The sequence below is a fragment of the Scomber japonicus genome, chromosome 1 (assembly GCF_027409825.1).
Source record: "Scomber japonicus isolate fScoJap1 chromosome 1, fScoJap1.pri, whole genome shotgun sequence".
Classification (NCBI taxonomy): domain Eukaryota; kingdom Metazoa; phylum Chordata; class Actinopteri; order Scombriformes; family Scombridae; genus Scomber; species Scomber japonicus.
The window spans coordinates 17272531-17331354 of record NC_070578.1 but is presented as its reverse complement, the minus strand read 5'-3'; the positions used below and the strand labels follow the sequence as shown (position 1 = coordinate 17331354).

Genomic DNA, 58824 nt, shown 5'->3' with positions numbered 1-58824 from the left:
GAGAGACTCAGAAGCATTTAGTGAAAAGGAGAGAGGGGGAAAGACAGATGTGGGAGGAGAGAGAGAGTTACACAGACAAAGCAGAGAGTTACTGTGCAGGTTGTTTTGCTGCAGTTTTTAATCTCATACTGACAGCTTATCACCATCCAGCACTAACTGCCCATCTTTTAGTCTTGTGACCCTTTAATATTACATGTCCTGTGTCACAGATTGTTTCATGTCTATAAATTGTGAGCACTGATTTTCTCTTTAAAACTTCTCAGATGGTTTCATTTGAATTTTTGTTAGAAATGTGTGAAAAATATCCAGCATTTTCACAATAAAAGCAAAGCTTAGAGAAAAGTTTTCCTCCTAAAAAAAAATACAAATACATGCAGTAGTAGAACTTTGTTTTCTCTTCTTTCATGTCCCATTAATCATGTCGTGACCCATCTGATTATTCTTGTGAGTCCTTGAAGAGGTTTGGGGACCACTGTAAACACAAGGCCTCTTACAAGATGTCTGATATGGATGGACACATTTCTTCTGCTACACATGAGGATTTAAAATGTCCTTTATACAGAACATGCAAGTCACATGTCTTTCACAGATTACAATTATTTTATCTTACTGGTTAAGATACTGGTTAAGATCTCAAATATGTATTATTTGATGCATGCTAGATGGGAATGGTGATGTTGTTTCACTTTGCTTCCCAGTGCAAAACAACATAAACTGTAAATGGTCCACAGCTGATGTGTTTATCCTGTAGCAGGGACCTGTGCAGAGTAGAGTTGAAATGTTCTCTAAATGTTTAACCAATATAGATACAGTGTGAACAGGCAGAAGGGTTATTGTCACACTCATTCCCTGCAATCAAACACATCTCATTTGCTGAAGGTTATTGACTTATATTGCCATGGTCACTATTTCAATCCAGACTTTCTATTCAAGGTGTTTTTTCTGGACAGATCAGAGGAGAAGAGAGGAGAAGAATAACTTGTGGAACTTGTGGAAGGATGTTTGGGTGTACAAAAGAAGCAGCCAGTTTTGTGATCAGTTGACCAACAGTCAATATAGAGCATTCAGTTCAGACATGAATTAGTCTCACACACAAGTACAAACAAGCAGCTGTAATCTTAGAAGACAGAGCGGGTCGTCCACTAATCACTAAAACATAGTACATGGTTAAGTGTTTAGTAGAGTGAGTAAATGTTTGTATATATGTTGTATAAACATCCCTTTCCGCCTCTTTACATAAGATTGTACTTGAGTACAAATATATTTTCAAATATTTGTTTGTAAAGGGTTTTCTTGAATTGTATGTTTAATAATTAATTTAGCTGCTGTTGGGAGTTAGCTTCCCAATTTCTATATTTAATGAAAAAAAAGTATTGTATTATTTGACAATCAATAATGAACATGATCTGCTATCATCCATCTCTCATGCTCCAGTGGTCTTGCTCTCTTTCTCTCCCACCATTTGTCTGAGTCTCAGACCCCTGATGAGAAATTAATAGCGGTTTAAATATTCATGTTTTCACTTCATGACTTCAACATTTAAACATTAATTACACGCCTATTTATACAGCTAATCATAGATCACTGTTTGTGGTGGTGGGGTTGCTGAGGGGTATTTATGCACGTGTGTGCATGCGTTTGTGTGTGTGTGTGTGTGTGTGTGTGTGTGTGTGTGTGTGTGTGTGTGTGTGTGTGTGTCTGTGTGTGTCTGTGTGTGTCTGTGTGTGTGTGTGTGTGTTTGTGTGAGCATAATCAGAGTCACAGTCTCACCTCACCTGCCTAAATATGTTCATACACCTGCTGCTTAGTGTGGGCAGACATACAGACAGACCAAACAACTAAATTCATTTTGTTCCGGTATTCTGAAGTACGTCTTGATCAATGTGTTTGTCCACACAGAATAATCTTTATACACTGTATTATGTAAAATCTATGAGTATCAATAATCTACTACAGTATTCTTCTTTATCAAATAATCAAATATTGTGAGTTCTTAAATTTCCTATCAGCTGATCAGTAGACTGTCTCCAGTGAGGCAACTAACTCCTTTGGACCAATGCTGTTAAAGTCCAACTGAAATCACATTTAATCATCCCTCTGATGTCAAATTGTTTTAATTGTATTGTTTTGTATTATTAGAAAGAAGAAAAAAGGTCTGGAAAAAATATGAAGAAATGCTCTTTTTTTGTCCTGGTTGGAGGGTTGTTTGATTGATGTTAGCTGGCAGGCTACTAGTGTTACACCATACAGAACTGAGATAACTAAACAAACTGTCACTAAGGAGGATTTGAAAAGCAATGACCAAACCAGTGTCTAATTGGACTGAAGTGACATATTCAGGTATGTTGTTTAATGTGCTGAGCAGCTACAGAGCAACTAATCACCAGCGAAAAGAAACATTAGCTGTGTAAAGTTTTCCTGGTAAATGTTTATTCGGTGGCTTGTTCAACAAGCTAAGGAGCAGGACAAGACATCTGTTCATGTATGTAAGTTAGATAAGGAGACTTTAGCAGAAAACGTAGGTTGTTGTTCAGTCTGAAGCTCTTTTGCTATGTAGCAGGATGCTATCAGGCCCAGTGTGTCTGCTCTGTCTATAATAAAATACCACATTACAGCTTTAGTCAAGATATGATTTACTGAATTAAAATGAGCACTTTAGAGGATGACAGAATGTTATTTCATCTAAGGAGAACACAAGAAGTGATTTGCACAGTAGGTATGTGTGCTGTGTAGAAGACAAAGAAAGACAATTTAATAACTTTAAAATATGTTCCAAGGCATCGTGAACCTGGTGATGGGGACCTGGCCTGGGAACGCCTTGGGATCCCCCAGGAGGTGCTGGAGGGAATTGTCTGGGAGAAGGATGCCTCATTCTCCTTACTCAGCGTATTGTTACTGCAACCCAGTCATGTATAGGCGGAGGAAAATGGATGAATGGATGGAAGAGATTTTCCAGTACTCCAGTGAGGGATTCTGACACTTCAAGGAATCAGTTGATAAGTGAATAATTATGAACACTAAAGGGACAAAACTTACCCAAAATGCATTTCCCCTGCACAATGCATCATGGTAGGACCCTGTAACCATTTCTAACCACAAAACTGTATAACTGTGTGCCAGGGGGACAAGACGGAGACATATCAAACAGATAATGAAATGTACTACTAGCCTTTTTGGACCTCTTCTTCGCTTCCCACATCTCAGTTTTCTTTTCAGCCATTTGATGAGGTCTAATATTGTGAATAATGAAGTCAAACAAGATGAATATGAAGTCTGCTTATCGGGCTAAAGCACTTTACATGCCATGTCACACCTCAGCTGTGTTTGCCTGCTGTTGTTGAAGCCCTCCTTGCTGGCCTGATCCTTTTGTTTTCAAACTACCACCATCTATTGATTTCCTGTCTTGTTACCTCAGTCCTTTACTTGTTCTTTCTGCCCTGTAAGTCAGTTTGTCATTTGTACAGGTAAGTCCGTCTCTTTCATGTGGTGTGGTGTCACTTATCTGTGTCCAGTGCAAACTAACAACATTATGTAACACTATGTAAACATGCTGTCTGAATTAGCACATTATCTCATACTTTTTGCTTTCAAGTTGTTTAGTTGAAAATGGTTGAGCACTTTTTTTAACCAAACTGACATGAATCTAAAAATATTTCATCTTCATCATCTTCTATTCTTCAATTAATTCCTCAATCTACTCCACACAGTATGATCCTCTGAAAGAAAGAAAAATACAGATATTTTCTAATAATAGAATTATTATTTCAGTTGTGGTTTTCGTGCCTGTGCATCTGTCTCTATGTGTCCCGTGCAGCAGCAGCAGCTAATTTGGAAATTGATTGCTTAATGATCGTCAGTCTAGTGTATAATAATCATTGATACTTAGTCACAGTCAATTTGCACATAGCGGTAACCAAATATAGAACTCTCATCCAGTTTATTTTCCCTTCATTTGTTATCAGTGTTATGTAGTCTCTCTGACAGGTCAAAAAATACAAATATTTCATTGCTATGCGACATTGTTTCACTAAAACTCATCTAATACTTTGTGCTGTGCAGATCTGACATGACGGCATTGAAACTGTATGTTTTTAGTAAATTATGTTACATGTCTTGTTAATTATCAAATTAACAAAGAAAACAACAGCTGACTTACAGCTTTAGGCAGTAATGGTGATTTTAATTGTGTGCAGCTGTATTTATACTCATTTATCAACCATTAAAAATATTCTACCATTGTTTGATACAGAAATGTGGTATCTATCTTTAGCCTGTCTAAAATAAAACACTTTAAAAAGATGACTTCCAGTTGTTAAATGCATTTGAGTGTGCCTCATGTCTGTGCTCATAACATTTCTAGTTTTTTTGTATTTATTATAAGTTAGTTTAGCTTACCCCCAAAAACAGGAGGGAAGAGAGGGACTGGAAAGGTGGACGAGAGTAAAAAAAAAAAAAAAAAGGAAGATCAGATTGTGTACAAGGCCTGAAATAAGAGGAATGCCTTAACTTCACTCTTATGTGAAAAACAAACATGATCCCACCTTTTCTGTCATTACTATGACAACCTAATTATCTTAGTTACAACAGCAGCAATAATAATAATAATAATAATAAATGATGATTATTATTATTATGTTTATTTATAGAGCACTTTTCTTCACAAAGTTACAAAATGCTTAACAGAAAAGTAGAAAGAATTAATAAGCATCAATTAAAAACAAAAACATCATAAAACATGGGAATAAAATGAAGCTATACAAAAATATAAACTGTAAAGAGTAGGATAATAAAACATATCAAACATTAACAAAAATGTTTTGAGAAGAGATATAAAAGACAGCAAAATGGAGTGATTGATAGTTTTTCGAAGGCAGTGCTCAAATCTGAACTGACTGTGCAGTCAACTGTTTGGCTTTTAATGAGATCCAAGGAAAATGACTGTATCACAATGGTTTTTGCCTCCTTGCACTGGCTCCCAGTATATTTTTGAATTGATTTTAAGATCTTGTTGTTGTCTTTTAAGCGTCTGCATGGCCTCTCTCCATTAAATATATCTGACATTCTCCCCTGCATACAAGTCAGTATGTAGCCTGAGATCCTTGAACCGAGGTCTTTTCCCGACATGTGGCTGAAAACTAGAGGTGACATTCCCCGTCAGAGCCTTGAAGCTATGGCATGAGCTGCCTGAGGAAACCAAGTTAGCACAATTAGTGACCTCTTTTAAATCTCTTCTTAAAACATACTTCTATCAGAAGATTTTACTTACGACACTGTAATTTCGTTTAGAGATGTGCCCTATAAACAAAACCTGAAGTCATTTTCAGGTTCAAGATCTGTACTGGAGCAATAGCTTCTGTAGATTTTTCCACCATTACTAAAAACCCTAATATGTGACTGCATCTGTACGCATCTGTGTGTTTTTATGTGTGGTGATTACATTTATGTGTGCCTGTGATAGACTGTGCAAGCACTATACAGTCATTGTGTATGTATATGTAGTGTATATACTGCATTATGTAGGTGTATTTATATAAGCTGCAGAGTTGGTCTCACAGGTGATTGCTCCTGACAGTGTATGGTGCCCCCTCAGCTGCCTGTGGAGAAATGACCCTAGGTCATTATGTCCCGGCTGGACACAAACCTGCAATTGGACCCCCATGAAGAGGAACTGCCCTCTGTGTGTGTAAGATTGAGTGTGTGTGTGTGCACAAGTACAGTATGTGTTTCCACTTGCAAGAGAAACATCCTCTTTGTGTGAGTTTGTATGAGTCTCACTCCGGTTAAAACTGCAACTGCAACAGTGACTGTGACAGTGACAGTAAGTAATTGTGTGTGGATGTGTGTGTTTGTGTGTGTGTGTGTGTGTGTGTGTGTGTGTGTGTGTGTGTGTGTGTGTGTGTGTGTGTGTGTGTGTGTGTCAAGCCACTGTAAGAGAATTAGTGCTTCCTGGTTCTACAGTTGTACTGACCCAAAAGGAGTTAGTTTGTGGAATGTGACAGTGAATATTTCAAACAAACTCGTAGTATAGAACTGCTGTGTTTGTGTGTGTGTGTGTGTGTGTGTGTGTGTGTGTGTACTTTTTTCTGTTATTTATATACTGCTAAGATGATGGATATTTATGCTTAACATGGTTGAAGTTCCAAAACTTGAGCTCAATGAATGTAGAAATGCTCACTGCAAGTCAAAAGAGCTGCAACCTGCTCTCAAACCTCGTTTGCAACCGTTTTTTCTCCCTTATCAACGTCATGTCGCACATGCCCATAAATGGCCCACAGGCTTGGTTGCTTTGTTGTTGCTAAAGTTTTTCCACATATCCTCTTTGTCATGTACAGATGAAATCCTACTATTTCAGTTTGTTACATGGTTTGTTGAAGTAGGCTCCAGAGCCAGCACAAGTCTCAAGAGGGGCAACTTCTGGGAGCTGACGAATTGGGGTGCCTTGAACAACCAGGAGCTAAAATGGACTGTTTGAGATAGAGGTTGAACTGAGGGGCTGTGTAAAAGGTCAGTACGAGTTAAAAACTTTTTTTTTTAATAGTGTAAATCATACAAAGATATTCCAGTAGAGCACCATAATAAAACATATAGACCTAGAAATCTGCATTGGATTTCCCCTTTAATGTGTTTGATGTTCTAAAATATTTTCCCCTTCCTGAGCTAAAGTTAGAGCTGTCAGTGGAAAAAAACACACTGTCATGGAACAGATAGTACCCTCAAGTGAAGCCATGTTTATTGTGTCCATGTGCAGTCAATTGAAACTAATGACATTTGACTTCATAGGGAATTTTCTGATCGCTTTGAGAAGAGAACAAAACAACATCCATTTTTGTTATGAGTTACATAGCAACAGTTTAATGCAAAGCATAATGCATATTCAACTTCTAATGTTAAATATACGACCTCACAGGTTCAAGTACTCCCCAACACTTCCCGATGTTCAATAGGCTAATTAATATAGATTGATTCAACTACCAAGACATAAAAACACTCTCACTAACAAACTTAAAATTGTTTCTGATCTCCATATACAACACATAGTTCAGTAACAAAGCCTTGTATAGCAGCCTCAGATGATTCAATAAGGTGACAATGGCTGCCGAAGTTGTTATGTGAGGCCTCTGCAGTGAATATCAATGTTTGGAGTACATATCCACATGAGCAGTGATGACCGTTAATGTAGCCATTATTACGGTAAGCGTCTGTTGATATTCTATTGGGGTCCGGCGTTAAAAATAGCACACATAGTTTTGACTGTCGGGGCCACATAATAGTGGAACTTAATCCATGTTACATAACTGAATGGAGCAAAGGCTTCTCGATGGGCCCTGTGGTTGGTTGTGTGTGTGTCTGCCAGCGCCAGTGTACTTGTTCGTGTGAGTGTGCATGTGAATGCACTTGGGCTATGCTAAAAACAAACAGAGCCATGCAGTTGCGTGACATGGTGCTTCGAGGTGGAAAAGCGGTTGGAAAATAGCATGTGTAGCAAATAGTGGTTAATTGTGTAATTATAAAAAGGATAATAATATATATATATATTACAAATTACGGGTGTGATATCCTGTAACGGACTGAACATTAAAGTGATCACTACTCTGGAGCGCACCCAACAAAAATGTTTCTTCTTCTTTTGCAATGTTGTTGCCTATTCTGTGTACGGTAAGTGGGCGAATGGAAAGTCTGTAACAATATGTCCAAATAAAATACCTCTCCTCCATGCCAGAGAATGTGTGTGTGGGAGCTGGACGTCAGTGGTGAGTTTTCAACCTATCTGTTGGTCAAATGGACAACATGTGAGGCACTTCCAGTGTGACTGAGAAAATAAGCAATGATGGGGCATCTTCACAGTAACTACTCTGGTCACATACTGGTCAGATTATTGAAGTGCTGAAATTGTATCATTAGTTGGCCATAAATGCCCATTCGCTGACACGACTTTGGTAAAACTTGGAGGGATGTTGCATGTACTGTAAGAGAGCTGCTTTGAGTTTCGAAACACACAGACTGTCTGAAGTACCACTTGGTCAATTCTGTCAAAGGTTGGAAGGATGATATTGATTGACCTGATGGGAGGATTGTACAGGAATAAATGTCAAAATGTTTAACTTTAGAAAATGCAAATTAAATTTATTTCTCAACTGCATTTGAAATGACATACTGGAAATCATTCGGCTAAAACTTTAATTTGACTTGATTGAAAACTTTATTGCTTTGGGACAGTTCCTCTGACACTATATTTATTTGACAATACACTTCTTCCTTCACCACTCCTTCTATGTTTTTTTTTCTTTTTTACCTCAGACATGGGTCACAACACTCCCTTCTGTCTTTTTCTGATTCCCTTCAGTAACTTTCTTTATTCCCTCTCTATACATTATTTGCTTTGTTCCATAATTTAAAATTTGTAATGGTTTTATAGTTTTTTAACCAAAAAAACATGCTCTGCTGAGAAAAATCATTGTCTTAATTCAAATTCAACTCAGAATGAAGTTTGAGTGAGGAAGATGGGTAAAGTTAAGCACAACGAAATGTGAGGAGAGGGAAAAAGGGTCCATTGTGAACAGGGAGGAGAGGAGAGTGAAGGGATGTGAGGACATGAGAGAAGAGAAAGAAGGCTTTAAAATGTTGTATTTAAATGTAGCCACCATCTGCACTGACAATTATCAAAGTAGATCCCACCATAGAAAAAAAGGGGTTAATAGAGCAGCATGGTTAAAAGTGCACTGTGTAGGAACTGGCCACCTGATCCAAACAAATAGGTGGTAGCATATCACGGAGGGGGAACTGAGATTTACTAAAAGCTAAATTGTGTAGGTCTATTCTTTTACTGGATGTGGACATTTTAATAATGCTTATTTTTCAAAACACACCTTAGTTTTGATGGTATAAAGTATACCTTGAATTACATCCCTGTAGCAGGTTAATTTGCTCAGTCACATTACCCGCTCTAAACTATAAAATATATCTGTAGTCATGTGTTCCATAAAATATTTTGTTACACATGTGGCTTAGTTTGTGTCAGCAGCACGGACGCTACTGAATTATCATAAAATTATTATAGGAATATTATAGGAAACATACACACTGTCTGAGGGCACCACTGTCTGAGCAGTGTGTCTCTATGATCCTCTTACTCTTCCATGACTACATATTGTTACTTGTCATTATGATCATAAAATGACACACCTCTATAGGCTACAAAGTCAAGAATCAAGTTTAGTTTAGAGAATATTATAGATCCAAGATGAAACTCGGCAGGACTTAGAGAAAAAGGCCCAATTATAAACCTGTCTCTACTTCAGCACCACAGACAGCACCATGCATTCATCAATACGCAGCACAGTTAGGTTACTGATATTTCAGAGCCATGGTCAGGGCCCTAGATTCTAGCTTACACAAACCTCAATCAGATAAAGAATCAATGACTCAGGCAGCCTTGACTAACATATTCAATTAAACAACCCCTCTGCCCCTTCACTCTCTCTGCTCCTGGGGGATAGAGAGTGGATTTGGCAGGTTAACAAGGGGGATGCATTTGAGTCATTTTGCAATCAAGGGGGTGGCATCCACCATTATGCCCCCTCAAACTGCTGACTGGTTAGGGCTGAAAAGACCACACATTCTCATTCCCAGGTCTTAAAATACTGATGCAGGCTATTTACATAACCCTGGAAAATAATAACAATAATAAATGTAATATTGATATTGTAATAAAATGTTAAATCCAGTTTGATGAAATATATGAAAGCGGTCAGTTTGATTACCCTGTCAATATGGCAATGTTTATATGGGTATGGTACAAGACTTGATACACACACACACACACACACACACACACACACACACACACACACACTGAACACAAAAAGCAAGAGCCAATAAAAGTCAGAAGTATGCACTCTTTGTATTTGACCACAAGATGTCCCAGTAACTCTTTATTCCTTTTAAAATATATAGTAGTTTATCATACTCACATCTGTAGAACATTATGATTAAGAAGACTAATTACATTGTAAATGCATTAATGTCATCAAAAATTGTACGTGCAGAACTTTAATCTCAGTTGAGAGATTCTTTGTAGCAAGAGAGGAAGACTGATGATTTCATATTAAATATTATCATATTTGTCACTTATTCTTGGATATATATAATTAAATAAGCAACGTTTTACAATAACAGTCTATAAAATGGCTTTTCTTAACATAGAAGTGTTTGGATTGGGGTTGTGGCTGACTGGCAGCAGTTTAAAACAGACAAGAGAAAGGTCTATCTGCATGACTATACCCACTTTACTACATGACCTGCCGACTTCACTACACACTTGTTGGAAAATTTTAAGCTATAATTGAAAGAAAGCCTTAACACTGTGACAGTAAGGAAAATACTTCCAGTCAGCCAGTCACAAAGCTTAAAATTCTGTACTTCAAATTCAATTAATCCCTGAGGTGCTTTGAAATCTTTTTTTTTTTAAATTAAAAGAACATCATTAAGCAAGACATAACATCTTAGATAACTACATAATGCAAAGATTCAAATATGTAAGCTACACACTTTCAGCGATAACAGCATAGCAACCACCGTAGCAATGATAGAAAGACCTGAAAGAACACCTGACAAACTAAACATCATAAAGATTCACTGAATGAAGTTCATGAAAATTGAATGGATATTTTGGGATAGAAATGTTATCAAAATGTATTTTAATGCCAAAACTACCATAAAATATTGATATTCACTGAGAATAAAAGCAATGTCAGCCTTTTCACAGGCTTACTGAAATAAATGGGTGATGACAGCCTCCTGAACCTTCTAGTAGCTTTAGTGAGCCATTCCCTGCCCATAAATTTGGGACAGATGTGTGATGATAATGCCTATTCAGTAGTCAAATTGTGTGTACCTACTGAATGCCTCATGGTCAGTTAAAAGTACAGAGATCTCTGTCCTGAACAGTGAACCAGAATTTTTGCCTTGAAGCCACATCATCCCACAGCCTGGTCAGCCTAATAATAGTAGCTAGTTACTCTGGTGTTTCTGTTCAACCAAAGAACACACAGTCAGGGCAGCAGGAAACTCGTGTTAACAACAACAGTACATTCTGTGTGGTGTGATCTGTAATAACAACATCGCTGCCTGATGGTCCAATTTTCTGCTTCATGTCTCAGTCTCTCTATCAGTTTGCCTGCTGTGCGTGAGAATGAAAAGTGTTTTCTAAATTAAATGCATTACTGATACACACGCACTTACACACACAGATACAGATACTAGGCAGCAACTCATGTTAACAATTACAGGGTAATCTCCATTCCCGTGAGTGTCAGCAAGATGTTTGTGTGCCAACCAGCTGTGAAATAGTAAGCCACCACAGTGCAAAACTACTCAGCCAGTCACGCACCGAGATATTTGAGTGTATTTGTGTGCTTGTATGACTAGGCTAGTTTGTGTCTGGTAATAAAGGTGTGTCTGGTCTTTCCCACTCACTGATCTGAGCCTCAGAGTATCAAATGGAAGGTCACATACTTCAATCTTTGACCTTTGTGTTTGACCTTTCTACTACATAAGAAATGTTCATGGCATTTGAAATTAGTAACTATAATACTGTGATGATGAAACTGGGAGTCCAACTTTGAAAACACACACGGGTAAATTATGTGGTGAAAACTAAGAGCTGCATTGCATTGGTAAACATTGTTACCTGTCTGTACCGCCCTCATATATTCTGTTTGGGAGGAGTGGTTATTGTGATAAATAAAAAAAACAAATAAACAAATAAATAAAATAACATAAACTAACTGACTATCATGCTGGAGACTGGGGTTTGTTTCTCACTTGGGCCGAAAAGATTCACGTGACACTGGGTGCCATAGACCTGGACGAGTGTGGGGAAAATTTTGGGGGGTGAATGAAATTGATGCAGTTGTAAAATATAACCCTAACCCTGTGGGAACATAAGGCCAAAATTTGAAAAAAAAGTTAGAAATGTGGGAACAAAGGGCTGTGGGAACATAGAGCTGACCCCGTCACAAACTGTAATCTAACTTCCAAACTGTAACTGTAGCGTCACAAACTGTAACTTAACTTCCAAAAAACAGTTTTAAGGGTCTTACAATAAAATAGACTTAACTGCTAATCCTTTGAGAATTACTTTGTTTAATCTGCATATCTGGAGATAGTTTTAGAGTTAGTTTTGCCTGGCAAATTATACTAACGTTATTGGCATAAAGGTTTGTAATTTGAGGCTTTTTATTTTTTTCAGGTCAAATATATCGACCACATTCCCCATTATACTACTTTCACTCTTCAGTCTGAATGGTTCAGATTAGCAAGATAAAGTTAATATTGATGATTAATTCAGTGAGCTAAGGCAGTCAGCTAGTGTAAATATTTGGTAAAATCTAATCTTTACATAGGAACTAGTTTAAGTGGTGTGACTGTTTTTTATATTAAATGTAGTGATATGTAAATCTTCACTAAGTAAACACTTATTATAAGGAGACTATGTTTGAAACAGCCTTGGAATTTAGAAACAGCTGGTGCAGTAAGCTTCTGTGCACTTTTGACCTATGTGAAAAATGGCAAATGATAATCAGACTGAATTGCAATTTGGTTTTCCCTTCATTATTTCATTTGAATAATGTGTGGGTAATAGAGAAGTCTGGAAACAAGCTAAATGGAAATGACAATACTACTACAACCCAAAATTAAAACACAGGCCACTAAACTGTCTGAATGTTTGAATGTGAGTTCAAATGTGAAGGAAGGTGGTTTGGTTATTAGAGATACTGTCCTTCAACTGCACAGCCCAAGCCTCCTAAAGATGGATCTCTCCTTTGGGATCAATAAATATCCCACAATAATGAGATTAAGCAATATTCAGTGATGCTGGTACAGTATGCTGTTTGAACCAACCTGCAGTTACTCCCAAATCATATAGATTGGAAAGTGGAGATTAGGGTTCATCCAATCATACAGTTGAGTAAAACTATAACATATATGAAAACACACAGATGCACACATGTTGAATTGTGTTGTGAACAAATTAGTTGTTTCTTCAAACTATTTCCTCCCCTGTTCTCACTCACCATATGTCACATTTGTATCCCTCTCTGTGCATCCACCTTGCTTCAAGCTCCCTCAAACTTATCTTTTTGCTTTTTACCACCTGCTGGTCTACTATCGAACAATTTTTACCCACACAATCCAATCATGAAGACCTGTAGTGAGGCTGTGAACTTGTGCCAGGCTTTGTCAGGGCAGGATAGTGCATGTACAGTGTGTGTGAGTTTACCGTGCTGCTGTGTTGGCATGTAAACACAGTGTTTCTATTTTTAGAAATTTTAGTGATCAACGTAATTACTTAACAGCGTTAGAGAGACAGAGACATATAAGGGAGGAAGACAGATGGAAACAGGTCAAACAAAAAACTGAGGAGACTGAGGTCATGAAGGGAAGTGGTTCTGTAGCAGTGGTTCATTCTTATAAAGGCCTGAGCCTCTGAACAGTGCCTCCTAATTCACAACAACACGTTAATACATGAATTGCATTTGCAAAAATAAGTCTGTAGGTCACAGTGATATACAACACATAAATGTTGCCTCTATTTCCTTTTTATACTTTATGCCATTGATTAAATAGATTTAATTGATTACAAATCTTTTCTTTCTAGGTTTTTTTTTATTTGGACATGCAATCATTCTCTATCGCAGTAATTTTTTTTTTTTTAAATGAATGAAGTCCAGAGTTTGAAGGGTTTTATGTGAAGAAACTGTCTTGAGGGGTGGTCTATCCATCCAACCAACCATTAACATAATCATTTTACAGGGAAATTGAGAGGGGACAAATGAATGCAGCATAGTGCAGTTTTGAATAGTCTTTCATCCTATATCTTAACTGTAAACATTTTAAAATGCAAAGAATATCATGGATTTAATAAGTAACTCCTGTATTTACTCAGATCAAATCAACTTTATTTATATAGCACTTTACACAGTTGATCCATTGTGCGTCACAGCACACAGAGGAAGACAAAAACAACTTACTGGTGGACTGTCTCTATGCCTTCTAGTGGCTGTTTGGGGTCATGGCAACGTCTATGAATAACACACTGTACCAGAATCATCCAGTTGATTTGAAACTGTGTGGGGTTACAGGGTTTAACTACTTACAAATCATCTAAATAAAGATTAGGCAAACCCATCAGCCAGATTTGAAAAAAAAACATCCCCTGTGATCTTTTAAAAGAGTTTAAGTTGCCAGCTGGTTCAGTGTTTGGAGACAGCATTACAGGTGTGCCCAAGACAAGCTTCCCCTTTGGGACACATTAAAATAATGTAATGTTTCCGGTCAAATGAACATCCATCAGCAGTCTGTGATTTACAGAAAACAAATCACACACTCCTGAGAGCCAGTCTACATGATTATTACTCACTGCACTGCTGCAACATAAAACTGGGCAACTTACCTTGACCTATTAATTGTGTGTGTGTGTGTGTGTGTGTGTGTGTGTGTGTGTACATTAATGGCATCAGTCATTTGGGATTCATACATCATAAAGTGATGTATGAATCCCAAATTACTGAAGCCAATCTGCTGTCAATAAATAAATAATGAAATAAATACTGAAGCAATAAGAACTTCACAGACTACATTAATTGTAAATATGTCCATGAACATATGTTAATAAGGGGCAATGTATCTTGGTGGAGAGATACAACTCATAAAATCCAAAATATACAAAATATACTTTTAAAATTACTTGTGGAAATGTATGTGTACACTTAGGGGCAAATGAGATAACTAGTAACATCAAAGTAAATAAAAATGAATGATTAACATCTTATTTTTCACTCCTGCCTGTTTAAGGATTAATATAGAGCTTTTAATAGTCTCTCAGCTCAGATTTGAGTCCTGCACATGACATTTTTGATAACATTAAATGCAATTATAATGTAATTAAAAAAATGATTAATAATGTTCTACAGATGGGAGCACGATAACCTACTATAGATTTTAAGAGGAAACTCAAATAAAGAGTTACTGGAACACCTTGTGGTCAAATACCAGGAGTGCATGCTTGCTTTTATTCTCTCTTCCGTTGTGTGTGTGTGTGTGTGTGTGTGTGTGTGTGTGTGTGTGTGTGTGTGTGTGTGTGTGTGTGTGTGTGTGTTTATGTAATTGTATTAAACACAACAGTATATCTTTCCTCAAACATACAGCCTGTCATGTTCACATGCATGGATAAACATAAATGTACTGTAGATATACATATGTATATGGATACACACACACACACACACACACACACACACACACACACACACACACACACACACACACACACACACATGCAGTATGTACATAGACCCACACTCACAACCAACTTACTACTTTACCACTTTACTGTTGAAAACTTTGTCTTCTGCTTAAATCACTTTAATTGCACAATATAAGACATTTAGGCAAACTTGCTGTTTTCCTGGTTTCAAATTCAAATGTATTTATTATTCCCACTGCCACTATGAGAAAAAAAAGTTTACAGTATATGTTGTCAAATTAGTCTACGTTAAGTAAATTTAATCCACTTAGGTAGTACTGTAATTCTGCTGGCCAAAATATCACTTAAAAAATAAATAATATCAATATCTGAAGTATGGTTTGTCCCTTAACTATAGTATATGAATAGGACCATGTTACTTTAGTGCACTCTCAGTCCTACCAATATACATTAAAGAAGAGATATGCTGGACTAAAAGTATTATTTTTGCTTAAATATTCAAAATGAGTAACCTATATTTTAAAGTGTTACGACCCCAATAAGGCCTAGGTGAGGGGGAAGTAACAAGCAAAACAGCTAAACAAAAGGCATAACAATAAAGCCGGGTGCCAGTTTACCAGGGGTTATTAAACACCCAGCCCTGATGTGCCACAGCTGCGTTAATCAGCGGAGGGAGGAGGAGAGCAGTACCTGGCAAAAAGAAAAACAAAGAAACAGCACCAAACACAACACGGCATGTAACAGATAGATTCACAATTTTCTAATTTGTCAGATGTTCATAACATAGAAAGATGTTTTCCTCGCAATAATCATTCGTCCTGTTCATACTGGCTGTTACATCCCATTTAAATGTGATTCAATGTAAGTGACAGGGGCCACATCCATAATGTCCACACAGTCTTTTTGTGCAAAAATGCATTTAAAAGTTGATATGAAGCTAGTACGAGGCTTCAGCAGTCTGAGTTAGTCATATCAAGTGGATATAGACACATTTACATTCTTTTTAGCATCGAATTCCCTCATTATGTTTGCTTGTTGAGCTGCAAGGGATAGGTACAAAAAGAAGCACTAAAAAGACTTCTACATGATTTGACTAATTTGGAGCTTCATATTAGCTTAAGATAAACTTTTAAATAAATGTTTACACAGGAGGAGAACTGTGGATTTGGGTGGGGCCCCATCACTTATGTAAGTGCATTAAGAAGGGATCTTCTATTAGGACGAATGATAACGACAAGAAACATATATTTCAATGTTCATTTGAATTGACAACTTGTTTTAAGACAGACTTGAAAGATTGTGAACCTGCCCTTTAAATTTGAAAAACCAAAATCATTGTCAGTATTGAAATATTCAAACCAACAATAGGCTACTTGTTTCATATAGCCGACTAAATATTAAAAGCTGAAAGACAATAATCTAATGTGTATATTACAGATACTGATCAGAAACACCTTTTAAATACTGACAATAAATACATATGTCTTCTACCCTTTAAAACACCATGCGCCGATGTGAAACTGTGTTGTGGTGTAAGCCTTGAAGCAGATGTGTTGCCACCCTCCCCGGTCTCCCGTACTGCCGGAACCTGATTGTAGATGAAGACGTGGCGTGGAAGAAAACCCGGAGAGAGGAGCACAAAGAGACTGCCTGCGCACACTCACTGACACGACAGCGGCTGTTCTCTTCCACGTGGACCCTGTCATTGACCAAAACACTCCGGTCTCCGTGGCAGCCGGAAGGAGGAGGGAGAGGAGGAGGAAGAGCGGTGCTTCTGTCGCCGCCGTTGCGCAGTGCAGACCCGGAGGCACGAGTAGGGCGGTGCGGGGCAGAGGTGTTCTCCAGATGTGAATCTATAAACGCAAACCTGCCGGAACTGAATCCCTTTACTGTCCACACAACAACTATGCAGACAGGTAGGCTCGTTTGATTTAGAGCAGCACAGTCTGTGTCTACCAGCTGCAGCTGTTTGTGAGCTCACTGAGGGCTGTGTGCATGTGTCTTCTGCTCATATTAATATTTCATCTACACATTAGTACAGGCGGAAATGGCAAATTAGGCAACCATTTCATCATACAACTACTAATCCTCTGTTAATTTGTTTTCAGTTTCAATACAAGCCTGTAAAGACAACATGTGTTTATAATGCATGTGTGTGTCTACTAGTAATCATGCTGCTGCAGTGAGTTGTTAGTATGTGTGAGCCTCTGTGTTTCAGCATTACTTCAGTAATGTGGCTATTTTATTTAATTCATACATCTTACATCAGCTTGTCGAATGGATTCATGGACATTCACTGACCATGACTATGTGGATGTGCTGTGCTTGAGTTATAAATAGATGCAGAGGTCTTAATTGTTTTTAAGCATAATGAGCCATATGGTCCACCATTTGTGTACCTGGAGTGCTGTACTCCTTAAGTACATTTATACAGTCAATGGTTTGTGTTTTTACATTGTAGATGGTTTGTTTTGACTGATTATTTGACACAGATAATATTAATTTGATAGATTCTTTGAAGTAGGAGTAAGAGTGAAAATTACACTTAATAAGTCATCATGCAACCACCGCCTCTGAACAACTGATTTTTCTCTAACAGGAAATATTATATTTCATGATTTCCTGTTATTCTTTGATGCAAAAGGCCTGTTAGCATGCAATTTCATAGTAAACCCATTGACCTGTACAGATGTGATGTGAAGTCATAACATGACTGTGTGCTTATAGGTGTGTTCATGGAGTCTTACCTGAGCAGGCTGGTCCCAGGGGCCCTGTCCCTGTTCCTGCTCATACATGTGTCCCTGGCTGCACCAGGTCAACCTGGGACACAAAGGTAACCCCACCTCTCCTCCCTGGTTCTCTCTGTTTCTGTTTCTCATTTCATTATCAAACATACCAAGGCATAAACATTTTCTGTCTTTTGAGTAAATATGCTGCAAAATGTTTTGTTTTTGTTGTTGTCTTAAGTAATTCATTTCCACAATAAATACCCCAAGGCCTGCAGACCATCACAGTGATTAACAGTCATAACACTGGATGTTTGATGCAGACCTTTTCAAAACATGAAGTATGCTTCATGTAAGAAGGACAGAGCTGTTGTCAGCATTGCTAGCAAAAGAATAATACACTTTCTTTCGATTAAATAAAAGTAAATGAAAATAATGAAGGATTCTCTCATGTTGTCTTATTCTCCTGTCATGTTCTATTTTTGCATGTCTGATAGGAAATAATGGAAAATTCAAATGTTTTTTTGTTTATTTTCCACAGAGAGGAATCAGCAGATGTGCGACCCCCTTTTGTAGCATTAGCCAACCCCTTTGGCTCTGGCGAGGAAGACCGAAGGTGAGTGACTCATGGATGATGTGCAGCTGCACAGCAATACATTTGCTCTTAATTGTTTTTTTAATTGAGAGATAATGAGAATATTGTCTGAGTAGAGAGACTTACATTAGAAACACAATATACCTACCTCCCAGTTTCTTCAAGCTCTAGTCTGTTTTAGTGTAGTAAGCAGCTATTGTCTGGTTACGCTGTGGACTTTGGTCGCAGTGTTGTACTAATGATGTGGTGTGCACTGTATACTGATAAGATTACATGTGCAATGACATTGCTTTATGTTGCAATGATAAAATATTTTTCCATTAAGGTGACAGAGGAAATTATAGATAACTCTCACACATATTACACTGGTTTTACCATTGATATTATCAGCTCTGATTGGTTACTCTAGAGTAGTATACATGATGTGTCACAGGTTTGATTTATTTAGGGAACAAAATGAGGGTCATAAACAGTTTGTGGACTGAGGGGCAGTAATGTGTGTGGTTGGTGACAGTGTGACTGTGGCTTCTCTCCACTGGCAGACTGATGTGTAATATACTCTATCATGCTGTTATCTTAAGTCTACTCAGTATATTTTTGTTGGCATAAAGTATGTAATAGAGGCATGGATGCAGACTTGCAGGTGTTCGGATCACAGAAGCCAGTGTGCAGTCTGAATGGAAACAGTGGACAAATGTAACATTTGCACCTCTAAAGTTTTGAGGTGTTTTTTTTTTTTTTCTTTGGATGTAAAAACAACAAAACGATCTGAGAAAATAAGAAAAATAATGAATAACCTTCCTTTGAGCCTGATACTTTTTGATGAGGTGGCACCTCCTTCTGGTATGTGGAGTTATATGTCAGTTGAGTAAGTAGCCAGTATATCCTGCCCTCTTGTGGCTAAATGTTACACATCATCACAGCTGTACCTACAGAACAAATCACAGCATGCTCAATAAACAAGACTCAATATGCAGAAGTAGCAACGGCAGATTTAATTAATTGTCATTTCACACACATTTTCACATCCAGAACTTTAATCCTAGTTGTACACATTTGACTCCTCAGTGTTGATTATTGGTTCTTAATGTTTTACTGATGGATTGACATGGACAGTGTTGCTGTTTACACCACAGGTTACTGCGGAGCTACATTCAGTCCACTCTGAAAGATGGTGAAGGAGGACCAGAGATCAGCACTTGGGAGCAAGGTAGACATCTCCACTGACTGCTTTAATATTTCTATTAGTTCTGACACAGTGCTCACTTTGATCATCAGTACAAGTGTAGATGTTCATTATAGAAACACTTGTTAACTGGTGTACTGAACAATGCCTCATGTTATTTTCACTTATGGAATAAAAATAAAAATATCAGCTCTGAAAAGACTGCTTTTACACTGTACATCATCTGCAGTCACACTACAGCTGCATATCAACACATCATTCATCTTCTTTTTTGTCAGAGGTATTCTTCCTCTTTCGTCTTTATGACTATGATCGCAGCGGGCTTTTGGATGGTTTGGAGATGATGAAACTGCTGTCTGACTACCACTCTCATCATAACCCTGGAACGCAAGCCAATGAGTTGGTAAGGAAGAGTGGCTGTAGGTCTGTGTGTGTGTGTGTGTGTGTGTGTGTGTGTGTGTGTGTGTGTGTGTGTCTCTCTCTCTCTTCATGTTGTTTTCTCATTTCAGGTGGTGTCCATGGTGGATTTCTTACTCCAAACTCAGGATTTAAACCAGGATGGACTTTTGGCCCCATCAGAGCTGCTCTCTCCACCATTACCTCACACACAGGTACAACACACACACACACACACACACACACACACACACACACACACACACACACACACACACACACACACACCTCACACACAACAAAATACAATGAACTGTTGTATTCAAATTATAAAAAATAAATATTATGTAGTATAGTAATCAGGCAGTATCAACACTGTGATTATATGATGATGACAAATCTGTGATGGTATTAAGGTTTTTTTGCATGTGTGCGGGTGCATTATGCAAGAAGCATTACAAAAACAAAGGGCCTCATACAAGAACCACTCGTAATAACAGATTTGTTTTTAAAAGGCTCATAGTGATGCCTTTGATGCCTCACTAGTGATTTAAGGAGGTTTGTGGCATTTGCCAGTCAATGATTTTATTACTTTTTATTGGCATGTTTTTGTGCAGCAACTTCTACAGTTCAGTAGTTGCGCAGAAACTCTTCTGACAGCTGCTTCAGAGTTTCTCTGTCCTTTATCATCTTCTTGTGTTGCTGCTGACAGTGTAACATCATCTACCGTAGGTTGTAATATTCTACCATCACACACTGCTTTGCTTTATATAGATGGCAGAAACATCTTTTAGCATCTAACTTCACATCAGAACATTCCCTCTTTATACAGTACAGTGTTGCACTGATCACACGTAGTTGGCAGCTGGATTCATATTTTCTATAATTGTTTCGGGTCCCCTGCTTCTGACACTCCTAAATTTGTTACATTTTTGTCAGCTGATTTCTGAAATTTGGGAACATTTTTGTGGATGAACTTTGCCCTCAAGCACAACATAAAATGGAGCCTTATATGGACAGTTCAGTGGTGTTGATTATGCTAATCATCAAATCTCACAAACAGGACTGGCCCGTGGCATAAATAGTCTATGCAGTTGTTTAGGGCCACAACCGCTAGGGGGGCTACATGACTTTCTGTGTTGCCTGCTCCACAAACTGCAGTGTTGGACTTTTACATATAAATAAACGTCCGTAACATTTAAGCCCTTGTCAAATGAGTTCACACAAGGTTGATTAAGCCTATCACCAGCAGATAAATCTATGTGTAGTTTGCATGAGAATCTGCCGACTGTCCAGTACGTCTGTGGGTTGGGAAGCTAACTTCTGGTTAGCCGTCTGCTAACTTAAACTAGGATAAAGTAATGTAATTGTGTGGCTCTTCTAGACTGTCTAAATACCATGATATGACAGATGAATGAATCCCTTGCAGTTGTTTCACAGGGTTACATGATGCTCAAATCATTTTATCCACCGTTTTATAGCCATAACAGTTGCAACTAGAGATCTATAGAGCTCTGGATGCAGCTTGTTGCCATGGTTACGTAGATGCATTGTGTGTGAGGTATTGGTGTTCATGTTCATTTGTCATTGTCTTTACTTATAGACCTTGCTTTGTACAAGTTGCTTTCTTTCTTAGCCTCTCAAATTTGAATATTTTTGAATATTTTGCACTCTGATATTGATTGTTCCTTGCTGTTCATTTTATCAAAATAGTTTAGTCTTTACTTATAGACCTTGTGATGTGCAGGAGTGTTGCTTTTATCATGTAAATATGTTGACATTAATATCATCATCATTTTGGATACTTTTCATTTTTTTCTTAACTGCTCATATTTTAATATATTAGATGTTTTAAAATAAAGTAAGATATTTGCTATTAATTGATTTGCCTATCTCTAGTTTGTGTGTATGTATTCATCTTCATCCAGTTATGAGCAGTGTGTGTGATTTGGTGGTTGTGCTGGAAGTGTTTTGGGGCCACATATAAAATCTTGTTTAGGGCCACCAAAATCCTAGGGCCGGCCCTGCTCACAAACATGCAGCTCCAAATGAATATGTGACATTCATCAGACTGAAATGCAACAAGATTGGGCATTTAATTTAAGAGTTTTTTTAGAATTTGAAGCACTTTTACAAGTGAACCTCAGAAAATGTAATCTATGATCGTTTTTGGATAAGATTATGAAAATGTTTTTGCACAAGGCCCAATGTCCCAGATGTAAAAGTAATACAAATGTAATATAAAAATTAGAAATATATTTTTGTGGCATTAAACATATGTAAGAGTATGTGATGATCAACCAGTACCTTTCCCTATAATTTCATTGTAACAAGATATATGATATGTTTATTATTTCTAGTTAGTATTTATTTTTGGTTAACTGAGTTGTACCTAGTTTTAATCAGTCTTGTACTTTCTACAGGAGCAGGATGTGGTGTTGGAGGAGAAGCTGTCAAACCCCATTATTGACCAGGAGACAGCAGGAGAAGCAGAGCAGAAAGAGGAAATAAAGACAGAACAAGAGGAAAATGAAAAACAAGTAGACAAACAGAATGGACAAGAAGTCCCAGAAGTCCCAGAAGTCCCAGCAGCGGAACAGGAGGAGCAGCACCAGGAGGTCCCTGTTCATCACGGTCAACCTGAGATATGATCACATGCGACCTGCAGAAGACTGATGACACTGACCTGAGAGGACTTTTTAATCTACATCCTCACATGTGGTCATTTAATTTGATTGTTAAACATGCAGATGGTTGATAAATGAAAAGACGAATCTCTGACCAGTAATGATTGGTTTTAATTATTAATGCAAAGACTTCCACAATTGGAAAAGGAGAAAGTCTTGAGTATATCTTGAAATGCAATATTATTCCTTTAGTAAAACTAAAGCCATCATATTATTTTTGAGCAGTTTTTCTTCCCAAAGCAAACAATACGTCTGTCATCTGATTTAAAATCATTTGAAAGTTGTAAGATGTAATTAATTTTGACTATTTTATTTGCTTTAAATGTATTTATTTACCTTTTTCTGTCATACTTGAGAAGATGATTTTTTTGTAAAGGATTTTGTTTAGTTTTTTATGAAGAGACTTTGTTTGCACTGCCATGGGTCTGCTTCCTTTATCACTGCATCCAGGATCATTTTACTGGATTGTGCAGTGAGAATCTACCTGTGTCCTTTGTGACCACTTCCTCAACTGTCAGTAGACATGTGCACATAGATCAGCCGTGTGTCTCCAACCTTTAGTTTAGGTTTGGATCCAGGAGTTCTGCACCACTGTGTATCTGGCCCGATATATAGTTCAACTGGTGTGGAAATGAAATAAATTACAGTCTTCCTTGAGAATTTCCTCAACCTGCACAATGACTTAATTCATTTAGGTAATAATATCAGTTTATTCCGATTTTTAAAAAAAACTTTTAATATTATGCTGTAGCTATAGGCCAAGTCTCAGTTTGTTTTGATGCACATGTGTATGTCCCAATAAGCATGATATTTGAATGTGCCTGAATGGGTTCCTCCTGCTTAATGAGTTACAGCCATCTGCTGGCACCAGTCTTCATACTACAGACTTTAAAATGTTGATCTTTGCAATTAAGAACAGACAGGACATCTTGAAATATCATGACATATAAGGTAATTCTAAATTCAATCTTTAAGTGCTATTATTCATTTTTGTTTAGCTTGTTAAAAAACATTTATGCATTTATACAGCTGGAGAAAATAAAGCAAATGTACTTTTTTTCCCTTCTTCCTTTGATTCGGTCTCCTGCCTCAAAACTTGTTGCAATTTGGTTAAATTAAATTAAGTTTAAAAGACAAACAAAAGTGCACTCCAATATAGTATAGTCTTAAAACAACAGTCAGGTGCCTATATGAATACTGAAAGAGGTTTTGTTTGCTGTAATCATTCCTCCTTTTCATGACCATTATTCTGCTCTAATCCCTCCACAATGTACTTACAGTGTAAGTTATGGGGGACAAACTCTACAGTCCTCCTCCTGTGCAAAAATGTATTTTAAAGTTTAGGTCTGAAAGTAATATTAAGCTTCATTTGGAAATGTTTCAACATTGCATTGTTGATGCATTGTTTATGATGTCTTATTTATTCTTTTGTACAGCACTTTGGTCAACTTTGGTTGTTTTAAAGTGCTTAACAAATAAAGTTGGATTGGATTGGATTGGTTGGTGCTGTTTTTTGTTTTTCCACCACAGCTCAATAGGGAAACACAAACTGGGAACTGAATGTTAAAAAAAAACTCTTGTAATAGCCAGTATTAACAGTGTGATTACTACAAGGAAAACCTCTTTCGCTGTCTGGGCACCTGACAGTTGTTTTAAGACACGGTCTGTTGCTAGGCAACGCAATACAACATGGCGGACAACAAGCAAAATGCAGGTTTGTGCGTGTATAAACCATTAACTAGCTTATAAGGATACAAAGCGGATGATTTCTGTCTCAAATTTGTAACTGAAAGTTATTTAAAAGATATGACTGTTATTGATAAAGTATGTAAGATACCGCTGCTGCTGATCAGCTGTCTCTTGTGTCTGGCAGAGGTGAAGGTGTCTGAGGTCCACAAGAAGATACGAGCAGCTTTTGAAGCGTTTGACTATGAGTCTAATAACACAGTGGATGTCCGGTGAGCAACTACAGTGTACAGACTCTCCTCCTAGGCTGATAGGTGGTTTTTGAATTGGGTCAAAAACTTATATCACTTTTATTCTACTCAGTGGTTAAGGTGAAACCTATAGCTTCGCCATGTTAAGCCTATTCAAAAAATATATTTAATAGTAACCTGGGTGCATTCCTGACCAGATGCACTCAACCACATAATCTCACATCATTAAGGCCTGTCTGTGTTATAGAATAAATTAAGAGTAACAAGTTAGAGTAAATGTGCAGTTTTTGTGGAAAGCTACACAGGAGTGTGTCTATGTTCCCACAGCTCTATGTTCCCCCCAATTTTTTCCAGTTTTTTTATTGAAGAAATGTTTTCAAGCTTACCATCTTGGTCTTTTTTCCTAAGGTAGTTCTGGCATAGCTTGGACTTATGTTTTGGGTCATTATCTTGCTGTAGGATGAACCCCTGACCAACTACATGCATACCAGAGAGTACTGCATGGTGCTGCAGAATGCTGTGGTAGCCGACCCTGGATCCAGAAAAACAGCCCAAGACCATCATGCTTCCTCCTCCATATTTGACAGTTAATGTCACACACTGAGGAACCATCCTTTTGCCTACTCGACGACTTACAAAACTCCTGCGTGATGAACAGAATAGTTTAAATTTTGATTCATCAGTCCATAACACCTTCTTCCAGTCTTCAGTAGTCATTAGTGGTGTTTCATGGCCCAGGCAAGCCTCTTCTTCTTATTCTGATGTCTTAGCAATGGCTTTCTTGCTGCAATTCGACCTGTCAAACCTGCAACTCCAAGTCTTCTCTTCAAAGTTGAAACTGAGACTTGCTTACTACGACCACTATTAACCTGTGCTTGAAGCTGTTGTCCTGTGAGCCGCCTATCACGCAAGCTGTTAACTCTCAGAAACTTGTCTTCTGACTCTGTAGTGGCTTTGGGTCTGCCAGACCTCTTCCTTTCAGAGTTTCCCCCAGTTTCTGAATGCTTTTTGATGGTGAAGGAAACTGTACTCACTGATATTTCGCAATTTCTCTGTAGGAAAGACCTAAATTTTTAAGTGTTTTTATATAATTTTCAGTTTTGGGTAACCTTGGGTAACCTGATAGTGATTTTAATTATGCAGCCCATTCGTCAATGGAAAGAGTAGACAGGAGTCCAGGATGTCTTGTATTGAAAAGGTTTATTTACTTGTACAAGGAGAAGTGAATGAATGATCAATACACATTATGTTCTGATGCTTCCTTCAATTCTGAAGTTTCTCTCCTCCGGGGATAGACTTTAAACCACACAGATAATGCCCAAGATTGAGCCATGCCCATATATGGGCAGATCCAACACATCTACAATATACAGAATTTAGTCTACTGGTCTAGTGGCAGACTCACTGCTTACCACTATCTCAAGAAGAGACAGTGTCTAAACCTATCATTTGGTGAGGCCTTGCTATGACTGCAAAGCCTAGTTTGACCCAGTGCATATTAATGATGGAAAATTCCCTAACAATCCCCTCTTATTGATCATGAGATCAATACTGACTACCCATACTCTAGACATTACAGTGGCAAGACTACCCACGGAGTACCCCAGAACAGAAACAGCATTTACAGTACAAATCCACAAAAGTCACATAAGACAAAATCAAATAGTATTGAAAACATAATCTCACACAGTAACATCATTCAGTTACAATTAATGTCCCTAGGGAAAAATTAAAATGAATTGAAAAACATTTAATAAAAATCATTGAAAAACATTTCATGCAAATCATACCATTCCCCTCTTATGTACCACATATACCTCTTCTGTCACATAACACGAGTTCCGCCTTCCAACCAACAAGGGCAGTAGTGAGGCTCACCCTCAAAGGAATGAGGAACCCCTGAAACACTGAAGTATTAAAGGAGCTCAGGATTAGGTGAGATAGGTGAGATAGGTGCATGAGTCACATGCACCTATCTCACAAAAGCTACATTTCCCTAAAGATCCTGAACTACTCCTAGTTTAGCATGGTGCTTAAGGCCACGCCTCGATGGTATGGAGGAAACAAGACCTATGCGTTTACCCTATCTCATCTCAAAACTTCAACTTCAACTTCAACTTCAACTTTATTTATATAGCACTTTAAAACAACAACAGCTGAAACAAAGTGCTCTACATAAATAGATAAAAACAACACAGGAACATAAAACAATTAACAGGAACTAAAATAATTGTTTATTAGGAAACCTTACACTTTAAAAGGTGGTACATACATGTGATTACAGCAATATGGCAAAATACTCATTTCATCCCTGAAAAGGAAAAAAGTAAAATCACATTAACAATTTTAATCATTGTAACACATTTAATTTATGCACTGACAAGTCTTCAACCCATGTACTTAACGTACAGTCAAGGGTCACCACCATGGAGAGGTTACTAGCACTTTCGATGCATGGTGGCCTTGAATCCATTATCAGTTTCATCCTCGTAAATCTTCTTCATCAGTTGCAGTTTTTTTCATTGCATTCAAATACACATTTATGAAATCAAAATCACATACAACATTCTCTATAAATCATTAATGTTTCTGGTTATTCAAACTAGAGAAATGTTTTACTGCACTTCATTAAACTAAAATGATTAAAGTGATTAATAGTTATTTTTAAATTTGGAACACACAATAAAATCTGGAATCATTAAAACAATGAAACCCTGAAATGAAAATAAAACAAGGAGTACCTGAACACACAGAAACCTCTGAGTTTCATCTGCAGACAACAGGTGATACGCATTTGCCTATTAGTGAAACACCATAATTCTAAAGGTATAAGTTGAGGAACTTCGAGTGTGAATTTTACCTTCATCTTTCCTGGCTTAATTAGCTCTGTCTCCACTAACCTCTTATCATAGGTGGCCCACGTCCACTTTCTCTTCATAAAGATGTCAGGTCTTGCAACATAGCAATCATTTTCTTCACATCTGTCAGTGGGACACTCAAAAACAACAAAGTTCACAGTTCGATTTGTACGAGACAGAGCTGAAGGTGCTGGACCTCCAGTATTTTCTGGCTCCATTTTAGCAACATAATCACCTTGTTTTTTAGTTCCATGTGCATTTTTGTTTCTACTGAGCTTCAAAAAATGAATTACTCCGCCCTTGCATTCAGAGTCTATTACCTGGTTTGTTTCTCCAGGGCTGTTCCGCAGAGGGCGCCCCCTCTTTGAGGACTCTGTAACTACGACCGTATCTCAAGCAGAGAAGCCTCCCTGCTCTCCATCTCCTGAAACTTTCAGACCTGTAACTTGGCCCAGTCCACCTAGCAGGAGTGAAAATATGAGTAATCGTCTGATTACCTGCAATTGACCTGCACATCCTCTCTGGCAGCTGGGGGGGCAAGTCTGCACCTTGTGGCATGAATACATTCTGCCTTGCCTTCGACCTTTAAAGCTGTCCTGGTTGTCAGCAGCACCTGGTACGGCCCTTTCCACCTAGGAGACAAAGACACTTTTTCCAGAGATTTGATTAGTACATAGTCACCCTCCTTAAAAGGATGAATTGGTTCCTCTGATGGTTTGGGAAGCCTCTTGGATACCTGCAAATGATATTTTCTCAAAATCTCTGTTAGTTTTTTCACATAATCAGTCATGAACTCATCTATCCAGCGCAAGGTAGTGTTGTATGGAGTTAAATTGGGGCTTGTCCATGTGGACATTGGCCTCCCCATCAACACTTCATGAGGACTAAGTCCTGTGGTTGTGTTTGGTGCGCTTTGAATTGAATACAACACCAGAGGTAGGGCGTCCGGCCATTTCAGACCCGTCGCCAGTACCGTTTTAGTCAGTACCGTGACAGTCCCTGTGTGATGTGTGATACAAAAGCTGGACCTCTGTCACTATTTATTCCCTGTGGCACCCCGAATCTTGGGATTACTTCCCTTAGAACACACTTTACAACAGTTCTGGCATCTTCTTTCCTGGTTGGGAAGCATTCAACCCACTTTGAAAATCGATCAGTTATGACTAACAAATACTTGTAGCCTTGGCAACTGGGCATATGTGCAAAATCTATTTGCATATTTACAAATGGACCTGATGGGGGTTCCAAATGGTCATGTCGCACAGTGCTGTTCTGTTTTCTGGTCTGTTGGCATATCAAGCAACTTTCAACAAGAGTTTGTGAGACCTGTGTGATACCCGGTGCAAACCATTGTGAGTGAATAACATCATTGATCACCCCTCTTCCGACATGTGCTGGTCCGTGTGTAACACGTGCCAGTACATGTAGGAGGGCTCGAGGACAAACTGGTCGGCCATCAGGGTGGAGCCACAAGCTAGACTCCACATCAACATCAATGGTGTCTAGCAGGTCATTTACCAACGCATGATGTTGACACAAACCCTCTCATTTTCCATAACTGACCGAAATCATGAGCTACACCAAAAGCATATCGTGAATCAGTGTAGATGGTGGCAGTTTTACCAGAAGCGATAATACAGGCCCTAGTTAGGGCATATAGTTCTGCTGCCTGCGCTGAAGTGCCAGGCAGTAGAGCTTGTGCTTCCAAAACCTCCCAATCATTTACTACTGCATAGCCAGCTAGGTGAACGTTGTCAGATGGTCTGCTAGCTGAACCATCAGTGTAAAGAATCATTTCAGAGTTAGGTATTGGTGTCTGCAATAGGTCTGGCCTTGGTGATGTACACATATCAATAGTAGCAATGCAATCATGCTCATATTCAGTTGTGTCAATCAGTGGAAGGAGAGTGGCTGGATTTAGGGGGGGGGGGGGGGGGGTGAGCGCTTTAAAGTTATGTGTGGGCTGGAAAGGATGGTTGCCTCGTAACCTGAACGTCGAGCTGCTGTCATTTGTTGAGTAGCTGATGTGTTTAAAATGTGTAATACTGCATGCGAAACGTGCACAACACAGTCATGAGCCAGTACAATGGGAGCAGACTTATCAAGCAGAATAGCAACTGCGGCCACCGCTCTCAGGCAACCCAGCATACCAAGGACTACAGGGGTCAGTCGAGACGAGTAGTACGCCACAGGACGGTAGTGAGATCCATGTTTTTGTACTAGAATGCCTGTAGCAAAGCCTTCTCTCTCATGTACATGTAGATGGAATGGCTGATGATAGTCTGGCAATCCTAATGCTGGAGCCATGGTGAGAGCATGCTTTAAGTTCTGAAAAGCTTTTTGCATGTTATCAGTCCATTGAACCGCAGTGGAAGCTGACTCCAGTGTGGCTGCTCGCAATTCAGAGTCCATATCCGCATACTCAAAAATCCAGTGTCTGCAATAGTTCGCCATCCCTAAGAATGAAAGCATGCCCTTCTTAGTTCTGGGGGGAGGTATGTTGACCAGCAGTTTCACCCTTTCTGGTGATAGGAGGCGCTGTCCATCCTTCAGGAGGTGACCCAAATATGTAACCTCAGGTCGGCAAAATTGCAGTTTGGGCAGAGATGCTCTATGTCCACACTCAGCCAACCTCTGCAGGAGCAAGATTGAATCAGATCGACAAGCTTCCTCGGATGGAGAGGCTATCAAAAGATCATCTGCGTACTGTAGAAGTGTTGAACCCCCTGGGAGGTGGAGGTCATCCAGGTCTCTTTTTACTGCTGCTGCGTACACTGTTGGACTCTCGACATAACCCTGTGGCAAACGCCGCCATGTATACTGCTTGCCTTTGAACGTGAATGCAAACAGATACTGGCTATCTGGATGCAACGGTATTGAGAAAAAAGCTGAACATAGATCAATGACTGTGTAGTGTGTTGAATTGCATGGTAACAAGGCTAAAATCGAATTAGTGTCTGGCACAATGGGAGCTGTGGGCACAACAATATTATTAATAGCCTGCAAATCTTGCACAAATCTCCATTCATCTGGACGATTTGGTTTTGGGATGGGCAAAATGGGTGTGTTACATGGACTGGAAGTTTGCACCAGTACATTTTGATCCAATAGAGATTGAATAACTTTCAATTCCAGTAATGGCCCTGTGAGGCAAGTTGTACTGTCTGATAGCTGGCAATGTGACATTTGGTTTGAGTGTGACTTTATGAGGTGGTGCCGAATTCACAAAACCTACATGATTTTTGTTTTTTGCCCATAAAGATGAGGGAACCTCTGATAACTCTGATGGAAGCCCATATTCTGCATGTGGCTGAAACAAAACAAATGTGCTCTCTGGTAACTGAGTGTTCTCACTTAATGATAACAAATACAGTTCCTCGCCCAAGTGTATTATTGTTTGGTTTTGAGAGGCTGTTACAGCTCCTCTCAGTGCTTGGCATCGAGCCACCATTTTACCAAGATGTTTTGCCTCTTTCCCGGGCGCAACCGCTACAGTGATATGAATCTTTGACATCAAACAGTATATGTGGTGTGTCAGACAGTCGAATTGGAATAGCACACCCCTGCGGACCAACAAACAAACATTGTTTACTCTCCAACCCCTCTTGTTTGTTTATGAAATCATTAGCCAATACCTTATACTGCTCCAAAGGGTTAAATGCTGCTGTGCAATGACAAGTCAGGAGAGGCCTCATGGCAGACATCAATGATGCACATGCTGGTGAAGTTGTGGCAATTTTCTGAATGTTGGTCACTATGAACATAGAAGACATGTTAAAATTTGGCAATATCCAACAGTACAAACAATCAACAGTGGATTGCAAAAACTGAAATGCTTGGGCTGCTCTGTGATCAGGTAGGGTTAAAAACAACCCTTCAGGGGTGCAGTGAATTGTTGCATGGAGCTTACAAAGCAAATCTCGCCCCATGACGTTAATTGGGCTCTTTTCAGATATCAGAAAAGAGTGCTGTACATTTGTGCCTTCTACGCTTATCTCAGCTTGATGTGATAATGGCTCTTCATTAGGAATGCCAGAGACTCCGACTGTTGTGATAAATCTAGAGGTCGGAGTGCACACGTGCTCACATGAATTACTGTGGAGATAGTTGCTCCACTGTCCACCAAAATATCAACATTATTACCATTAACTTGAACTGACATCATTGGATCCTCAGAGGGATTTTTGGAAATTTGAATAGTTGCAGCTTGAATGTGAATTGGTTGTTCTGATCCTATCTCTCCATGGCCTCCCTATGCTTGATTGTAAAATGTCTGCGATGTGTGTGCAGCCGGCTGTGGTGTGTGTGGGTTAGGAGGAGGAGGAGGAGAGTAAGGGTTCAGCTGTTGAGAATATTGGGGCGCATGTTGGGGTTCGTATGTGAGGCGAAGCTGGTTTGGATTTGTGGGATTACTTTGACACTCTTTGGCCCAGTGTCCCTTTCTTCCACATCTGCGACAATTTAATCTCTTTTTGTTGTACTTTCTGTATGTGGGCTGTTTAGACCTAGAAGTGGATCTTTCAGTAGTGAAAATATCACTCCTGTACATATCCATCAGCTTGCCTTTTGTTGTTTTCCAATCTAGTCTTTGCCAATCTGTGGCTAACAGTTTGTATGCTGTGGAAATTTGCGGTTTCAAATTTTGAAGCAAAGTGTGAATGGCAAGGAGAGCATTCTCCTCTCGTTTCATTCCAGCATTATTATCCCACACTTGCATAAATCGCTGAATAAATTCAGGCACACTCTCATTAGGACCTTGAACACAGTCAATCACTTCTGAGAAATCACAATGCTTTTTAGCACATTTTGTTATTGCTGTTTTAGCTTCATTGTTCATCCAATCACTCATAGGTTTGACTGGCGGCCACTGGCCATCCTCCGTTGCAGCAGGGAAAACAAATTCATCCTTACACAGAGGCCAATGAGTGCCATATGTAAATTCAAGCAACATTTGGACATCAGGCATCAGACCGTTATACACCTTACATGTTAGAGACAACCACACCCAGTACTCCTCAGCCTGTGTTATCGGATTTGGAGACTTTCTGGCCAAATCCAAAATTTCAGCAGGTGTCCATGGTTTGCAACCATGGTTTGTCTGTCTAGTAACTCTGGGTGATGTATTTGTACTCCCAGGTTTTCTGTCTGTGGTACGGCAATGGGAACTTTTAGCACCTCTTGGAGCTTGTGCTCCAGCTTTCTCAATTTTCTCCTCGTCCGTGTCAAATTCTGGTTCACCTTCACAGCTCTCATCTGATGCATTTGAGTCTCCAGCCTCAGTTAAGAGAGCTATCTTTGACTTTTTAAGCCAGTCTTTTGATTTCTTTCTTTCTGATTCTGATTGTCCAAAGCTATTCTTTTCTTTCGGCCTAACAGTCTGTCCTTTGCTATCTCTCTTTTCCCTTTCTTCTGCCTCCAGCTTCTCTCTTTCCTGTCTGTACCTTTCTGCAGTTTCTGCTAGCTCTCTCTCCTGTCTAACTCTGTCTGCAGCTTCTGGTAGCTGTTTCTCCTGACTAGCTCTATCTGCAGTTTTGGCTAGCTGTCTCTCTTCTCTAACCCTATCTGCAGCTTCTGCTAGCTCTCTCTCCTGTCTATCTCTATCTGCAGCTTCGGCTAGCTCTCTCTCCTGACTAGCTCTATCTGCAGCTTCGGCTAGCTCTCTCTCCTGACTAGCTCTATCTGCAGCTTCAGGTAGCTCTCTCTCCTGACTAGCTCTATCTGCAGCTTCGGCTAGCTCTGTCTCCTGACTCGCTCTATCTGCAGCTTCTACTCTTTTTCCCTCCATCACTGCAACAGCCTGCAGGAGAAAATCTGTATCGGCTGTGGCTTGCTGTAAGCTGGCCTGTTCATCTGTGTTACTGTGTCGGGCAGGATTTGTTTTAGTGAGCTTGGGATAGTTGGAGACTGAATGTTTACTTTCCTGTAGCTCTGGTCGTAAGAATTCAACATCTTTCAAAACAGTTAGCAGTTCTTGCTGAGAGGGAACTTTAGCTTGACGCTTTGCCCAATTGTGCATCATAGCTGTGGCACTGGCACGCAAATTATCACCATGTCTTTGCTTAATGTTGGTCAACTCAGTAGCTCTTGTCTGCAAAGCCGCTTCTAGCATAGGAATATGATGGATCTCAACACAGGCAGCAATTCTCTCTATGGCAGCTTTCAACTCAGCAGAGCACCTTTCAGGTCTTCTCTCATCCACATGCACTCCATATTTCTGACGAGCCACAGTTATCCACACTCGCATGCATTCTCTCATGTAAGCAAAGTTCCAGGATGGATTACCCATGTTTGTATTAACATTCATCTCAGCCATTTGCAGTTTCTCTTTCTCAAACGACCCCTCATACGGCCACTCTGTCTCTGTCCAGTCATTCATGAGGGAAGAGAACGGAAAAACAAAATGCCATCCTTTTAGCCTTCCCACAACTCCTGCTGGCACATATGGAGAAAACATGTCTTGAAACTGTTTTGTGGGATCGGCTGGTTGTGTATCTGTAAGAGTGTGTGCATGTGCCTGCGTCTGTGGATTATCAGGTTGATTTGTCTGTTCCACATTTTCACTGGTGTTTCTTACTGTTTGACAGTCTCTCTGTCTTCTAAATTTTGTTGAATCAATTTGTGTGGTTTTAGACTCCAAACTACTACCTGCGCTGGACGTGTCGTTGCCCATTTTTATCACTTTACAACATCAGATACACATACAATTTCAACAGCATCTAGGACTCCAACTTCTCTTTTACAATAGCAGCAGTGTTGGTTTGAAGCTTAGAATAAACGTGTATACACAAAATTACCGGCGCCCAGGCTCGAACAGAGCCATGTTTCTCAAAGGACACAGGGCAGATAGTCCACAATCTTGGTTTAAGCGAGGTAGAGCCAATTACTGTCCCCGAAAACGTCTTTTCTTACAGCTTAAACCTCATGCGGGTCCCCCTGTGCCGAGTGCAGCCCGAAGCCGCCCCAGAAACCAAAACAGCCACAATGTGGCCCTACGAGGGGTCAGAAACACCCTCTCGCTGTCTGACCCTCCAACACCACACACTCTGCTATTACAACCAATCGTTGTCAATCACATTGATTCTGATACAGTATCCATGTTTTAGTCAAATGGATATTTCGTTGTGATCAGTGTCAATTTATGGGCTTTCTTACTTTTGCTTTTGCCAATTTGCAAAATTAAAATCAAAAGGTTCTTTTATTTTGATCTCGTCAAACAACGACATGGTAAGGCATAAAATTTTAAATTAGCACTTACCCAGTCGTTGTTATGTTGAGATCCTGTTCCGGTGATGCCAGTTTGATAGTGATTTTAATTATGCAGCCCATTCGTCAATGGAAAGAGTAGACAGGAGTCCAGGATGTCTTGTATTGAGGTTTATTTACTTGTACAAGGAGAAGTGAATGAATGATCAATACACATTATGTTCTGATGCTTCCTTCAATTCTGAAGTTTCTGTCCTCCGGGGATAGACTTTAAACCACACAGATAATGCCCAAGGTTGAGCCATGCCCATATATGGGCAGATCCAACACATCTACAATATACAGAATTTAGTCTACTGGTCTATAGACAAAACATTGCTTAGACCTCACTCAGGACCTTTGTCCTACATCCAACACTATATCAAACCTCTGACTCCAGTTGCCTTTACCCTATCCAGGGACAACAGTCAAAGACATATCTGACCATGGCTGCTATAGCAACACTATCAGAATGCCTCTTGTTTTCCCCAAAAGGAGCAGACTCACTGCTCACCACTATCTCAAGGGGAGACAGTGTCTAAACCTATCATTTGGTGAGGCCTTGCTATGACCACAAAGCCTAGTTTGACCCAGTGCATATTAATGATGGAAAATTCCCTAACACTTACCTTTTTTTAACCTCTGGTAGTTCACCAGTTACCTATCAATCTATTCATTGGACTTGAACTGCTTGAATTTCGATAAAAAACTGTAAAAATTGGGGTGTTCTAAAACTTTTGACCGGTAGTATATGTTCCCACAGCTCTATGTTCCCACATTTCTAAGAAATTATTCAAATTTAGGCCCTATGTTCCCACAGCTCTATTTTCCCACCGGCCTATGTTCCCACATTTCTAAGAGATTATTAAAATATAGGCCCTATATTCCCACATAGACCAGGCTTTTCTCCTCATTGGGTTGACCAATCCATCTGATACAGCACATGGGCTTTGAGCATTGGCATAAACAGGGACTTATGGAGCCGGATTTTCAAATTTCACAAATTTAAAACATTTATGGGCTTTTAAAATTTTGGGGGGTGAATGTAATGGATGCAATTATAAAATATAACCCTAACCCTGTGGGAACATAAGGCCTAATTTTGAAAAGAAAATTAGAAATCTGGAAACATAGAGCTGTGGGAACATAAGGCCTAATTTTGAAAAGAAAATTAGAAATCTGGAAACATAGAGTTGTGGGAACATAAGGCCTAATTTTGAAAAGAAAATTATTAATGTGGAAACATAGAGCTGTGGGAACATAGGGCCTAATTTTGAAAAGAAAGTAAAAGTCTAAGTAATGTGGGAACATAGAGCTGTGGGAACATAGAGCTAGATAGTGTGTGTAGAGTAACAATGCTTTCAACTGCAGCTTTTCTGTTGATTTCCTGTGTTTGTTTTTCAGGGAGATCGGGACCATCATCTATTCCCTCGGTTGCTTTCCCAGTCGGGCAGACCTGCATGACTTTATAGCAGAGGTCAGAACAGTGTTGTTATATTTTAGATATAAATAAATAAAACAAGTAGTCAAACATCATCTGAGGCTTTCATACAGTGCGTAGTTTCAAATGATCAAAATTCACATTTAAGTCATACAATACAGTATCTACTATAAGTTGTAATGTCACCATATTAAAATGCTAGGTGGAAGAGGACCACTCAGGATATATCCATTTGGACAAGTTCCTCCCAGCCATGGCCAAAGTGCTGTTGGACCACAAGTAGGACCCTTTCATTATTTTATTATATTATCTATTATCTGTATTCTTGACTGAATTCGGTTGTTTTACTTGTAACTACATAAAAAGTTATTTGTAATTAAGCCACTTTTTGTGCTTAAGGTTGCTGATTGGACTTCAAAATGTGTACTCCATTATGCACAATTTCTTTGTTAGGTTTCCCACTTCTGGAAATATTTTTACAGTTCAGTCCGATGTGTAGAGGTCTTGTTTCCTGGGATCAACCTTTATATAATTACAGTTTTACTTTAATGGAAGTGTTCACTGTATGGTATATCGTCATGTCAGTACTGCTTGGGGGGTACCCTCTTACTACGAGTTTGTGTGTGTGTGTGTGTGTGTGTGCGTGTATCTTAGGTTCCCTCCCATCCCTGAGGACATTCTTCTTCAGGCCTTTGAGGTGAGACGAGCATCTGTTCTCCTGTATTGTTGTAGTTTCAACAGGTGAGCAGCCTCTTAGGGTTTCTCTGTTTTAGATCATCTCAACCTTCCTCTTCAGTGGGAAACATCAGTGACTGCACAGTACCTCACAAGACATTTTCCAGTGGAGACAAACTGTCAATTTCATCAGTTATCAGCTAAGAATGTCTGGTAGCAAGTAAACAATACTGTGAAGGTTATAGCCCCGGAGAACAGCACATTGTGTACCCCAGCGCAATTGCTAATGGGTATCCTAATAAACTAAACTAAACATTGTCAGCAGAGTGAATCCCACATCACAGTGTTGGTTACTTATGTTTTTCTTTAAGAATAAAAGTTGAAGCACCACTTTGTTGTCAGGTTCTGGACAAAGAAAAGAAAGGATACCTGGAGCTGGAGGAGCTGACAAAGTACATGACAATGGAAGGTAAAGCAAAAAGCTCTCAGTTTTTACTCTGTAAGGTAAAACAAAGATTAGTTTGTGTGGTGAAAAGCAGCAGATTATCTCATAGATTTGGTTTTGTGCGTCTAACATTCCCATTACTTCCATAAAATAGCCTGTAACATGTACTGTTTTTAGCCATGCTTGTGTTGTGATGGTTTATGGCTGTCTTTAAACCAGGTGAGCCCTTCACTCAGGAGGAGATGGACGAGATGTTGACAGCACTCGCTGACAGGGAAAAGAACGTAATATATTACAGAGACTTACTCAGCCAGCTGACCATAGACACTGGCATGTAGACCGTGTCATTGTGTGTTTGTTTCTGTCCACAAATGATACAAATCCACATCTGTGTATGTTCAGGGTTTATGTTCACATGAAGTGCATGCGTTTTAAGTTCTGATACTGTTTGATAAATAAATGTACATAACTCTTTTCTGACTTTGTGCTTTCTGAATTAGACATTACATTACATACAGAATTCAGAAAGAAAACTTTTAGGTGGTATTGGCAGATTTGGGCAACACTGTCAATAAAGGAGCAATGACTCATCATATATTTATTTATAGTAGATTAATCAAAATCAGTTAATTTTGGTATAACATAGTTTTTGATGTCCCTATCTGCTCTCCTTCCTAATTTTAAAGTCTGACATGGTAAAACTGTAAATATGTAAATGTAAATCATGTCAGAAAGCAAATATCACCACTGATCAAGTTTGTAAGCTGATACAACCCATTTTGGTTATAAATTCAGCCAGCTTATATACAGTCTGCTCCTTTAATTCATCACTTGATGAGCCTCCCTGTGGAGCAATGTGAATAAGATTCATATCACAAATATTGTGATCATTGTCCATCTCTGTCTCTCTGTGTTGTCTGTCACCTTCATCTGTCCATTATCAAATACAGTCTGGCAAAATATGAGCCCAAATATCAAACCCAATATAAAAAATACTGTGATGTTTTGACCTGCCTTCACCTGCACCCAGGAACACATGTGAGGGGTGCTGACAGGACTGTTTTGTTTTACTTTTAAAAGATGAATAATTCTGACACTGATGTACTGAAATGTGTGAGAGCTTGCTGCAGCTCCAAACCACAGACACACTAATGCCCGCTGCCTCTGATGAAGCAGAACCTGGACTCAAAATAGAGGCTGAGGCTGAAGACTATGGAAGCCCATTTCCGCCACTGTGATATAAAAAAAAGATCCTGTAAGTCATTATAATGAGAAACTATCTCAAAATAATGACTTAGTATCTCAAAATAATGAGAAACTATATCTTAATCATGAGAAACTATCTCATAATAATGACTTAGTATCTCAAAATAATGAGAAACTAAGTCATTATTATGAGATAGTTTCTAATAAAATAATTTCCGTGTGTTATAAGATGACTGCCTTCCTTTTGATAAATTTGGTTTGGTCTGGATGTATTATGAAGGGAATGACTTTTTCAATGCTGTTTGACAGTGCCTTGCTTATGTTTTTAATGTCTGTGTTAATTAGTGAGAGAGGTCGGTAACTAGATAGGTGAGTAGGATCTTTGTCAGGTTTTAAAAGCAGGGTAATTATGGCTGTATTCATCGTTGGAGGTATACTGTTGGTTATGAGGAATTCATCAACCATTCTGAGAAAAAGGGGTGAGATGGTGGTCTTAAAATAACTTCTTACTATCTCTGCAGTACAGCAGCTGCAGTGGAATTTTAAATGCATGTTTTTACATAGGACATGTTCATTTCTAACCCTGTCTATTGCTAATATGACAGAGAAAAACCCAACAGAGACACTTTCTGATGTCACCTATTAATCCACTGTAGTTATGTTCAGGGTTTGTTTGTCGAGTATATGACAACATTGACAAATAGCAACTTCATGTTCAGTAAAACTGGACTTCTTCTAAGTCTTAAAGCTAATTTCTTACCCATGCTGTAAGTACAATATCAGATATAAGGTTTTCAGAGACAGCAATATTATTCACTCCTGCAAATACAGAAGACATAGAGTGTTTAAACCAAAGTCTTTGTGTAATTTAAGACACAATTCCTCCTGTGCAGTAATATCAAAAAGGTAAGAGGAATCTGGACATTAAAATATAATTTGGTAGCAAAATAAACAGGAGGTAATTTGGTTACTCATTTGACTGGGTTATATACTAGGCGTTGTGTACCAGTACACAAGCAGGAACCATAAACACAAGGAGTATCCCCTTCATGAAATGAAATGTGTAGGAAATGTATCAGGAAGGAAAGAACCATGAGTTATGATGAAACTATGAAGTGACAGCAATTATCACAGGCCTCAGGTTTAGAAGAATCACTGAGCTTGATGGATGGCAGTGTTGTGACAAATCTAGAGCTTATTTGTCCAAAGTACTTGTTTAAGGAAATGAAGTGTCAGCTATTAAGGGCATTAACCTTAACTATTGTTAATAAATGAGCCCCGTATCATAAAAGAAACAGACAAAGCAATGACTGCTTAGCATTTTATCGGAAGTGATTCTGCATTGAATAGTTAACATGCATGAAAGTTACACAGCTTTGGAACATGAATGACAGCACTTATCTAGCATTTAGATAAGTTATGATATGGTGGTAAATGCAAACTTTAGATCTGAGTGTGAATGCATGCTGAAGTTCTGCTTTAAACATTTCACAGTAAAAACACAACCCGTTACTCTTGGCTTCCAATCACTGTGCAAGAAGAGGACATCAGAAAATAAAAACAAAAGCCTACAGTAATAGAAAAAGTCTGTATTAAACATTCCCTTTTCACTAAACACCAAAAGTCAGACAGACAGAATAAGGCTCATTTACCTTCAGCATAATCAAACAGCATCAAATCAGTCGATACAAGGAAAACATTTAAAAACGACTCATTTACTTTTCATATCCTCTCTTGACCTCATACTTGTTGCATTGTAACAAAAATAAATGTGTTCCTCTCTGAAAATGTGATTTTCTGTTTGAGAAGCAATTTTTAACAAAAGTAATGAACATTTTGTAAGCAAGGAAAAAAAACTTCATATTGAGTGTATTTATAGTGAGCATACTTCATTGGGAATGGTGAAAACAGCTGACAATGAATGTGTAATGGAATGTTTGATTTAGTCCAGTCTCTGTGTAGTAAATAGTTTTAAACTGACAACCCTGAAAAGAGTGAGATGGTTGTGTGATAATGGCCATTCAGAGGGAAGGCCCAGGTTTAAATTCTACATTATCTTTATTTTAAATTGCAATTGAGAACATAGTGGCTTTGTGATTGATGTCACTGACTACCAGTAGAGATCGAACAATCAGCAGTATGTGGGTTTTTATTATTGATGGATATTGAAGGGAGAAAAATATCTGGTCTCTGATGCGACTATAAATGAGATGAAGACTAAACATGGAAAATGTAAATTCAGTGTGTTCCACTATGCCACAGAATGAAAGATAGATATGAGACACATTAAACTATAAACTAGATGTTCCACTATATTGTATGAGTGTGGAAACCAGCTGCCAATCACTTCTACCTTTCAGCAGGAGCAGTCTGGAGATCTCCACACTGGTAATTTGGTCCTTAAAAAGCCATAAATAAACATGAGATGAGGACAAGGAAGAAATATGACAGACAACAGAAAAGTATGATGAATGGAAATGGGAAGAAGAAGAAAAAATGACAATGGAGGTAGAGAGGACATTTGTGACATCATATCCAGCTACCAAAAGTGGTCTCATAAAACTTTTCTTTTTGCATTATTGCACTGCAACTGACACACAGGAATGACAATATTAAAACAGATCAAACACACCCAAACCTGCATGTAAAATTTTCACATATACTGGGAAGAATGGTAGGTGATCACAAGCGTTCTACTTTAAATCTTTCTTCACCTTTGTGATAAGACAGCAGATGGGATGAGGCAGGATGGAGCCTTCTCATTATAAAGGACTCAGACCTTCATGACAGGATCTGTCTGAAACTAAATTTGTAATAGTCAGTATGAGTTTACAGTTTAGTGGAGCCATAGGTTTAATGATCCTTGTTTCATCACAGATCATTTTAGTATACTTTTCTAAACTTTGTGTTTTAACCAACCCCGTGTCTGTAAGACTTTGTCCAAACCTCATCCCTCCTTATCACATCCCTACTGAAGGCCGAGTCTTTTAAGGCCTTAGAGAAATAGAGAACAGGTGACCATCACTGCCATCATTAGAGTCAGGTGATGGGCTACAATGGTTTGTCAAAGATAAAAGCATGATATTGAATAAAACGTAGGACAGAAGAGGACAGTGTCGGCTCAAAGTTTTGGTTCTAAAACCAAATAAACTGGATGCTAAAGGATTTTGCACTCTGGCAAAGAAAGTGTAATTACATATTCTTGTATGTTCACAGACATACTGAGCCTGTAAATTAAAAAAATCTGGTGGTCTAACCTGATGACCAAACCACTTTACCCCATCATCTGACTCCTATGAATGATAATCAGTTTTCCTCATGGTCCATCTTGGCTGTGAGCTGCAAGAGTGATGGCATTAGTCAGATACTCACAGTCATTACCTGTGTGTGCCATGATGGCTATTTTGCATCAGACCTAGATCAAGTTTCCAGAGTTGTTTGCCAACATCTAGTTAGCACTACACACAGACAGACCATTATAGTTTCCTTCCTTCTCTATATCTGCAGCACCAGGCCAGCAGCTGAGATGTTGTCTCCTCCACCTGCAGTTTGGTAAACCTCAGTGCACACCAGCACAGGAGCCACGCAGATTTCGTAGTCCTCCTCATCCCAGCAGCTGACGGGCCTGGTCTCCTGCAGGGGGATACGCTGGCTGCCCTCCTGACGACTCACAGAGAACGAGTCGTCCATGATAAGCCTCGCCTTGTTGGGATCAATGTCATTAGAGCCACAGACATGGCGGTTAGCTGTGAGGGAGGCCTTGGCAGTGGCTGACATTGTGTTCTTCCACTGGGAGCCACGTGTCACGATCATGGCCTGAAAGGCCAGTGTGTGGACATGGAGCCTGGTTAGGGGCTTAGCCTTAGTGCTGTCATTTTCTGCACTGGCATCCTTGTAGCGCTGGTTGATAATGCGATAAACCTCTCTCATCTGGTCCAGGACGGTAGCTACACGGGGGTTTGGGTCAGACAAAACTGTGATGTTGGAGCCTTTAAGTAGACTGAGCAGGTTGGGAAGTTCCTGTTCATTCATTCCTAGAGAGTCCGCCTGGGAGAAAGCAGAATCAGGATGAGTCACCTGCAGTCCTCTGTACGGTGCATCTTGAAACAAGACTAGTGGCTCATTTACAGCTGGTATTAGCATGTAACTGGTATCTGGTATCTGGATGGTACCAATCACATGCCAATGACATCTGACACATTATATTTAGACCTGGTATTAAAATGTGTTTTAGTTTTCTCATTTGTGTTGACGCCATGATCAATCTCCATATTAACTAGGTGGAGCTGGCAGACTTGTAAACAAACAATGTCTTTTTCCTTATTTACATAATATATCCAGATACAGATCACACTTTAATGCCAGGTGTAAATACATCCACACTCACAGCTTTGTGAGGCTGTGCTTGTGTACAGTGCTTTAAGCTAAATGCTAACATCTGCTTACATGATTAAAATTTATCCTGAGCAGGGCATGAATGTGTGCACTACACTTAATAATTGTTAGTAACTATTAATAAAATGGGCCAGAACATATTCCTCCAATTGTTTCACAGTTCTGTTTTCTCACTGCAGTTTACAACAAGCAAGACAAAAATCAAACTTTCAACTACCCTTAACCCACTACTACAGTAACTAGTAGTACACTACACACACCCTGATATAGCAACACATGGATTCAAAATAGATGTAAATACACAGGAGGGGAAATTTAACTACATAAATCTAGTTTCAAACTACCTGGTATTCTTTTCCAGACATTTTGTACCTTTCCAGACTACCTCTCTCCATATTCATTGATAAATATAAGTTATAATAGAATAGTTTTTTGTGATTGTACAGCTATACAACTGAATTTCTGCAACACTGCCATATAGTTATAATACGTTTTTCACACCTATGATTTGTAATCATTCAACTCAGTCTGAGTAACTGATTATGTAAATTACTGTTATTGATTTAATTGTTTGGTCATACATACATGGGGGATAACATAATGAAGCAGGTCTTCCATTATGCTCTCTTCTACAAAACTGGCCATCTCAAAATGGATGCCAATTGTGGGAGATGTGGAGGTGAGCAGGTCAGCCAGGCGGGAGAGGAGCGCATCACGCTCACCTGCAATTATGACAAGGCGATAAGGAGTGAGGCTGGGTGTGACAGACAAAAAGGGTCGAGAAGGTAAGATATCACAAGAAGACAAATGCCAGAAGAGGAATGGAGGAAACAAATGAAAAGACTGAATAACAGTAACAGAACCAACCAAGTTATAATCACCCATTACAAAAAAATATATATATAATCACTCAAACAGAGTGACGTTCTTTCAAAAATCAAACCACTTTTTCTTTTTTGTTCTATCTAAAATGTGGCCAAAGTCATGTCAAATTCAACACCTGACTAATACCTGCTAGATTGATTGGCTGCTGGTGACAATGTCACTTTCTATCTGACTGAATGAATCAGTCTAACATGGTGAGCTCAGCATAGCATATTTTTATATGAACAATTATCAAAATAATATAAAGTATAAGTACAAATATATCAGGCCTACTCTGTAGATTCTGTTATTTGGGTGTGATTTAAAAACTTTGAATATATCCCAATTTGTGCAACACAACTGAAACTAATACTCGATGTTCCAACAAATGAAACAGCTTCACCAATTTCCTTTTACCTGAGTGGAAAGGGAAGTTGTCCATCATTTGCAGTCCGCCCACCACCAGCAGATCTGGGTCAAAGTCTTTGAGCTTCTTTGCAAATTCCTCCATGGAGGCCAGGTAGGGGTTATGGTCATCACTGTGGATGATATACCTGAAGACCACATAAATTCATGTAAGGCACAGTTACCTCTAAATATCTTAGCCTTAGAACACATCACAGCTCTTTTATTCACAATATTCACTAAATTCAGAGTACTGGAATACTGTGAAATATGTTACATGCTCAAATATAAGTAGCTTTCAATTTGTGGTTCCTCAAGGTTCTCCAAACCTCCACCGAACACATACCTGTTGGCTCGATGTGAGGTATAGCGCCCCCAGCAGGCACCAGATGGATACTCCAGGATGAGATGAATGTCTGGCTCCTCTACTGTGTTACCAGCCACTGGAGAGACAGATGGAGGTGATGTAGGGAGAATGGAGATGGAAATTACAGGGTTTGTTAAAAGAGAGTTAGAGAGAGAGCACAGAAGAAAAAGAAAAAAAGTGTGTGTGTGTGTGTGTGTGTGTGTGTGTGTGTGTACCTGTGATGTGCTGGGACAGGACATCTGTAAAGTCAGGGCTGAAGCTTCCCCCTAGCAACACATCACAACCCTCAATTGCCATGCGGCCAGCCATTACTGGGGCATTTCCACCTACCGACCATCTGTTTCCAGGTAAATCACGGGATGCTTCAACCAGCTCACTAAAGAGGGTGTCATTTAGCATAAACCGCCTGCAAGAGAAAAAAGGAAAATACAATTAAACTGAAAGACAAGAACTTGAGAGTAGTCACATCATTTTCTATAAACACCTGTTTTCATTTGTGTTATCACATCCCAATTATTTTATGGAGCTTGTAAAACACTTTGAATTGCCATTTAAACCTGAAAAACTTGTTGATGTGATCCATTCGCAAATGTCAATTTGTTCCAAAACTACTATGAAACAGGGCGTTCAAAACATCTGAATGCATTTTCATAAGAAGTGTGTTTCTTTTCAAAATGTTACTACAGCTACTACTGTGAAAGTTTGTCTTCTACCAACAGGACTGATGTGTTTTATACCATTATGTTCTGTGGAGAAGCTCTGTTAGGAAAAACACACGTGACGTATATCAAATATATTTAAACTTTAGACAAAAGAAAAAGACATGTACACTAAATAAGTAGAGGTGCTACTGGACATGGAGTGGATGCAAAAGCTAAAGACACTTGAGAAAGCAAAAGAAATCCCAGTGTGAGATAAGTGGGGAAAAAAAGACAACATAAACGCTTTTATTCTACTCAGGCAGTGCAGGAGATTCAGGTTGTGGCACCACTTGTTGCTATGAGACTCCTGAAAAACAATTTGAACACTGACACCCTTCTGATAAAAGCATAAATATTTTAACTTCAAAGTCTATCATTCTGAGTGCTCAAAGTGACACCATCATGTATAAATAGCAAGAAAAAAAGGCAGTGTTGTGAAAGAAGGTTTGAGGCCTGTGGTGTACCAGACTATTCTACAGACAGCAGTATGTGTGAGATTAGCCTGGGCAGCTGAACATTAGCATCCTGCAGATTATGGTTATTTTTAACTCATCTCTTTATGCTCATCTGTATGTCACACACCATCTCTCTTTCTGGAACTGAATGTGTAAAACTGATTTTAAACTGCAGAAAAAACTGTGGTATAAATTGAAGAGAAACAACACACTGGGCAACTTATGATTAAGATATTTCATTTTGTAAAATTACAATAAAATAGTGTAATCAGACTTTATCTACACAACTTTGTCATTTGATGGATGTTCTCCATTTTCAATTGTAAATTAAACAAAATAAGGCAAGTAAAATAACTCTTTATGATGGAAAAAAAACATTTATTCACTGTCTCTCTCATACATTCCCTCGCCTTTTCTCTCTTTGTGAGCCTGTTGACTTTAGGTGTTAATGCCAGACAATGAACAAGGGCTCACAGGCGCCACAGCAACAACAAGCGACAGCAGTCACCAATGACAGAGAGGACAGGGTAGATGAGTTCAACTGTACAAATCTTAATCCCAAATACTTTAAAATGGCTGCCGTGACACTATCTAAATAACATAACTTGTTTTGGCACTTTTTATTGTATGCATGGATCTTAAAAATAAATCCATTTAACTACACAGAGGAATTTGAGCTTGTTTGTGAACGAACATGTGACGGCAGGAGGAGGACAATGAGTCAGGAGTACAGCAGCCTGAGGGGCTAAAATGATCTCAAGCCTCACAAAGATAATATCTTCTTGCCATTCCCCCTCCCTCCTGTCCACACACACACACACACACACACACACACATACACACACTCACTCACACTCTGACATCAGATGGATTAGAAGAATCACCTATAATGTCCTGACAAGATCAGACTGAGCATGTGTTCACTAATGTAACTTACTCTGCAGCAGCTCCCGGTGCAAAAAAGTAGGCAAAGCTCTCAGCCAGCTGCGCAGTGTTTTCTATGTAGTCATGATGAAGCGGCTGGTCTGTGGGGGGGAGGCCAATCTTATTAAGCAATGTTACGCCGTCAACTATCAGGTCCACACAACCTCCAAAACCTACAGTGACAAAGAGGGGCAGAAAAGAAAGACAAAGAGAAATAAATATGCAAAAAAATCAATGGACATCTAAGCATTATTGGTCAACAAGAGGGAGAAGATAACAAGAGATATCAGAGGTGGCCTGTTGGGAAAGGAACAGGATGATGGTTGTGAAACAGGAGGGCCTTTTGATCAAACCAAATGGTATAAACAAATCATGGAGAGAGGTAATGCCAGTGTGCAATTTTAGTAAATGGAGCAGAAGGAAATCCACCCAGCAGCTGTGCCTGGTGCTGCAACATTTGTCTGCCACCACGGTTGATCAAAAAATCTGACAGACTGATATAGTTTCAGCTGTTAACTCAGTGCAAGCAGTCAAAACATAATGACACATTAAGTAACACAGGACAGAGGCAAAACAACATATAAAATCAGAGCGGAGGAAAGCAGGCAACAACATGTTGTCATCATGTGGTTGGGAAACATTGTGTTATAACTCCAATTCATGGCCTGAAGCACCAAATAGCAATACATGAGCTTTAGATGTAAGTTTTTGACATATTATGTAACTAGGCTGACATGGGTTGTTAATAATGACTGATAATTACAATGTTTACAGGTCTGACTGCGTGGCTGTCAACAGGGTAAAGGTTGGACAGATATGGGGATCACTTCTGTTGTGTGTTTGTTACAAGGTTCGAAAGGACAAGATAGGATAAGATACCTATCTGAAGCATTTTGTTGTCTTCAGGTGCAGAATTCCACCCTTTAATATTACTAATGGCTTGATGCCCACTGTTGAGGCACTAGTCACTCAGGTGATATCACTCACAATAATGCTGTGCCTTTACTTAGTGGCACGGTGTGAAAGTGTGGAGTAGTCAAGAGTGTAGCTGTCTTAATACCAAACCTAAAACCAGAGGAACCTGAAAATGTCCACATATACATTCCTGAGCTGCCTCTACTAATTAGCCAGGTTTGAACTGAACATGTCACACATTAACTACTACTAGTTCTAGTGTTATTAGCCCCTAAATTCGTCCACATTCCCACTCATTCATTGGGCAAATTTTAGCACCAACTTGCCCATTTTTCTATGCACTTGTCATTGTTCCTCATCAGCTCAAACATAGCAGGCCTGGACTGTAGAGCTGCACAGAGAAGATGACATGTCTGTGTGGTGTCCAGTTGAATGATAGAGGAACAAATTGTGCCAGCTGGTCAGAAAAGATACTGAAAAACGATGACTGAGCACATCTAACAGGATCTAGCTTCTTTCACAGAGTCAGGTTTGGCTTCAGTATACAAAACCTGACATTAGATCTCCAAGCTGCTTTTCACTTGATCTGTCATTTTGTGATAAATCCTGATATTTTGAGCACTATCTGCAAGGCCTGTAGTTAATTTAAGATGAACACCTTTCCTTTGTTCCCTATTTTTAATGGCTTGCGAAAGTTTGTAATAAATTACATCATTATTAGCATTTTAAAGCCCCAGCACAGACAGTTGGCAGTTAAATGTTATTTATTTTATGTTTATAAAAGAGAACAATGAATGGCATTAACGTCAACCTACTTTAAATTAAACTTGAATATATCGCTAATTCAGTTTCCACTTGTAAAAATTATGAACCCATAGTCTACTCCTGAGATTAGGTTAGTCACTGTTAGCTAGGTTAGCACTTACCAACAGCTACTCTCGGTCTGGCGACGTCGTTCATGCCCACTTTGCGCTCCGCCCGCAGCAGAGAGGACAACACGGTGTCCAGCCTGTCGTCCAGGTCTCCATCCTGGGGTGACCGGAACCACACGGCCAAAAGAACCACAAGCAAGGACACAACGGGCCCATATTTCATCCACGAAACCCTGCCTCCCCCATCCATCGCTCGCTGGCTGTATGAGCTCTCTCAGCCTGCTCGACCAGTAGGAAGTCGGGCGTTGGGTGGTGTGTTTGTTTTGAGAGCCGGAGTGTCCCGGGTCTATTTTAATGGGCGGAATTATGTACTTTGGTTACTTATTCTATCCAATTTAATATTTTTAGACTTTTCAGTGTAGCATTTCATATATTTTTTCTGAAAAGGGCTTCCAATTTCGTATTTTGTTTTAGGTTACACACAGCTGTCCGAGTTATAGGTTTACAATAGGATCAGGGCGGTGTAGAAATGGAGCAAACAGCTTTCTACTACGAAGTGGGAGGGTTTGTTTACGCTGACAACAAAGCGGAAGTGTCGAAACAGAGCTAAGAGTGGTTTTTTCAAACATTTGAACTTTTTTAGCATTTTAAATGTCTCCCATTGTCACCGTATGGGTTTACTTGCTGCCATTGAAAACCACTTTGACTATAACCACTCATGTAATGATATGAAGTCAAACCGCTAGCACTTTTATTTGTTTTTTGCTCTCTGTGTGTGTTTAGTTATGTTTATTTGTTTATTCATTGATATTGAAAGGACTGATTCAAACAAAATAAGGATGAGAAACCACATTTTGGGTACAAGATACTCTTTGGCCTTTCCCCCCCTTTTCTATTATGGACTTAGAAAGGGTACCATATGTATAACTTGTAAACAAAGATTGTATACATATTTTATATTTCTATTCTCGCTGGTACATAAAGTACATATATTGTGTCACTGTACCTGAAGATGTATTGATACCTCTGACTAAAAAGAAAAAGAAAAAAGACTTGACGTGCTATACAAGTTAATTTCATGCCCATAGCACACCTTTATGTTGTGTTATTGACAGAGGTTAAGTGTTGATGTACACCTGAAAACCTTGTGGAAAATTAAATTAATTCAAAATGGTCAGAAAATAAAGAGTTCATTCATCAGCACAGATGGTCCAGGAAGCAGGTTTCTAGCTCATATGTAACAGAAATTGTGGTCACTTTGCTTAAAAATGAGTATTCATCAGTTAATCTAAAAAGCACTCAAATTCTTTTTTTTTAGAAGCAATGGAAACCTATAATAATAATAATAATAATAATAATAATAATAATAATATGTATCAGCTACCATGAGAAATGACTTTATTCACATCTTGACTCAGAGTTTCATGGTAAGTCAGTCACATCATGCTTGTGAGGTTTAAAATCAGTCACACATGAATTCGAAATTCTAGGATGCACGTTCAAGAGCAAAAACATACTGGGAACCAAAGTATTCAGATTTTTCAATTTTTTCAATTTTATTTCAGAACATAACAGCTATGTGACAATATTCTGGTCAATACAGGCAGACAAAAACACTCCATCTCATTTCCATTCATAACTTTTAAAAAATGTTACATTTCTCATCTAATACTCAACGCTTAAAAACACTAATAGGCACAAATTACAATGAGTAGATCCTAACATTGTGGACTGACATTGGTGGCACTGAGAAATAAAAATGGCAATCAATATAAAAGCTTTGATCATTTAAAATTAGACACATTCATATAAACTGACCTCCTCTGCTCAACCAGGCAGAGTCTTGTAAATGGTGTCAAATCACTTCCTGTGGCTGTATTGCTCTAAAAACAGCTCACACTTTTCAGCAGTGCAAAAAAATGGTGGTGGTGGTGGTGGTGGTGGTGGTGGGGGGGGGGGGTCAAAGGTCAAAATCACCTGAGATAAAATTAAATAATATACTTATGTGTTTTTTCTCCTGTGCAACCTTTAGACTGCCATACAGCAATGTGACATACAGTAGTTGCTATCATACTCAATCTGCTAAAACCACCTTCATGTAGAGGCTGCTCAAGTTTTTTCTGCCTGCCATCAAAAGAAAGCCACATGTCATGTGTGCCAGTGATCAGTGGAGTTGTAACTTTAGGGACTAAATGCAGTTAAAAAGGTGTTGAAGAATTCCTGTGTGTCGCCCTCTAGTGATTATGTAATGACACTTCTGCTCCGAACCTGCAAGACAAACGCAGACACATACTACAGGTCACAAGGGCTGAAACTAACACTTAATTGCTTTCTCAATTAACAGATTAGGTGTTTGGTCCAATCACCATTTCCCTAAGCACAAGGTGATGTCCTCAAATGTCTTGTTTTGTCCCAACCAGAACAGACCACATCACATTCAGTTTACTGTCAAAGAATACTAAAACTAAAAACAATTAACCTGTAGCAGCTCTTCTCACTTAGAATATATTTTACATATATGTTTAAATGTTAATCCCTTTTTATGTTATTTAGGATTACTTAATGTTTTTGACTGTTATGGACCACAACACCTAGTCATAGTCCTTGTATGTGCAAACCTATTTGCCAATAAACCTGATTGTGATCAATTCATGATCAAAATATTTGGCAATTAATTTAATAGCTGACAACAAATTGATTAATCATTGCAGCTCTACATGTAACATACAAACTATCAAACTTATGTTGAGGATTTTAGAAAGACAGAAGCCCATTAGAGCTGAAATGAGAAGCTACAGCAGTGGTACAGGGTCAACAGTCACTTGTGCACAAACATAAATCTATGCATTACATTAGAGAGGCTGAAACATTATATCCCCATGACATATTTTTGGTGTCTTACCTGGTTTTTATTTGGGAATGCCAGCCACAACTTCAGACTCAATACCACAGTGATCAGATCCACGCAGGATTTTAAAGTAACCTTAAGACCAGAAACAAACAAGAAGACAGTTCACACTTAAATTAGCCCAGTTTTAGCAAATGAAGAAAAAGGAAAAACAAACAGAAGCTCAGAGCCAAAACCAACAAACGGATGTTTGAAAGCATAAAATATCTGCATATCTTGAGTTTGACATTGAATGTTTCCATTTGTGTCTCATATTCTGGTTGGATATGACGTATAATAAGTACAAGGACTTTTAGAAAGCAACACATGATAGAACTATTTACAAGGATTGAAATAAAGTAGCAATACTACAAAGCAGAAATAGTATTATTCACCAAGATGAACTTATTTTGAAGAACATTTAATTTCAGATCTTTAAATAATTAATGTGGCAGCCTGTGCCAATTTTTAAAAAATATTGTAGCTGGAACTGGTCTCTTAAAATGTAAGAATGCATCTTGAGAGCACATTGTATATTTTGCTTGAAAATCTTAATCTTTAAAGTTTCATGTACTTGTCAGATGAACCTAAGTGAAATAAGATGTATGTATAAAATAACCCTGTAAAATATATATATGATAATGTGATGCAACTCAAATGATTCAACTATAGGATGATTTAAGTCTTCAGTTGGTGGTTTACACTATTATAAGTACAGCATTTCTAATATCCTGTTTCTCTCATTATGTATGTATGTATGTATGTATGTATGTATGTAAGTAAATAAGTGGTGGTGGGACTTTCGTTGTATGAATCTAAATTAAAAAGTAGTAAAAAAAAAAAAAAAAAAAAAAAAAAGTGTCTTTGCTCACCATTATCCCCCCAGTCGGTGTTCCAGGAGTTGGCGCAGAGCCAGTAGGGAACACCATCCTCCACCCCCCAGCCAAGCATCTTGATGGCGTGTCCACCCGCAGCAGACCCAGTCACATGCTGATACACACCTGGCGACAAGAAAAAAAAAAAAGGCAAAGAGCACAACAGAGAAGACAAAGAGGGGAGAGTCAGCATGTTGTGTAAAGAACATGAGTTCAAGTGCGTGAAGGAATGAGTTTTTTTTTTTTTTTTTTTTTTTTTTTTTTTTTTTTTAAAATGGAGTCACTGAGCAAGTTCAACAAACAGCTTTTATCCACAGGTTGTGAGCATACAAGAGTAAATACTATGTGTGTCTGTTAAAGGTGCATGTGTTCTTACCAGATTTGTACAGCAAAAAGTCTTCATAGACGATGAAGGCTCCCTCTACTGGGCCATTCTTGAATATCTCAGACTGAATCTGCTGTTCATCTGACAGAACGCTGTAGGACGTTTTACCTGCAACATACTTTAAGTTAAAACCCTGTGCTGTGTGCATGTTTACACAGTTGTGTTTATCATCATCATCATCATCATCATCATCATCATCAAGGTTGGTTATTTGGCATCACACCCAAATATAATATGAGTCAACTAAAGTGGGGAGCATATTTCCTGTAGAATCAGAGAGAGAACATAACAGATAATTTATTCTATAAAGTAAATACTGCTGAGCAAGCTAAGCTGTAGAGCTCGTGTGAACATACCTAAACCTTTATCTCTCCCAAACTCTTATTTTAGGAAGTCAAAATGATTCCCCTGCATTTCTTACCATAGTGCTTGTCCTCTTTGTAGCTGGGTGAGTATCCAGGTTCACACTTGGCGACGCAATCAGGTGTATTTCCACCCTCTCCAGTGCAGGGAGGTCTGCTACCGTTCACATGGTGCTCACAGGGGGCGATGGTGTAAGGTCGGCAACCTGTGGACGCAAAGAAGATGTAATGTAAGATGAATTGTAAAGGACACACATGCACATTGTAGGGCTTAAACACGTCACATCACTCACCAACATGGGAGTCATAGAGGCCTCCAGAGACCAGTCCCTCTTTGGTCCAGAAGTCCCAAGCAGCTGAGGGGTAGCCACCGTTACATCTAAGAAAGGAGAGGAAAAATGTAAATCGCAAATGTATCTGCCTTTGCATCATCACAGACAGTCTGCCTTTTTGTACTCTACATGTCATTAAGTATTTGTGCACATATTTAATACATTACATTTTTCTGCATGTTTTGAAAGCGTCATTCTCTCCTAAATACCAGATCATTATAACTTGTCAAACCTTCAACCCTGACAAAATCCTTTCCTTCTGAGCTGTAGCAACACTAGTGGGAGCATTTAAACAATAAAAATGTGGAAACTTTTCCCATGTTGCTGCGTCTCACCCCATGCCGCAACTGTCACAGCAGGTCAGCAGATCCTCGGAGGAAATCTCCACATTGACCTTGGCGTTGCTGTGGATACACACTCGGTCGGAGATGGCCTCTGCAGCACCGAAAGCCTATAATCAGAACCACCGAGGCACGCAACAAAAACACAAATAAAAACAATTAAAATCATAAAACAGGAAAAACCTTATCAACAGAAAAAAATGTCAGTAATCAGATTACTTTTTTCCCCCATGAAGGGTGTAGTGTACTGTACAGATTGCAAAACCCTTCATGGAAAAAACTGACTTGACTACTCACAATCTAAAATAATACAACAAAAATTCACCAGGCAACCTGTTCTTTCAGAAACTGTTAATTCTCAGTTCCAGTTAAATATGCTCCAATCTTTTGAACAATAACTTCTTTGGCTCCTTACCCAACAGGATCCACAGGATCCCTGGTCTCTGATCTCCTTCAGAGTGGGACAGTTGGGCCACTGCTCTCTTGAGTCAAATTCCTCCGGCAGCTTCATATCTCCAGCGTACTGAACCCTGCAGAAGAGAACACAGTGTATCAGAGTCAAGTATTACAATGTCCTACTGTAACTACATGTAAGTACACTTAATGTACTTTTGTATCTTATGGGTGAGCACATGGTGCAGCGTCTTGCTCAGAAACAACAAAGATGCTTCATTATTATTAATTAAACCCAATAAGCATCATTAATTATCATGACAAGCACAACATTGCAAAATATATGCTCTCACTGATGTGCTGTGTGTTTGCCCCTTCATGGTTTTACCCCCACAGACAGACTCCATGTGAGACTCACATGACTGGCAGTTTAGGTCCCTTCAGCATCGTACCGCAGAGTTTCCTGACATAACTGTAGTCCACATTATGGAAATTGTGACCAGCCTGCAGTGGAGGAGGTAGATTTAGGCAAAAACAATATTCAGCAAAAAAAAAAAAAAAAAACTCAAGTCGAAGGCAACAATTCGTAGGAGATCAGATAATGTACAATTCTTTATTTTTTTTTTAAACAAACTCACCTTCCAGGTAGTGTTGACCTTATTGATGTAGTTGACCATCTCACTGGACAGTGGATGCAGGTGGGGTCTGGCCAGGCTCACCGACAAGCTGGCAGCCAATAAGAGGAAGGCTGCACGCCACATTTTGCTTGAAAGACACAAAATGAGAGGCCAAGTTTATTAATTATTCACATTGAATGTTACATTTGTGACCTATGGTAATATTTCTGCCTACATTTCGATTCAGTGACTAAACCTAGGCATAAATGACTTCCTAACAAACACAGATTTTGTTCCCATTTAAGGCAAACCATGTATTTTAACTTCCCTAAACTATCAGAAGCTGAATGAATCATGCCATAGTTAAAGCATTTTTTTTAAATGCAGAACTTGACCATAGTTAACTGTATATGCAGGAAAAACTAAACTAAACTAAAACTCTACCATGAAGAGTTTGTCATCAAGAAAATATTTCAATACTGTGCTTAAACACAAGTTTTCCCACTCACATACTCTCCTGAAAAGATAAAATAAGTGTTCACAGCTGACTAGACAGCATCACTCTTGTCGCAGCTACAAGTGGAACATACAGTGCACACAGAGAGCGGAGAAAACTGCTTAGACTCAGTCATGCTGGTCAGCAACCTTTCCAGTGCTTAAACATGCTGCGTGAGCACACATGATAACTGCCTGAAACTCATTCCTTAGCACAAGAAAAAAGGACTTAAGATACACTGTGCATTTTCTTTTGTAAAAGACTAAGTTTCAAGTTTTCCAATTGAAAGCAGTTCTCCCTCCAACAGTATTCAGAAAGCACATCATCAGAGGTGAAATGCACAAGTGAAGCGTGAGTTGAGTTCCAGGCAAACATCCATTAAAGATCATAATGTAGCCTCTTAAATTGAAGCAATGGGTGTGCTCAGGATAAAAAGGATGGTCCAGTCAGATCAATACCAGTGCAGACACTGCGCTCTTCTTTAAAGCTGATGGAATAATCCAACATGCCACTTCAAACCCTGACAACCCAAAAGATTACAAACAACAAATTACTTTTTAGCAATCTGTCCCAAGCAAGATCAACCAAAAGTCATGTTACCACCAGTGGTGGTGTGGTTAGGTGCGTGACTCAGCACACCTGTGTAGTCATGTCAGGTTTCTATTACAGAAAAAAACAGAAGAGAATCTAGCGAAAACATCTTGGTTCTGTCTGAGAGGCAGAAAATATGAATGTCAGTGAAACCGATTTGACATCACATGATTGAGGCTATGGGATTAGCATCAGCAAAAAGTCCAAAGAGGGAAGTGTAAAAAAAAAAAAAAATTCCTTCACATAACATCTGCTTCCTTAAGAAGTGACAGTTAACATAATCCACTCAGTCATCTTCCTTTATCTAACAGTAGAGCAACATAGAATTAAAACACTAGTGACCTCATTGGCTTGTTATTGATGTGATGTGATGTATATTGTTCAGGATATTAACTATAGGCAAAATATGTAATATCATTTTGGGGCACCAGAGGACTGAAATCAAGTTTGAAAGACACCTTTTTGTGAAGTTTTAAGAGAAGTGGTCCAGTCATTTTTGTAGCTGACAATGATTTGGGTGTGATTTAGGGAAGTGAACCAGCAGCATGCTGACCTGCACAGCCTCAAACAATCAAAACTACGTCAGTTACTTCAAAAACAGCTCTCATTACAGGAATAAGAGAGGTTGCTGCATTAACCCGCTGAGTCATCCTGCAGGGGTGTGATCTCACCACACTGTCAAGAGTCTCAAGAAAAAAAGCCCCGTATGACTGATGCTAACCAGTGGTGTTTGAAAAACCCAAAAGGTCAAGAGGGGTTGCGAGATGTTCCCCCCAGTGTGGAAAGTGTATCATCAAGAAACGGGTGCATAAGCGCCTAAAGCCACAGAGGAAGAACAGGTTTTGTTTACTCACCAGCTCCCATACAGGTCTGAACCAGTGACCAACACACAACCTCCTTTGGACTTTTTTACTACTTTATCCTCTCACCATATTCTTTTATTGTGGTCATTTAGAGGTACACTAAACATGATGCAACAGTATTAATAGGTGCCTATAAAGAGAAAGTATGTTTACCCTTTTAATGTAAAAACTTCTCTAGGTGGAACAAAACAATATTCTGTATACCATTTAATGATCTGGAAATAATGTCAAGACACAGGATTTTTATGAAGCTCTCCATCCGCAAACATATAATATAATTGTTCTTCAGTGCTTTCTTCTTGGCTGCACATGAACAAGGTAACATATTGTCTGATAAGCTGTTATCAGTCTGTTCCGTTAATCTACTAACACAACTTGATTTCCTCATTCTTTGTTACCATGCAGAAGGCCTAAAAGATCTGAGGCCTAAAACAACCCTGTTTTCTTTGTGCTTGCAAATGTGAAAACATGCATTGGTGAGAACATTTCTGAAGTGTGATTCTATGTAATTTCCCACTGCTGTGTCATACATGTTTATCACAGATGGAAACAAGTCTGAACACTTCTCTTTTGTTTAGTTATGAAGCTGAGCACGAAATGGTTGCTTCAACCTCCCCTATAAACCCTGCTTTCACTTTCATTGTGCATGACTGTTCAGTATCATGTTTCATGCTCATTTTAACTTACCGTATTAAATTAATTCCCCTCCCGTTAACTGAGATGATGCCAGATACCACATTTCATTAATCACATTAAAAGTGTCAAATCTAGTTAAATAAAGGTGTTTGATGCCTGCACGTTCACCGCACCTGCTGCATGAATGTTCATCTTATCAGTCTGAGCGTGATGAAGCAAAACTGGGTCACAGCAACACACACCCAGAAAAATAACGACCATCATTGACGTTATAAAGACAGTCTGAAGACCTGAGGCTGATTTATGGTAGTCCGTGAGACACTTAGTGTTAGACTCAGAAATTGAGGACGTTTTCTCATTATGTTTCCGTATTTACGCTAGCTAAACTAATTAAACAAGTACGTTATTCTAAAGTTGTAGTTAAATTAATTCATTAAGGACGTTATCTAAAGTTATAGAGTGAAATATCAATTAGGACGTCCGGTGAAAGCTATCTCCATGGAGACGGTAGTGGGCGACAGCTGTTTCTGTTGAAAATACGTCATTTCTGACGAGCGACCCTTACCAAAAGTGTTGAGCGATATAAACTGACTTCTGCATAAAATGAGGCGATATCACTCCAAAATATTGACTGAACGTATAGTTGAAGGTGTGGTTTTTCAAGTAACCGATTTAACGCTGGCTAACTGCTAACTCACCGTGTAAACAACAACATGATACAAGGCGTCCAAAACTGCGCACAAAGACACGAACAAAGAAACAACAAAATGAGTTAGTTACCTGTAGCTAGTTTGACAGCTGTTGGTGTGAAATTAATTACTTCTTCAGCTCCAGGTACCCCCCTCTTTGACTGTCAGTCACAGGACAAAACAAAACTGACTATGGGTATGGTCCGCCTCTGCCATTTATCCCTGAAACCACGTGAAGCAGTCACATGAATGCAGCTCATGTGATCATCAACGCCAGAAGCTCATGTCACTCTTCCTTTTTTCACTCTGGTCTGCGGGTTTGGTCGTGTGAACGTTGTGAATGTGTTAGTACCACACAGTCTATGGTTAGTAGACACAAAAAAAACACAAATCTGAATATATAACTGGCAAAAAAAACAGACTTATTCCATATTGCTGGGGTGCCATACTTAAACATGACCGATAGGTGGTAATAAAGCTCACTCTTTTCATGTCATTCTGTAAAACTACTACTACTACTACTACTACTACTACTAATAAAAGTAATAATAATAATACAATACAACAACAATGATAATAATAATTAATAAATAATAATGATAATAATAGCATCTGTAACTTTGGTTCAAGGATCACTCAGGATTCTCTTTCTGACTTCTTGATTGTAACATTTTGGAGGGTTGCTTTTCAAATGAGAACAGGGTAAAGAACAATAAACTTTTTATTTTGGGTACATCATTTTCGTGCACAGAAATGTGGGCCTCTGGTAAGAGGTTCAACACAGTCAGACACTTTAC

At 38.9% G+C, this 58824-nt stretch overlaps 4 protein-coding genes across 5 annotated transcripts; 2 read left to right on the top strand and 2 right to left on the bottom strand.

Annotated features, from left to right (window-relative positions):
* The first annotated feature begins 17070 nt into the window (after nt 1–17070).
* On the top strand, nt 17071–20910 carry cgref1 (cell growth regulator with EF-hand domain 1). The gene is made up of 7 exons (XM_053317367.1): nt 17071–17184; nt 17996–18101; nt 18536–18610; nt 19726–19799; nt 20054–20178; nt 20285–20386; nt 20884–20910. Exons 1-7 carry the CDS (start codon nt 17175–17177, stop codon nt 20908–20910), a joined length of 519 nt encoding a protein of 172 aa, XP_053173342.1. The 5' UTR covers nt 17071–17174.
* A 3637-nt stretch (nt 20911–24547) lies between these two features.
* efcab2 (EF-hand calcium binding domain 2) lies at nt 24548–37794 on the top strand. 2 transcript variants are annotated; one of them, XM_053317036.1, is made up of 7 exons: nt 24548–24572; nt 24732–24816; nt 36300–36372; nt 36539–36615; nt 36991–37033; nt 37414–37480; nt 37676–37794. In XM_053317036.1, the coding sequence occupies exons 1-7, from the start codon at nt 24548–24550 to the stop codon at nt 37792–37794; spliced, it is 489 nt and encodes a 162-aa protein (XP_053173011.1). The 2 variants fall into 2 exon arrangements, 1 of the variants encoding a protein (XP_053173011.1); XR_008321203.1 differs by lacking the exons at nt 24548–24572; nt 24732–24816; nt 36991–37033; nt 37414–37480; nt 37676–37794 and adding an exon at nt 31383–31509 and having other exon boundaries at nt 36539–36596.
* A 2175-nt stretch (nt 37795–39969) lies between these two features.
* On the bottom strand, nt 39970–48847 carry adpgk2 (ADP-dependent glucokinase 2). The gene is made up of 7 exons (XM_053316926.1): nt 48615–48847; nt 46787–46946; nt 44909–45099; nt 44673–44769; nt 44339–44475; nt 43643–43779; nt 39970–42709 (listed from the first exon to the last, which is right to left on the bottom strand). Exons 1-7 carry the CDS (start codon nt 48808–48810, stop codon nt 42158–42160), a joined length of 1470 nt encoding a protein of 489 aa, XP_053172901.1. The 5' UTR covers nt 48811–48847; the 3' UTR covers nt 39970–42157.
* A 1727-nt stretch (nt 48848–50574) lies between these two features.
* Nucleotides 50575–58254, bottom strand: ctsba (cathepsin Ba). Its single transcript, XM_053316965.1, has 11 exons — nt 58119–58254; nt 54774–54900; nt 54554–54639; nt 54158–54272; nt 53737–53852; nt 53363–53448; nt 53129–53275; nt 52699–52815; nt 52320–52448; nt 51463–51543; nt 50575–50828 (listed from the first exon to the last, which is right to left on the bottom strand). The coding sequence occupies exons 2-10, from the start codon at nt 54894–54896 to the stop codon at nt 51470–51472; spliced, it is 993 nt and encodes a 330-aa protein (XP_053172940.1). The 5' UTR covers nt 54897–54900; nt 58119–58254; the 3' UTR covers nt 50575–50828; nt 51463–51469.
* Nucleotides 58255–58824: the final 570 nt, after the last annotated feature.

Excerpts from the sequence above, each read along its gene's own strand:
- cgref1 (XM_053317367.1), top strand. Across the intron at positions 19,800-20,053 it reads GATCAGCACTTGGGAGCAAG|AGGTATTCTTCCTCTTTCGT; the intron begins GTAGACATCTCC and ends CTTTTTTGTCAG. Across the intron at positions 20,387-20,883 it reads CACCATTACCTCACACACAG|TGTAACATCATCTACCGTAG; the intron begins GTACAACACACA and ends TGCTGCTGACAG.
- efcab2 (XM_053317036.1), top strand. The coding sequence starts at position 24,548 with ATGGCGGACAACAAGCAAAATGCAG. Across the intron at positions 24,817-36,299 it reads AATAACACAGTGGATGTCCG|GGAGATCGGGACCATCATCT; the intron begins GTGAGCAACTAC and ends TTTGTTTTTCAG. Across the intron at positions 36,616-36,990 it reads AAAGTGCTGTTGGACCACAA|GTTCCCTCCCATCCCTGAGG; the intron begins GTAGGACCCTTT and ends CGTGTATCTTAG.
- adpgk2 (XM_053316926.1), bottom strand. The coding sequence starts at position 48,810 with ATGGATGGGGGAGGCAGGGTTTCGTGGATGAAATATGGGCCCGTTGTG. Across the intron at positions 46,947-48,614 it reads CAGACCGAGAGTAGCTGTTG|GTTTTGGAGGTTGTGTGGAC; the intron begins GTAAGTGCTAAC and ends TTGTCACTGTAG. Across the intron at positions 45,100-46,786 it reads GCACCGGGAGCTGCTGCAGA|GCGGTTTATGCTAAATGACA; the intron begins GTAAGTTACATT and ends TTTCTCTTGCAG.
- ctsba (XM_053316965.1), bottom strand. The coding sequence starts at position 54,896 with ATGTGGCGTGCAGCCTTCCTCTTATTGGCTGCCAGCTTGTCGGTGAGC. Across the intron at positions 54,273-54,553 it reads GGACCTAAACTGCCAGTCAT|GGTTCAGTACGCTGGAGATA; the intron begins GTGAGTCTCACA and ends TCTCTTCTGCAG. Across the intron at positions 53,276-53,362 it reads CCTCTATGACTCCCATGTTG|GTTGCCGACCTTACACCATC; the intron begins GTGAGTGATGTG and ends TTGCGTCCACAG.